Source organism: Solanum dulcamara, chromosome 6 (genome assembly GCF_947179165.1).
Source record: "Solanum dulcamara chromosome 6, daSolDulc1.2, whole genome shotgun sequence".
NCBI classification, from domain to species: Eukaryota; Viridiplantae; Streptophyta; class Magnoliopsida; order Solanales; family Solanaceae; genus Solanum; species Solanum dulcamara.
Window position 1 is genome coordinate 53,752,648 of NC_077242.1, and position 72,089 is coordinate 53,824,736.

Below are 72,089 nucleotides of genomic sequence, written 5' to 3' on the forward strand. Positions count from 1 at the left end.
CTCTAAATCTTCAGAGTAAACACAATCGCCACTAGTTAAAGATCATGAGGTGTATAGTTTAGTTCATACATCTTAAGTTGCCTATAAGCATAGACTATTACCTTACCATGTTGCATCAATACACAACCAATACCAACTCTTGAGGTATCACAATACACCATGAAACTATCAGACCCTTTCGACAAGGTCAAGATAGGAGCGGTACTATGACGATCCTTTAATTCTTGAAAACTCTTTTCATATGCTTTATGTCATGACCTAAAAATTGAATTCATGATGGCACACATCCCAAAGCCCAGCCTGAAGTGTAAGCCTAAAAATAAAACTCATACGAGACTCCCCAAAAGGGAAAGTCATGCCATGATTTAAGTGAAAAGAAAGACACTGAAAAAATTATTCCAAAACCTGGTGTCATAAGTATAAAGAGCATCTAATACAAGGTTCAAATTTGAAGATACAATATAAGTCTCTAAATGATACAAAAGACTGAAAAATAAAGATAGACTAGTGACAATCCAAATTCCGGAACATCACAACTAATCTGAGAATACATATTACACTAGAATATCAGCTGCCACGTGAGGTACCCTGACTAGTAACTGCATCAAAAAGGGACACAGAAATAGGGGTGAGTACAATTCACATGTACTTAGTAGGTTTAGCCGACTTAGTATAAGAAATTAATCAAACCTATGAAATAAATTAAGGAACGCTTCTACCTACATACAGAAAACTCCCACTTGGCATCGGTGCCGCTAGTTTATATATATATATATATATATATATATATATATATATATATATATATATATATATATATATATATATATAATGGCACGAGTAAAGTAAACCCATAATAACAGCTCATAATCATAATTTACCAAATAATTCAAGTAGTACAGATATTAATGCAATGCAATGCAATATAATAATGTAATGATGTAGTGGTATGATGGAATCAAGATTGTCGCATAACCTGTCATATACACTTGCCGAGCTGTGCTACCAAGCAGGACCCATGGGGCTCTCGCAGACCATATACCTCAATCATAATATCTCATTATTCTTGCAACCCTGACTAGTAACTGTATCAAAAAGGGACACAGAAGTAGGAGTGAGTACAATTCACATGTACTCAGTAGGTTTAGCCGACTTAGTATAAGAAATTAATCAAAACTATGAAATAAACTAAGGAACGCTTCCACCTGCAAATAGAAAACTCCCACTTTGGCATCACTGCCACGAGTTTATATATATATATATATATAATGGCACGAGTAAAGTAAACTCATAATAACAGCTCATAGTCATAATTAACCAAATAATTCAAGAAGTACAAATATGAATGCAATGCAATGCAATATGATGATGCAATGAAGTAGTGGTACGATGGAATCAAGATTATTGCACAGCTTGTCGTATATACCTACCAAGTTGTGCTACCAAGAAAGACCCATTGGGGTCTCGTAGACCATATACCTCAATCACAATATCTCATTATTCTTGCCACCTCCTCATGGTCAAGGTATCACAATGCATCCACTACCCTGCCGTAAAACTGCCTCGAATAGAGGCTCAAGATACAAAGATTTAAAGGTGTTTTATTTTTTTTCTCAAAAAGAATTTCCATATTTCTCAACTTCCTATGTTTTATGATATGATAAATGAGGATGATTGACTTAAAATACATATGGCATGGAAGTAATATTTAACTCACATGTGGTAGAAGGTTCAAAGTTCTCAAAACTTAACATACACATGATATTCACCCTCAATAAATAATAATGGGAATATTCACCCCTTTCTCAACAATATTTCAATACTCAAGCATTCTCAAAACCCCCAACTCAACCTCTCAGGCGAGCATCACAAGTCAAATAATATACTCAAGCCTCTCTCTTAGAAAAATCGCGAATCACATGCTCCCAAACCAAATAAGATAACAAATAATGCCCCCACACGGGCTATGTAATACAAATATACCCCCATATGGCAACACATTAATAAATAAGCCCTCACACGGGCATCACAATATATATAACATTCTCAACTCATACTATGACCCCATCCCAAAGTCTATAATATATGAATGACAAATTACCCCATCTCAATCTCAAAGAAGGATAGCCAAACGTGCCTCAATTACCGAAATCGCACTCGAACACCCCCATCGAACAAGAAACTCTCGAATTCAACTCCTAGAATAAGAACCCACTATCAACAATTAAACATACACATCACAAGGAGTCCAATGACACCCATATTGATAGGTTTTGGAACTAAGGGTAAAATGGTCCAAAAATTAATTATTTTCAAAAAGGGTTAAATTTGGAATTTTATTTAAAAATTATGTTCTACACATCGATTAGAGTTCATGACTAAAAACCCCATTAAAATCGAGCAAAAACCGAGTTCCAAATCATGAAAATATAATTTTCTAAATTGGAAGAAAACCCCATAACCCACCTTTGAAATCTTGATTTAAAAATGTTTTGGAAGATAATAATTGTAGAAACTGGTAAAGTATAATCTCATCATGATTTTTCTTGAAAAAGAACTCATAATTTAGACCCAAGAATCATTAAAAATGGAGCTAAGATGACCAAGAAACAATCCTCCAAAAATCACCACAATTTCATTACAAAAAAAAAAAAAAAGACAGCAACTTTAAACAGTGATTTACCAGAAATGAAGCCTCTACAGCTAAAACTGATTACACAAAAATGGTCCTTACAAAAAACTCAATAATTTAGCCTTAAAAATCACTGAAAACGGACCCAAAATGACCAAGAAATCATCTTTCAAAGTTTATACAAAATCTGAATCCGAAAATGGTCGAGACAGCATCTAAAATATCAAATCTTACTTAAAACGGAAGTTTCTAATTAAAATTCCGAGCTCACCAATGGATTCCTTGCAAAAATCTCTTGAAGATAGGCTTTTGAATCACTAGATTTGGACTTGAAAAGTCAAGAAATGAGGGTTCAAAGTTGAGAGAAAGTTCTGAAAATTCTGGTGCAAAATCTGCACTTTTGCACAATATTTTTCTGGTTTTGCATTATTTAAAGTCTCCGAACGGACCCTCAAAACTCGTCCAAAACCTAATAAAAATTAATCATATATGCTAACTCTCTAAATTCGATATTCCAGACTCAATGGCGCATTCGAAATTATCATACAAGATCATTTTAATAAAAAGTGGATCCCACATCAAAGTGTCATTTTAAGGCAAATTCCACAATGGGCCTCGGGATTAGATCAAAAACTTCGGGAAGCAAATGAAGTCATTTTAGACCAAACTCGACATTTCGGAACTAACCGCGTTGTTAGAATTTTCAACCGAGTGCGTTTTCCAAGAATATTGACCAAAGTCAACTATAGGTTAACTTTCAAAGTCAAAAGCGCCAAATGGCCCCAAACTCGTATTGATTGCCTTGATAGTCATGCCGACAATGCCACTAGCCTAATTTGGCCATTCCGGAGCTAATGGAATAATCAAAATTCAAATTCGAGGTCTTCTTGACCAGGAACTTGAAAAGTCGCAACTAAACTAACTTAAGCCTTCAAAATACCAAAATGGGCTCGGGACCTCTAAAAATTCGGCCAACACTTTTTCTAGATCAAACACCATCCTCCGAATCCAACGGAGTTGTTGGAATTCCATTCCGAGTATCGAAACTCCAAAAGTTGATCAAAGTCAAACGTTGGTCTAAAATTTCTTAAATTCTCAACTCAAGACCTCAAATCTTCATTACAACTCCAAAACTAATTCCGTAAACTCTCCTAGACCAATTTCCATATTCCGGAGCTGCTGGAATTGAGGAAATTCTATTCCGAGATCCGTAGCTCTTATTGGTATCAAAAATCACTTTTTACCTCTTAACTCTAAAAAACTCAAGAATTTGCACAATTTACAAACCATTAATATTCGACACTTTCAACTACACAAAATGATCAAATAATACTCGGGGGAACTAATTATAGGGGTAAAATGGTAATTTCACAATTTGTTTTTTAAATAACTCTCAAGGTCATTACAATATCCACTACTAAAAAGGATGATCATCTTCGAACATAAGATAAAATAAAGTACCTGGGGTCTCAAAAAGTTGAGGATACCAGGCCCGCATATCAGACTCTAACTCCTAAGTCACCTTCTCAGTAGGTCGATGCTGACACTGCAGCTTAACCGAAGTGACATCCTTGGTCCTGAGTCTACGAAGCCGCCTATCTAGAATAACTATCAGCTCCTCCTCATAAGTCAAATCCGGACTCAACTCTACCGCATCATAAGAAATCATATGAGACTCATCCGGTATGTATTTGTGAAGCATAGAAATATGAAACACCAGATGGACAGCTGATAATTTAGGGGGTAAGGCCAACTCATATGCCACTCCACCTACTCTCCTCAAGATTTCAAATAGGCCAACAAACCTCGGGCTAAGCTTTCCCTTCTTCCCGAACCTCATCACACCCTTCATTGGTGATATTTTAAGCCACACACAATCACCCACCATGAACTCTAAGGGACGAACCCTTCTATCAGCATAACTCTTCTGACGACTCTGAGCTGTCAATAGTCGACCCTGAATCAAATATACGCGCTCCACAACATCCCTAAGTAAGTCAGTATCTAATGCATCAACTACAACAGAATCAAACCATCCAATGGGTGATGGCACCTACGACCATACAATGCCTCAAATGGTGCCATTTGAATGCTGGAGTGATAACTGTTATTATAGGCAAACTCTACTAAAGGCAAGTGTTGGTTCCATCGAGCACAAAAATTGAGCACACAGGCCCTAAGCATATCCTCTAACACCTGAATAGTCCGCTTGGACTGACCATCAGTTTAGGGATGAAATATTGAACTCATCTCTAACCACGTACCCAAACCACACTATAATGCCTCCCAAAAGTGAGAGGTGAACATTGAACCCCAATCTGACATAATAGAGATAGGCAGCCCATATAGCCTAACAATCTCACGAAGATAGATCCTAGCTAACTAGTCTGCATTGTAGCTAGTCTTCACTGGAAGGAAATGGGTTGATTTGGTCAATCGATCCACAATTACCCATACAGAGTCGTACTTACCCAATGCCATGGGTAATCCAGACACAAAGTCCATAGTGATATACTCTCATTTCCACTCAGGAATAGGCATCCTTTGCATAGGACCACCCGGTTTCTGATGCTCATACTTTACTTGTTGACAATTTAGACACTTAGCCACAAAATCAATAATGTCTCTCTTTATGCCACACCACCAATAGTGTTGTTTTAAGTCATGAACCATCTTTGCCACTCCCAGGTGAATCGAATACTTGAAATAATGAGCCTCCTCCAATATCATACGTACCCATTTACTAACCTTGGGCACACAAATGCGACCATTAATCCTCAAAAATCCTTCTGGATCAAGAGAGGCTGATTTTGCTTCACCACTCAACACTTTGTCTCGAATGGCCCTCAACTTGTCATCTTCAAACTGGTGTGTACGAATCTAGTCCATCAAAGTAGACCAAGCCTCCACAAAGGACAAAATACCATGATGTGTAGAAATATCAAGTTGGACCAACTGTCTAGCCAATGACTGAACCTCCAACGTCAAAGGCCTCTCATCAACCTTAAGGAAGGACAAACTACCCATACTAGATGCTTTGTGACTCAGGGCATCCGCTACCATATTAGCTTTGCCGGATGATAAAGTATTGTAATATCATAGTCCTTTAATAACTCTAACTACCTACGCTGCCGCATGTTTAGATTCGGATGAGAAAAGATATACTTAAGGCTACGGTGGTCAGTATAGACCTCACAATGCACTCCATAGAGATAATGCCTCCACAACTTTAGTATAAACACCACTGCTACCAACTCTAAGTCGTGGGTAAGATAGTTTTTCTCATGTACCTTCAACTGTCGAGAAGCATAAGCTATAACTCTATATTTTTGCATTAATACACTACCCAAGATGATTCCCGAAGCATCATAAAACACAATGAAGGCCATGCCCTCCTCGGGTATGACTAGAATAGGTGTTGAAGTCAATAATTCCTTGAGCCTTTGAAAGATCACCTCACACTCATCAGTCCACTGAAATGCCATGGTCTTTTGAGTTAGCCTAGTCAATAGGGCTGCAATAGAAGAGAATCCTTGAACAAACAGATGATAATAGCCTGCCAACCCAATAAAACTCTGAATCTCGGGTAATCAAAGTAGGCCTAACTCAATCACGAACCGCTGCAACTTTGGCTGGATCAACCATAACACCATCCTTGGTCACTATATGACCCAAGAATATCACGGACTCAAGCCAAAACTCATATTTAGAGAATTTTGCATACAACTTCTCCTCTCTCAATCTCTGAAGGATTCTCCTCAGGTGCCTTACATGATCCATCTTATTCTTGGAATAAACCAAGATATCATCAATAAACACGATCACAAACGAGTCCAAATAAGGTCAAAATACCCGGTTTATCAATTCTATAAAAGTAGCCGGGGCATTAGTCAATTCGAAGGACATAACCACAAACTCATAATGCCCATAACGAGTCTTGAATGCAGTCTTCGGGATATCAGATTCCCAAACTCTCAACTGATGGTAACCCGACCTCAAATCAACCTTTAAGAACACCGATGCATCCTGAAGCTGGTCAAATAAATCATTAATGCAAGGGAGAGGATACTTTTTCTTGACGGTAACTTTGTTCAACTATCGATATTCAATATACATCCTCATAGTACCATCTTTCTTCTTCACAAATAAAACCGGTGTACCCCATAGTGATACACTAGGTCTAATAAATCCCTTCTTCAATAAATCTTCTAATTGTTCTTTCAACTCCTTCAATTCTGCCAAAGCTATCTGATAAGGAGGAATAGAAATGGGTTTAGTGTCAGTCTCCAAATTAATCACAAAATTGATATCATGTCCAGGAAAAACTCCCGGCAAGTCTGTAGGAAATACATCCATAAACTCTCTCACCACCCTTGTAATCTCTATAGGAGATAACTCCTTAGTGAGATCACGTACATGAGCCATATAAGACAAATAACCCTTATCCATCAAGCGACGAGCCTAAATATAAGATATCACCCCCTTAGGATACGAACTTGGATTACCCTTCTATATTAAGCTAGGTAAATTGAGATAAGCTAAGGTCACGGTCTTTGCATAACAATCTAATATAGCATGATAAGGAGATAACCAGTCCAAACCCAGTATCACATCAAAATCAAGCATGTCTAATAAAATCAAGTCTGCACGGGTCTCTCTACCCAAAAATATCACCAAACATCCCTTGTATACCCGATCCACCACTAAAGATTAACCTACTAAAGTAGAAATAGTAATAGGCACAGCAAGGGACTCACTCACATAATCAATACCCATATCTAAATAAGTTGACACATAAGAATAGATAGACCCTGGGTCAAATAATACTGAAGCAGAATGATGGCAAACTAGAACAATACTTGTAATAACTGTATTAGAGGCTTCTACCTCATATTTACCCGGTATAGCATAGCATAACTGACGGTCACTCTTAGCCTGTGAACCACCACGAGAACCACCTCGTGCTCTACCCTTAGCACCATAGGTGCCACCTCTAGTATTCTGTGAAGAACCTCAAACAGTTGGAGCATCTGTATAATGAACAACAGGTGCCCCAGGCCACTCAGTAGAAGGAGCACGTTTGGGGCAATCTTGGGCCTTATGCCCAAACTCATCAAACACATAACAACCTCGAGGAACTGAACCCTGTGGGGGATAACCAGAAGTGCCAAAATGGCTTCCAGAGCCGGAAGAACCTTGAATAGCTTCTTGGATAGGTTTCCCCTGATAATCATGGGTTCCTGAACTCGAATATTCTCTGCCCTTGGAGGAATAATCACTGAACTGACCCTGCCGACAGAACCTCTTAGCCCCGCCCTGTCTAGCACATCGAATACTCTCTATTATCCTGACATGATCAATAATACTCTGAAATGTACGCCTAGACAGTACTAGAGAGGTTGTAGCCTCCTAGAGATAACCGACAAATCCTTTCACTAGCTTGTGAATCATCTCAAACTCGGTGGGAATACTCGACATAGCATAACTAGATAACTCATGGAAGTGAGTCTTGTACTCAGATATAGATAGAAAGCCTTGCTCCAGTTTGTCAAACTTATCCCTATGCTGATCACGGAGGCTATAAGGCATAAATCTCTCAAGGAACACCTCAGTAAACTATTCCCAACTCATCATAGGAGAACCAATAGGTCTACGAGCAAGAACCGACCTCCACCACTCCTTGGCTACTCCCGTAAATTGATATGAAGTGTAAGCTACTCCATGTGCCTCTAAACTGCCTAGGTTGAACAACCTATCTTGGCACTCAGTCAAAAAGTCATAGGCTTTCTCTCCGGCTGTACCATCAAACCTTGGAGGCATCAATCGAACAAACCTCTTGAAGCTCTTCTACTCAGCTACCGACATGGCAGTACTAGCATAAACTGGCAGAGCTACAAATCTCGGAGGTGCAATAGAAGGCACTAAAGAAGAACCAGAAGTTTGAAATCCTATACTAGGCCCTTGAACTGGCAGTGTAGCACCAACTATGATAAGAGAGCCTACAGTACCTAAAAGAATACCAGAGGTAGGAGCACCATCTAGTTTAGCCAATAATCGAACTAGTAGCTCCTAAAGCATTAGAGCACTATCGGGAACCACAAGAGGATGGGATGGCCTCTGCTTCTTAGTCTTCTACTCTAAATCATCCTCATACTCATATATGGGCTCAGGTAATGGCTTTTTATTTCATCCATGAGCAGGTGTCGCTCTTCTCACTCAGTCTCATTCCCTGACTCCACCACATTGTCTATCTCGCTCGCATACTGGGGCTCAGGCAGCATGTGCAGCCTCACTCTCAGTAATTATGGATCTAGTCCTCACCATCTACGCAGAAGGAATAAATCAGAGGTATACAACACTTGATATGAATAAATTACACAAAGGGAGTAAAACAAAAGAAATCCTCCTATTAAGTATCTTGTAGCCTCTCGAAGATAAGTACAGACATCTATGCACCAATCTGCATGACTCTACTAGACACCCTTCTCTTTAACTTATGAGACCAATGAACCTAGTGCTCTGATACCAATTTGTCATGACCCAAAAACCGAGGTTATGATGGCACATATCCCAAAATCTAACCTGATGTGTAATCCTAAAAATAAAACTCATACAAAACTCCCTATAGGGGAAAGTCATGCCATGATTTAAGTGAAAAGAAAGACAATGAAAAAATTATTCCAAAACCTGGTGTCATAAGTATAAAGAGCATCTAATACAAGGTTTAAATCTAAAGATACAACATAAGTCTCTGAATGATACAAAAGACTGAAAAATAAAGATAGACTAGTGATGATCTGAATTCCGTAACCTCACAACTAATCTGAGAAAACACAATACGCTAAAATATCAGCTGCTACGTGAGGTATCCTAACTAGTAACTGCATCAAAAAGGGACACAGAAGTAGGAGTGAGTACAATTCATATGTACTCAGTAGGTTTAGCTGACTTAGTATAAAAAATTAATTAAACCTATGAAATAAACTAAGGAACGCTTCCACCTGCAAATAGAAAACTCCCACTTTGGCATCACTGCCACCAGTTTATATATATATATATATATATAATGGCACGAGTAAAGTAAACCCATAATAACAGCTCATAATCACAATTAACCAAATAATTCAAGAAGTACAAATATGAATGCAATGCAATGCAATATGATGATGCAATGAAGTAGTGGTACGATGGAATCAAGATTGTCGCACAGCCTGTCGTATATACCTACCAAGTTGTGCTACCAATAAAGACCCATGGGGGTCTCGCAGACCATATACCTCAATCATAATATCTCATTATTCTTGCCACCTCCTCATGGTCAAGGGATCACAATGCATCCACTACCCTACCGTAAAACTACCTCGGATAGAGACTCAAGATACAAAGATTTAAAGGTGTTTTATTTTCTTTCTCAAAAAGAATTTCCATATTTCTCAACTTCCCATATTTTATGATATGATGAATGAGGATGATTGAATTAAAATACATATGGCATGGAAGTAATATTCAACTCACGTGTGGTAGAAGGTTCAAAGTTCTCAAAACCTAACCTACACATGATATTCACCCTTAATAAATAATAATGGGAATATTCACCCCTTTCTCAACAATATTTCAATACTCAAGCATTCTCAAAACCCCCAACTCAACCTCTCAGGCGAGCATCACAAATCAAATAATATACTCAAGCCTCTCTCTTAGGAAAATCGTGAATCACATGCTCCCAAAGCAAATAAGATAACAAATAAGGCCCCCACACGGGCTATGTAATACAAATATACCCCCATATGGCAACACATTAATAAATAAGTCCCCACATGGGCATCACAATATATATAATATTCTCAACATACTACGACCCCATCCCAAAGTCTATAACATATGAATGACAAATTACCCCATCTCAATCTCAAAGAAGGATCGCCAAACCTACCTCAATTGTCAAAACTGCACTCGAACACCTCCACTAAATAAGCAACTCTCAAATTCAACTCCCAGAATGACAACCCACTATCAAAAATGAAACATACACATCACAAGGAGTCCAATGACACCCATATTGATAGGTTTTAGAACGGGGATTAAAATGATCCAAAAATTAATTATTTTCAAAAAGGGTCAAATCTAGAATTTTATTTGAAAATTATGTTCTATACATTGAGTAGAGTTTGTGGCTGAAAACCCTATTAAAATCGAGCAAGAATCGAGTTCCAAATTAGGAAAATACAATTTTCTAAATTGGAAGAAAACTCCATAACCCACTTTTGAAATCTTGATTTAAAAATATTTTGGAAGATAATAATTGCAGAAAATGGTAAAGGATAATCTCATCATGATTTTCCTTACGGAAAAACTCACAATTTAGACCCAAGAATCATTAAAAATGCAGCTAATATGACCAAGAAATAATCCTCCAAATATTACCACAATTTTATTACGAAAATGGAAAAAAGACAACAACTTTAAACAGTGATTTACTAGAAATGAAGCCTCTACAGCTAAAACTGATTACACCACAATGGTCCTTATGAAAAACTCAGAAATTTATCCTTAAGAATCACTGAAAATGGACCCAAAATGACAAAGAAATCATCTTCCAAAGTTTATACAAAATCTGAATCCGAAAATGGTAGAGACAGCATCTAAAATATCAAATCTTACCTAAAATGGAAGCTTCTAATTATGATTCCGAGTTCACCAATAGATTCCTCGTGAAAATCTCTTGAAGATAGACTCTTGAATCACTAGATTTGGACTTGAAAAGCTCAAGAAATGAGGGTTCAAAGTTGAGAGAAAATTCTGAAAAATTCTACATTATTTAAAGTCTCCGAACGGACCCTCGAAATTCATTTGAAACTCGATAAAAATAAATCAGATATGCTACCCCACTAAATTTGATATTCTAGACTCAATAGAGTATTCGAAATTATCATACGAGATCATTTTAATAAAAAATGGATCCCACATCAAAGTGTCATTTTAAGGCAAATTCCACAATGGGCCTCGGGATTAGACCGGAAACTTAGGAAAGCAAACAAAGAGTCATTCTAGACCAAACTCGATATTTCAAAACTAACCGCGCTGTCAGAATTTTCATCCGAGTGCGTTTTCCAAGAATGTTGACCAAAGTCAATCATAGGCTAACTTTCCAAGTCAAAAGCACCAATTGGCCCAAACTCTTATCGATTGCCTTGATAGTCATGAAGAGAATTCTACTAGCCTAATTTGGCCATTCCAGAGCTAACCGAACCATCAAAATTCAAATTCGAGGTCTTCTTGACCCAGAACTCGAAAAGTCGCAACTAAACTAACTTAGACCTTACTAAACTAACTTAGACCTTCAAAATACCAAAATGGGCTCGGGACCTCTAAAAATTCAGCCAATACTTTTTCTAGATCAAAAACCATTCCCCGAATAGAACAGAGTTGTCAAAATTTCATTCCGAGTATCGAAACTCCAAAAGAAGACCAAAGTCAAACCTTGGCCTAAAATTCCTTAAATTCCCAACTCAAAACCTCAAGTCTTCGTTACAACTCCAAAACTAATTTCGTAAACTCTCCTAGACCAATTTCCACATTCCCAAGCTGCTGGAATTGACAAAATTCTATTATAAGATCCGTAGCTCTGGTTGGTATCAAAAATAACTTTTTCACCTCTTAACTCTAAAAAACTCAAGAATTTGCATAATTTACAAACCATTAATAATTGACACTTTCAACTACTCAAAACAATAAAACAATGCTCGGGGGAACCAATGATAGAGGTAAAATGATAATTTCATAAATTTATTTGTTTTTTAAAAAAAAAATAACTCTCAAGGTCATTACACTTCGGACCATTGAAACTTCACCTTCTTTTGAGTAAACTTGGTCAAAGGTAACGAGATCGATGAAAACCCTTCCATAAATCTTCTATAGTATCTAGATAGGCCCAAGAAACTCCTAATATCCGAAGGAGATAATGGTCTAGGACAATTCTTAACCTCTTCGGTTTTCTTAGGGTCCACCATTATTCCTTCAGTGGACACAATGTGACCAAGGAAGGCTACCTTCCTAACCAAAACTCACATTTGTTGAACTTTGTAAATAGTTGTTTATCTCTTAGAATTTGCAACACAATCCTCAAGTGACTTGCATGCTCTTCCTGATTCCGAGAGTAAACCAAAATGTCGTCGATGAATACAATCACAAATATATCTAGGTATTGCTTGAACACCCTATTCATTAAGTCCATGAAAGCCACATGAGCATTGCTCAAACCAAACAACGTGACTAGAAACTCATAATGGCCATACCTCGTCTGAAAATCCATTTTGGGAATGTCATACTCCCTCACCCTCAATTAATAATAATTGAACACAGGACTATTTCGGATAAGTAACTTGGCCCTTGCAATTGATCAAACAAGTTATCTATTCTCGGAATTGGATACTTATTCTTGATGGTTACTATATTTAACTGCCGATAATCAATACACATACGTAGTGAACTATCCTTCTTCCTAACAAACAGAACGGGAGCATCCCATAGGGAAATACTTGTCCTAATGAAACCCTTATCTAACAAGTCCTTAAATTGATCCTTCAACAATGTTAACTCCGACGAAGTCATCCGGTAAGAAGGAATAGAAATAGGTTGAGTATTTAGAAGAAGGTCTATACCAAAATCAATCTTCCTTTAGGGAGGGACACTGGGTAAAACATCAAGAAACACATCCAAAAACTCATTTACAATAGGAACTAACTCTAGGATAAGGGATTCGGAATTCTCATCCCAAACCCTCACAAGATGATAAATACAACCCTTGGAAATCATCTTCCAAGCTTTAAGGAACGAAAACCTTTAATCATAGAGATACTACCTCTTCCATTCTAGGACCGGCTTATTTGGGAATTGAAACTTAACCACTCGGGTTCTACAATCAATAAAACCATAATAAGCATATAGTCAATTCATCCCAAGGATGATATCAAAATCGATCATCTCAAGCTCAACTAGATCACATAAGGTAACTTTATAGAAAATTATAATCGGGCAACTTCTATAGACTCTCTTTTGACATAATCGACTCACCTACAAAAGTATAAATGGAGAAAGTCTCTAACAATGTCTCAAGACTAATATCAAATCTCATGGACACATAAGGGGAAAAAAAGATAAATTTGCACCCGGATCTAGCAAAGCATAAATGTCATAGAGAAAGACCCATAACATACCAGTAACCACATCGGGCGTCTCCTCCACCTCCTGCCTACCATGCAGAGCATAGAACCTATTATTGTGTTGACCACCCTTTGGTTGTACTTGGCCACCTTGAGTCACTTGTCCTTGAGGATGAAAATATTTACCCTTACATTCCTTAGCATGATGACCTAGCTTACTACACCGATAGCACACATTCAACCCAACTTGGCATTCACCCTTGTGGTTCCTACCATACTTCTTGCATGTGGGAGTAACTTGGCCTATAGGAATACCTCTTTGAGGTTTAGGGTTAGTCACCCTATATTTGTCAAACCTTGGAATAGAAGAATTAAAAAACCTTTGTAGCATTAGAGGACCCTTGGTCGGAGTACTCTTCTTCAACTTTAGCTTTTCATTCTCTACTTGCTCCACAGAGGTCATGAGTCATCTCCCAAATTAGCATAGCCATTTTGCATTCCATTGCAACCATGTTCGACACATCTGATACAAATTTGCTCATACGAGCTCTTGAGTCAAAAACCATGAATGGAGCATACTTTGATGATTGAGAAAACTTGAAGGCATACTTTCTCACTTATACCAACTTTCTTGAGGTCGATAAACTCTTGCACCTTAGACTCCCTCAACTCTAATGGGAAAATTCAATCAAAAAATACCCCCTAGAACACATCCTAATTCATAGGCTCTGCCTCTCTAGGCCTCTCACTTTTCCATTGATCAAACCAAATTTGAGCAACACCCCTCAATTGGTACGTACCTAACTCTGCCCTTTCAACCGGGCTAATCCCCATGATCTCAACAATCTTATAGATGCTATCAACAAAGTCTTATGGATCCTTATCAACTTTAGAACCCCAAAACTCTAGAGAATGAAATCACAAACTCTTGTCGCCGCCGTACCAATATTTGGGTTAATAGGAGCAACCACCTCACTATTAACTTGAGCTGTAATGGCTTGAGCAAGTACTTGAAAGGCCGCTCAAAACTCGATATTAGAAACTTGATCATTCATAGGGTTATTCGGAGCTTGTTGCTCCTCTTCAACGATCTTCCTTCTAATGGGGTATCTTCGTAGAGGCATATTCTGAAAATTACAAAGAACAAGCATTAGAGGGAAAAGACTTAACCATTCTTCTGCACGACATAGATCATGAAAGAAGTGAGACCTTTCCTAAGACATTTCATAGCCTCCTATTCATGATTGTGGTGTGCTTCATACCAATGAATAAGACACTACTTAACGCGGCATGTTAGACTCCCTAGGACTATTCTAAACTTTATGCTTTGATATCTAGTTTGTCACAACCTGACTAGGGCCTAGTTGTAACATGGCGATCGAGATGTGGGTACCCCAACCATAAGTCATCTTAGTATACATCACATATGTAAGGTAAAGAATAATATAAAGGTGAACAGAAGTAATCAATAAGTGGGGAATGGGACTAAGGGAACTCAATTCTATCAACGTCCAATCCAGACTACACCAATGAATATCGTCTAAATATATCGCTATTCTAATCTTTGATGGGGGCTTAGGACAAGCTCCTAGCTCACCCTAACAATAGAAGAAAGTATAAACAACAGTAATATGAACAAAAGTCTTATCCTCGGTAGAACCAAGACTCACCAACTTCTTTGTAATCTAATGATAACTCTAGCCATGAGCAGGGTAGTCGTGAGTGTCGTCCATCTCTACATTATGAGACAATGTAGGCAAAATATGTGTTAGTATGTTTGAATGTATTAAGTATCTGAGGTATGCAGGAAAAAGTGAAAGAACGTATCAATATGCCATAAGATGCATGACCAATCATACTGAACATGAGCATAACTTAAAAGCAGTTTAAAATATAAGAAACTCTTGGTCAATGCATATAATAAAACTTTAACTTTAAACTCATAACTTGAAACCTCATAGCTTAACTTGAACTTGAACTTATATGGGATAAGATCGTTAACCGATAACTAGGACCACGCAAGATACTACATGGAATCCAATGACTCATGCATCGAAATAAGAGAGGCTACCTTGAAAGGGCATACTCCAAGATAACTCAACTCAACTCAGCTATGTGGATCCACTAGCTAGGACATGAAGGCAACCTATGTAGGTAACGTATTTAGGGACTTTAGGTTTCTACAAGGATTCTCCTGGATAACCAACAGTGTTATCTAACCGAATCCTACCTAGAAGACCTCTCGGTGCTTAGTCAATATTTCAACAAAAACTCATAAAACAAAATCATAACATAGTAGGTAAAGTTAGTAATTACCTATCAATCAATTTTTAAAACATTTAGGAATAGCTCATCTAACTTGGTGATTCATAAGAATCTATAACTTCGGTGAGAATTGTCCTTATCGCCATCTCAAAACATCTAATGATCTTAACTCTTATCAACATCTCAATCTTTAACTTTAAAATCATAATCTGAGCCGTAACTCATTGAAACCTATCTTTATAAATCATTTAACTCATGATTAACTCATAAAATCATCTTTACCTTATAATCATAGCTTGAAAATATAGATTTATGCATGGGCATCTATAATTCAACTTGAAATCAAGCAATTCATATAAGAACATGCAAATAAATATCATTGATAATATTTAAAAATCAAATCAAATCAGCCCAATGCAATTTATCAAAACTAGGGTTCATAATCAATTGTAAATTGAATGAAAAACTAGAAAAATCTTTAGGACTTCATGGGTGAAGAGGGCCTATGAATCAATCCCCACATATCTTGTTTGAAATCACTTAGAATTGAGAAGAAACCCTAAAGAAATTTGAAAACCCTAACTTGAATTTGGAGAGAAACTTGAGAAACCTTGAGAGACCTTGTGAGTTCTTTCCTTAGGAATTTTGAGAGAATGAATTGAATAGGAGGGGATTTTAAAGAATAGAGTATTTATAGACTTTTAACTTTGCCATAAAAGTGTCTAGGTTTATTGAACCGATCTTGGAAAAAGACATAATTTTCCTTTCTTAAAATCTGAAAGTTGACCCTATGGACCCCTTTACACAAGTCGTCTTTGAGATGAGAGTCACCTAAATGACTCATCCTGCAGGTCTGAGAAAATGGCCTGAAAGTTGAGTCTCTAAATTTAGAAAAGGATAAGGTTTATGACCCATCGTGAAGGAAATGACCCATTTTTGGGCTCGTCTTGCAGGTCTGAAAAACCTGCAGAACACAAGTCTCTAAAGTTTTGTGATGGGCTATCTTTACAACCTGTCCTTGTTTCTATGACCCTTCCTACAAGTTCATAGAGTTGTCCCTGAGGTATCCTTGAAACTTGGCCTCTGAACTTGGTTTACGAGGGGTTTCTATGACCCTCCATATTAAGGATGACTCATCCTGACAAGCCATAGAACCTCTCCTGAGGGCAACTTCAACTTTTCCTGAAGGGTCACTCTATGAATTAAATCTATGATCTGTAGGGATCTCTACGAGTTGTAGAGGGACTCGTTCACTTGGATAATTTCAAAATTTTGAGACTTTTATCCTTGGTTCCATCTTTTCGACTTACGGGGTCTTATAGAATGTGAAGAGGTACTGAAACACTTTCCTAAAGGTTCGAGTTCATAGAGCATTTCCATGGCCTATGAAGACTTCCATGGCACGTGGAGGCTCCGCGAATGGTGAGGGAGACCTAACTTAAGGGGGTTTTCACGGATGAACTCCATGACTCGTGGTAAGCACCACAATCTAGGGAGGGGTCAGTGAACCTTTCTTTGAAAAGTTCCCAACTGGGCCTCAACTCTATGGCCCATCCTTCATGGCTCTTACTGCTCACCACAGTCTATAAGGATCCCCTAAAAAGGCCTAGTCTGCAACTTCATGTTTTTCTGAACTTTTTAGAGTTAGACTGGGTTAGGAACTTCAAGGGTGTTACATGTGTTTTGAGTGTTTTACTCATAGTAATATGAGTTTTAATGCAAGTTTTGGGAGTAGTATTGAGAAATAATTTGGGTAAGATTTTAAGCAACTCAAACTCTGTAAACTATGTAGCCATCGTAGGATAGGATTGTTTTATTGGTTTGGGAGACATCTTACTACAGTCCCTAATACTAACTTTATATGGATACATGAGTTGAGATTGCGTATCTTATCCTTGAAATATAATGCATGGCTCTGGCAACGTAAGTAGTATGATGTATCATCACGAGGCTCATAGTGATGGTTGTCAGTTAGGTAAACTCCCCAAAAGAGAAACATTACATTTAGTTTGAGATGTATTTAATACCTTATAATATTGTAAAGTCTTGACATTTTACCATACTTGCATGCTTTACATTCACCTACAATTGAGTTAATTTTTAGTATTTCTTTCATAAGTATTCAGTTTCAGTTGTTTATCTATCTATTCATTATACATACTTTATATTCCATGTACTAATGTCTTTCGACACTGCATCATTTTATGATGCAGATATAGGTGTTAGAGATCATCAATAGGCGCTTCGTTGAAGATCATACTTCTTTAGTTTTTGTTAGCCCTCCTTGCTTTTAGAGAAACTCCTTTTTAGTTCATTTATTTAGTATTTGTAGTTCTTTTAAGGTAGTCGTGGGCTTGTTTGGGCAGTTATCTATAGTTTTTTAGAGGCTTCACAGACAGAGTAGAGACTTAGTTCAGCATTTCCAAAGATTGTGTTTTCAACATTTCTTTAACGTAATCATGGTATTTTCAAAGAATTTTTATGAGTTTATATTTCCAATATTTAAAATTCTCACTACCTTATACTTTTGTTACTAAGTCTTCCGTTCAACAGTCAGTCGGGACAAGGGTTCTCTTAGGACCAGTAATGGTTTTTGAATGTCATCCATACCTAGAGTGTAAACTAGAGGCATGACACCCTTGGACATCATCAATTACTTAACCCAGTCACAAATTTCAAATTTCTCATCCAATGTGAATAAAAAATTGATTTGGTGCTTAACTATTTTACCATTTTTCGATTCCTATAACCACAACTCTTCTCTCCTATAATATTTCTTTATGTCGATTCTAGCTTTTGGGTTATCTTTTATCTTGCCCTTAACATCCATCAATGTGTTAAATAAATTGTCAAAAATATTTAATGCACATCACATTAAGATTATGTCATTGAAGATTATCCTTCTAATACGATAACTCTCAAAATATGCTCTGTTTAAGTCAATCATGTTCGACACCATATCCAAGAACTCTAGAGGATGAAGCTTTTGCAACTTTAGGCAATTGAGAATTTGACACCCTATGAATAATGGAGGTGGCGTTCATTTTCATTCTGATTTTTACGAATGTATTATTCATATTTCTAAACTGCTGTTCCATTAGCCAGAACTGACAATTACAATCATACTATGAATTTTTTCGACCATGCTTTAAAGTGTAACACACCCTAACAAAATGTTATATGTGGTGTTCCAATTCTTGGCAAAAATGATATTGCTTTTATATTTTGGTATAACTCTTCATTGGATGGTTCAAATTAGGTGATTAAAGTTTCTCAAGAACTCCAACATCATTCTCTACAACTTTTATGAGATCATACCTTAATATTAGGAGGCTAAATAAGTCAAATAAATTAATTTTTGCAAGACCTGATACTATGACAAAATGGAGTGTCTGTAGAAAAAACATCATATCTCACTGTAGGATCCAATTCAGTTGATACTTGAATGACATTAAAGGAAACTTCTAGAACTACAATTCATATGAAGACACCGAATCCTACTCCGAAAAAGGGTATTCCATAAAAATAATCATCTCACCAACCATGGAATATCTTTGACATCCACTATGACATCAATAGTCCTCCATTTGATATTACCCATTACATCACAAGCCACCATTAAATTTTTATGATCATTCTTTATAATTATATTATTTATTGTTAGGTCCCTCCTTCACACCTATAAATGCCCACCTTATTTTCACATTTATTTCATCAAGTTTTTTTAAGAAAGTCCTCTCTTTATATACTTTTTTACTCATTCACAAATATAGTTTTAGTTTTTAGTAGTTTAGAAATACCATTTCGGTGATTCATATACTCTGGGTAGTACACAAAACTCTCCAATGAGGAAAAAATGCTATAGGTTCATGAGTGTTTATTGAGTCATTCGATTCTGAGTAAAGCTTCGAATTTCAGGTATGTAAGGCTACAATAAGAGTATTCTTTCCACACTTATTTCTAAAATATTTTGATTATATGATAAATTATATTTATTTACCCAATTCTCTTCAAGCTTTACTCTAAGGTACGTGGGTGTTTATCCATGGAGTTCAAAACTCTTTCAACTAAAACTCTTGATTTCAAGTAAGATTTTCTTATGGGTAATTCTTATTTCTACTTAATAGCATGAATCATGGTTAAACTAATGATTATTGGTCTATTTTGATGCAAAATGATTTCATATGTATGGATTGATGGTTTGCAAGTATTTTCTCTACTTAGCTCTTTAAAGATTCTTGAAATTCATGGTGGATTGTTTAAAGTATGATTGAATTGATGGATTTCATAGTGTTTATGCATAAGTCTATTTACATACATGTTTGAAAGTTGAAATGAATATAACCCACCTAGTTTTACTATGTTTTAAATGAAGTTTGACTTGAAATCTTTGACTCCAAATGAATGTTTATGAAAGCAATGGCGTTGATCAAAAGAGAGTCTTATGAAATAAAAGAATAATGAAATGATTTGAATGATGGATTTTTTATGCAATAAGGATAATTTTTACATATTTGAATCACCAAAGGTTTTAATGAGATATTCTACCGAATGTGATGTTTTGAATTCTTAAGCTATATGTTATGACTATATTGAAGTATTATACTATTCCGTGGGATTTGACTTAGCACCCAATGGGGCATTAAGGTGGGATTTGGTAAGGAAATCCTAGTAGCAACCCCTTGTCTCATTAACTATGTGCCAACATAGAAGCCCTTCTAGTCTAAGGCTAGAGGATCCACGAAAGCCCTTAAAGTTAAAGTTAAAGAATGAATGTAAAGTTGACAGAGTTATACCCTAGGCTAGTAGACTCCCTGGACAACGTAGGGGGTTATGTTGGATTCCATGTAATAGCTCACATGGTCTTAATGATGGTTATAGTCATCTTCCCACATATGTATGATTTAAATGATATCTACTTGATTACTCATGCATGCACTTATTAATGTATTTTACCTTATAAATGTCCTAAATGTTTTACATTGTATTGCATGCCTACATACTTAGTACATTCAAAGTACTAACGCATACTTTAGCCTACTTGATATCACCATGTAGGAACTGGTGCTCCTCATCATTCTCCTCAATGTAGCTAGTTGACATTTCGTTTGAAGGGTACTTTTGGTGAGTTTCGATATTTCGGGAATAATACTCTTTTATCTTTCTAGCTTATGATATGTTGATACCTTTATACACTTACTATGGAATTTTATTTTATTTTGATTGAGGGTGAGCTAGGGACTTGTCTTAGCCCCGCTAAATCTAAAAGTTAGAAGTATTATTGGACATATGTTAGTTGAAGATTTACTATTATGGTTTCTGCTTATTTATTTATTGTCATTACCTATGAAAGGACGAAAGAATACTAAGAGAATTGTTTGAGGTATTTTTGAGTTCCTCATTCGCCATGTCATATCTACGCCCTAGGCTCGGGTCATAACAAACTTGGTATCAGAGACCTAGGTTTTAAATGGTCATGGGAGTCCAAGACACCGCATAAAATGAGGTTTTTTCATGGTTGTGAAGCGCGACACAATTATGAATAGGATGCAATGAGGTGTTTAGAAAAGTTTCCCTTCTTTCATGATCCATGTCATGTGATAGAGCATACTCTAGGTCTTTTTCCCCCTAACAATTGCTCTTTGCAATTTTTAGAAGATGTATTCAAGAAGAGCTCCATTCAAAAGGGGGATTATTATTAATGAGGGTGGTATTCTTGTTCAAAATTATTCGGAATCATCATTGGTAGCAGATGTAAAATCAAGGCAACATGGATCCAACCTTAGTTAAATTAAATAAATTGATGGTTGATAAGAAGATTGAAGTTCTCACACAAGAGGGAGATGGAGTACCTAGTTATCATGATTGGATGTGTGTTCTAATGTTAATGATATTAGATGATTCATGATAGATCGAGAGAGAGTGGGTATTCCGCATCATGATGACGGTGGCATGCTTATTCCATTTAAGGTTATAGACATGGAAGAAGAGTTAGATAGATCTTGTTATGTGCATTAGCTAGGTAAGAGTATATTGGTGTTCCTTTGGTAGGATTTAATGCAAATATAGACGTAGAGATGCTAAGGTAGGCATGAAAATTCTTAAGTGATGTTGACTTTAAGGGAGCCATAAAGTGGTTAAAATGGTAGGCTTGAAAGCGTGGTTGTAGTTATGTGAGTGATTGTAGTAGGCTATTGATAACTTCTTGTTAAGGGTTTCAAATGAATGTAGTAGATGGTTATAGAACTAGGCTTGAATGTGGTATTGATGGTATATGAGTGAATGTATGATGTATTGGGTGTTTCTTTATTCGGTCTCGTGGTATGTTGAATATGGTAGTAAGGGGTAGTACTCTTGAAATAGAATTTTGTATAGAGTTATAGGGCCCTAAGGCTTTTTGGTAAGGTGGCCTATGAATGTGATTTGTCATTGGAGTTAGCCTCGGTTCATCCAGTATTCCATGTGTCTATGTTGAGGGAGTGTGTAGGTGATCCAAGTTCCATTGTGCCTTTGAAAGTAGTGAATGTTGAAGAAACCTTGACCTATGAGAAGGTTCTCGATTGAGATTTTGGATCGGCAAGTCAAGAGGTTGAGGAAAGTTGCATCCATCAAAGACCTTGGGAGGGATATACAATTCAAAAGTACTACATGGGAAGTGAATATGATGAAGCGATACCCTCATATTTTTTCCTCTACTCAAGCCTAAGGTATTAAGTTGCCCTTTCTCAATTACTTGAAATCCTTGCATTTCAACTTTTCTTGTCATATGCATGCATATTTATGAAATATATTTTGAACAGTGCTTTAAATTGCACTTTTGCATTAATGGTGTGTTGTTGGTTTATACTCTACTCTACTCAAGATAAGCCGTGTGTCACTCGAGGATGAATGTATCCAAGAAGGAGATATTGTAACACCCCCTAAAAAATATTGTATGTGGTGTTTCAGTTCTCGATGAAAATGATATTACTTCTATACTTTGTACATAACTCTTCGTAGGATGGTCTAAATTAGGTTTTTCAAGTTGCTAAAGAACTCCGACATCATTCTCTACAACTTTTATGAAGACCACACCTTAATATTCGAAGGCTAAGTAAGTCAAATAAATTTAGTTTTGCAAAATATGGTACTGTGACAAAATGGAGTGTTTGTAGAACAAAAATCATATCTCACTGTAAGATCCAATTCATTTGATTCTTGAACAAAATGAAAGGATACTTCTAAGCTATAATTCATATGAAGACACGAAATCTTAATCAGGAAGTTATCTTGTTCAAATGTAGCTTCGAAAAAGGGTATTCCGTAAAAAGAAAATTTATCTCACCAACCATGGAAGATCTTTGACATCATCCATGACATCAATAGTCATCCATTTGATATCACCCCTGACATCATAATCCTCCATTGAATTTTTAAGATTATTATTTATAATTATTTAACTTATTGTTATGTCCCTCCTTCACACCTATAAATACCCACCTTATTTTTTCATTTTGTTCATCAAGCTTTTTCAAGAAACTCTTCTCTCTATACATTTCTTTACTCATTCTCAAATATATTTTTAATTTTTAGTAGTGTAGAAATACTATTTTGGTGATTCAAATACTCTGGGTAGTACACAAAATACTCCGGCGAAGAGAAAAGGCTATGGGTTCATGAGTGTTCATTGAGTCCTTCGATTCTGAGTAAAGCTTCGGATTTCAGGTATGTAAGGCTTCAATGAGAGTATTCTTTTCACACTTATTCCTAAAGTATTTTGATTATATGATAAATTATGTTTATTTACACAATTCTCTTCAAGCTTTACTCTAAGGTGTGTAGGTGTTTATCCATGGGTTCTTCCACCCATGGAGTCCAAAACTCTTTCAACTAAAACTCTTGATTTCAAGTAAGATTTTCTTATGGGTAATTCTTATTTCTACTTAATAGCATGAATCATGGTTAAACTAATGATTATTGGTCTATTTTGATGCAAAATGATTTCATATGTATGGATTGATGGTTTGCAAGTATTTTCTCTACTTAGCTCTTTAAAGATTCTTGAAATTCATGGTGGATTGTTTAAAGTATGATTGAATTGATGGATTTCATAGTGTTTATGCATAAGTCTATTTACATACATGTTTGAAAGTTGAAATGAATATAACCCACCTAGTTTTACTATGTTTTAAATGAAGTTTGACTTGAAATCTTTGACTCCAAATGAATGTTTATGAAAGCAATGTCGTTGATCAAAAGGGAGTCTTATGAAATGAAAGAATGATGGATTCTTTATGGACTAAGGAGAATTCTTGCATATTTGAATCACTAAAGGTTTTAATGAGCTATTATACCGAATGTGATGTTTTAAATTTTTAAGCTATATGTTATAACTATATTGAAGTATTATACTATTCCGTGGAATTTGATTTAGCACCCAATGGGGCATTAAGGTGGGATTCAGTAAGGAAATTCTAGTAGCAACCCCTTGTCTCATTAACTATATGCCAACATAGGAGCCCTTCTAGGCTTAGGCTAGAGGATCCATGAAAGCCCCTAAAGTTAAAGTTAAAGAATGAATGTAAATTTAACGGAGTTCTATCCTAGGCAAGTAGATTTCCCGACCAACGTAGGGGATTATGTTGAATTCCATGTAATAGCTCACATGATCTTAATATCGGTTATAGTCATCTTCCCACATATGTATGACTTAAATGATATCTACTTGATTACTTATACATGCACTCATTTATATACTTTACCTTATAAATGTCCTAAATGTTTTACATTGTATTGCATGCCTACATACTTAGTACATTCAAAGTTCTAACGCATACTTTTGCCTACATGATATCACCATGTAAGAACTGGTGCTCCTCCTCGTTCTCCTCCACGTGGCTTGTTGAGATTTCGTTTGAAGGGTACTTTTGGTGAGTTGTGATATTCCGGGAACAATACTTCTTTATCTTTCTAGCTTATGATATGTTGAGACCTTTAGACACTTACTATGGCATTTCATTCTATTTTGATTGAGGATGAGCTAGGGACTTGTCTTAGCCTCTGTTAAAACTAAAAGTTAGAGATATTATTTGACATATGTAAGTTGAAGAATTACTATTATGGTTTTCACTTGTTTATTTATTGTCATTACCTATGAAAGGCTGAAAGAATGCTAAGAGACTTGTTTGAGGTACTTTCTAGTTTCTCATTCGCCGTATCACATTTAGGCCCTAGGCTCGGATCGTGACATAAAGTGAATGCATTAATATTTTCCATGCTATATGGACAAGCTAGCTTTCCTGATGTCATTTAACTAGACAACATCCCATACGCAAGAAAATCATTAATAGTCTACATTTAAAAAGCACACATAACAAAATTTTGCTTACTTGATATATCATAAGTCATTACACCTTCAAAATACAATCCCTTTAGATTATATATCAATGGTTGTATATCGACATCAATTAAACTTTTTTGTTTAGCGGATTTCGGAATAACACAACTTAGAAAGATGTAAGGACTTGTCCTACATATTTGAAAATGAAGATTATACGGATTAAGACATACAGGCCAGTAAGAATAATGTGAGGAAGAATTAGACAATGGCATGAAACCATCTGCACACAACCCTAATCTAACATTTCTTGGTTCACTAGAAAAATAAGGATATATGTTATCAAAATGCTTCAATATTTCTCCATTAGATGGATGAGACGAGACACCTGATGGCCTTCTATTTTTATGGTGCCATCTCATATGTGTGGAAGAACTCATCAATGTGTAAAACCTCTTTATCTAGGAATAAAAGGTAAATAGTGTATTGCTTTAACTGACGAGCATGTCAATAAAACTTACAATTTTCTAATTCACTATTAGTCTTATAGAACATGCAATCATTTACACAACAATGAATTCTATCATATGACAATCCTAACTTGGAAACCAATCTCTTTGTCTGATAGAAGTTCTTAGGTATGTTAAACTCCGTATTAACCAATTCGCCCAAACAATTAATCTTTGAGTCCATAACCACATGAGGAACACTCCAATCTACTTTAATATTCATTAATCTAACCACAAGTGAAAAAGTAGGATGTGGACTCTCTTCACATAGTGGACGATTAGCCTTTTCTAATTGTTCATAGAAGCGTATTGCTTATTCATTAGGATCTTCACCAAAATATTGTTCGGGTTTCATCTCACCTTGAACCCTGAAAGCATCACTAATTATTTTATGAACCATATCATGTTCAATCATAATTTGATCGTGTGTAGGCATATTATATTTATTCACTAGCAGCAAATTATAAAATATACTATTCAATCCATTTCTCTCTCCATGATCCCACATAAGATATTTAGGCTTAAATCCATTACGATACAAATGAACCAATATTGTATATGGATTAAAAAAATTTATGCACCTACATGCAATTCAAGGACACCTAACCAATCTAGTTTTCATAAAAATATCAAGTTTCGGTGCATGATTAGTAAAACCTCTTACACTGTCATAAAATTCAGGTTTCATACCACCGCCAGTTTCATAATTCTTGTCATACATCCACAAATGTTGATCTATCTACAAAAATATATATATTCAATTATAAATTAACTAGATTTAACTAATTTATATTGTTAATATAGATTTATTATTTATATTTATTATTACTTAATATTGTTAATTTATATTTAATTATATATTTAACTAATTTATATCTAAAGTTCAAACTTAGTTCATAAAATTTGCAATTCATCAAGATCTCTCAAGTTCACAACCTAAGTTTATAAATCCTACAATTAAAGATTTTTGAAGTTCAAGCTTAGTTCATAAAGACTACAATTCATCAAGATTTCTAAAGTTCATGGCCTAAGTTCAAAAATTATACAATTTAATATTTTTAAGTTCAAGTTTGAATTAATTAATTCGAATCAAAGTTCTAAATTCCAGTTTAAACATCATAACAATCCTATAATTTTTCTAAGTTCAAGTACAAAAATTCCAAAATTCTAGTATATTTCTAAAGTTGCAAGTTCATGACATTCAAGTTCTAATTAATTCTAAAGTTCAAAAATCATACAAACCAATAATTTTTCTAAGTGCAAGTTCAAAAATCTTAAAATTCAAGTATTTCTAAAGTTCAATTTCATGACATGGAAGTTCTAAGTTCTAATTAGTTCTAAAGTTCTAGAGTTCAAAAATTATACAAACCAATTATTTTTCTAAGTTCAACTTCAAAATCCTAAAATTCAAGTTTATGACATCGGAGTTCTAATTTCTAATTAGTCTAAGTTCTTATTAGTTCTAAACATAAAATTTTCATACAATCCAATATCTTTTTCTAAGTTCAAGTTCAAACATCCTAAATTCAAGTGTTTCTAAAGTTCAATTTCTAACTTCTAGTTTCTAATTAGTTCTAAGTTCTAAACTTCAAAAATACTTCAATTCAAGCTTAAAAATCATTAATTCACAATCTAATTTAAAGAATTCAAATCAAACCAAAACCCTAAAATCAAAATTATAAGTTCATAAACTAATTCGCAAACAAATTTATAAACTAGAAAGTCAATAAACATAAATTGAACAAACTAAATACAATAAACTAACATAGAAAAAAAAGTTGCTCAAATTGAAAAAATCTGACATACAATTCAAAACACTAACCTCAATAATTAATTGAGTGAATTAATGGGAGTCTGGAAGGGAGTGTTGGCGGCAGCAAAGGGTGGCAAGCAGTGAGAACGCACTGGTTGTTGGGGGAGGGTTGGAGGAATTTAGATAGAAGGAGAGAGAAAGAGAGAAAAATGGGGGAAAATGGGGTATAGCTTCAGATATTTTAAGAAAAGCGATGGATGGCATCATTTTTTCCATCAATTTACAAAAAAAGTTTAACAAATATTTTGTCACAACCAACCCACCAGGCCGTACGGGCACCTACTCTAATACCTAAGTAGGAGAACCCTAATTCCCAACCGATTAAGTTATGCAAAAATTTACGAAAATAAGAGTTAAAATGGAAAATCCATGAAATTACAAGGAATTGACTTATGTCAAAACAAGGATCTAAATTTATAAAATAGTTAACACCCCCAAGGATCTAGTCTAAACAGATACAAGAGTTACTAAGATACAGTATGTACAAAATAAAGCATGACATACCTCCCACCGCAAGAAAGGAAGAGTACAAGTTGTTGGAGACTATCATCCTTACCTATAAAATATCACTGACCCTGCAACCAAACTATATCAAGTTTTATAGCAAGAGTAGTATCAGTACAAAAAATACGTACTAGTAGGCATCATCGCTTAACCCGATATCCACTGCATATTCTCCAACAGAAAGAAAACATCCTCTTAAGAAATTTACCACCAACCTTTTATGAACCACTCTTACCACTCCCAATAACCTCCAACCTTTTATGCACTACTCTTACCACTCCCAATAACTTGAATCAGTTTATAGAATGGGCATGATCAACTAGCTATCTCAATCCTTCAGTCCTTGCACGTGCAATCATATTATTTTACAGAATAACAGTTACCAAATGGTCCTTTCATTGAACCATTAACACATATTTGGTCCTCTCATGGAACCCATACCCATATTGTTAATGTTTAAAACGTGACACCAAATCTAATAATATGTCGAAACATGACATCTAATCTAATAACTTGTCAGAACGTGACACCCGATCTAAATTTTATCATAACATGACATCCAATATAATTATGTGTTTGAATGGGACACCCGATCCCAAGCTACCACAACCAAAATCACAATCACAATTATAATGAATAGTCTCATGTAGTTACATCATAGTATACAATTTCTCAAAAATAGTTATTTCGTTAGGTTCATTACTATTTCCCTATTCTCGTATAGGCATACAGGCAGTCAAAGGGCATTAATAACATAGATGGGGTAAAACAACCATCATCCACCCCTAAATCACCTGACAATTCTTTTCCACATAGTATACATCAAATTTAACAACTAAGGCAACACATGCAACTGTCCATAGTCCATGACCGGAGGCCTAAACAAGAAATCCCCCATCAATTACCATTACATTAAGTGATAAGAACAAGTTTAAAGCTACACAATTAAGAAAAATTAGCCTACCTAGGCGCCAAGCAGTTGTATAGAGGTATTGTAGCTCTAATCCTAGCTTACGGACAATGGGACGATGGAAGTAGGCTTGAATTTTACCTGTTGTAACCTTTCTTATGCTAAAAATCTCCTTCTCTCTCCTTCCCAAGCCTAGAAGCCTTTTGAGGGTTTTTGGGATGACCTTCACCTATTTTCGCACTTAGGGAAAAGAGAGGAAAATAAGACTTTGCATCTTTTAAACTCTGTCTCTAATCATCTCGCTCTGGCGGCCCCCATCCTATTGGAGCAACACCACTGTAGCGGAATTATGCCCACTTTAGCGGGATGGTGTTGTTCCAGACTACTTAGTTTATACGAACTTTTCATCATTTCTAAATAACGATGATTTGGATCATTACAATAGATACCAATTAACTCCTCATTCATCATAAGTAGAGGAATAGGCACGAGTTGATTAGAGTACTTTCAAAACTAATGGTTAACTCATCATGGAAAATGAAGAACCACGTATCCCATGACTTAATCATGAAAAGGACCTAGGAAAAGGGCCGATCTAGAAGAACAACACTAATCAGTCAAAATTATACAACCCCCTTCTGCCAAACTGACCCCACTGTGGTGGATAGCATCTATCCGGGCGAGGCCTATAGGGTGGGATCTTGCTGCTTTAGAGGGATCTAGGGATCATTTTAGAGGGGAGAGGAATGGTTTCTCCCCATTTTTCTTATACTTACCCTCACACTCTCCAAAACTCTCTCAAACGCTTTGCTCTAAATGTCAAATTTAAGGTAAGGATCTCACTTCCTCTGATTGCTTCATTACTTACTTAACAATAATAGTATGTTAAGAATTGATTGAGTAGAAAGGGACTTGGGGTAGTTTTTCTAAGTTTTAATGTTTTGCTTGGTTTGATAAGATAAACATAGCATGGGCACTTCCCCTATGTTAAAAACGTCTCCACAATGTTCTGAGCATAAGGTTTATGGAAGAAATATGTCTAAAATGGTTCTGAAATGGGTAGGAGAAATTGAATAGTCTTCTTGTCCAAGAACTGAGATTTGTGCACTATTTAGGAGTTAAAATGCTAGAATCTTTGCATATTTAGGTATTAGGGTACTTTATAAACTCTAATCTGACAAAACTTTAATGAAAAATAAAGTTTTAGGGCAAAGGGGTGATTGCCTCCCTGAAGTTCAACCTAGATGAAGGCCGCTCTGACGTCTTCATCCCGCTATGGCGGGATCCTGGCCACTCTGGCAGGATCTTGTGAGACAATGACCTCTTGACACTTCAATTGGAAATTTTTCTTTTGCTAGGGATTGTCTAATTTCACAGAGTCCTAACGTGCACTTATGATGAAATTGCAGTTTGATCAACAATGGAAAGAATCAACGAAGAAAACTTGCCCTTTGTCTGATTTCTTGATGCCGCATAATGAGAGAGGCACCATGACTATCGGAAAAAAAAATCCTATATGAGAAAGGCTTCCACATGTTGGGCGTAGTTAAGAAGGCACTCGCATTTCATGCCCGACTGGAGGAATTCGATTGGACCCATTGACCGAAACTTCCCCTACTTGGTGCTCAGTCTGGGTGAGGAAGTTTTATGCCTTACTCCATACTGTTCACTGGAAAGACCCATATCTTGCCATCCGCATCAGAGGGGTGGATGTTCCCATGAGCACATAATTCATAAATGTAGAGCTCGAAGTTCCTGAGGTCTTTAATACTGAGTATGAGACCAAACTCAGAGAGATGTACCTAGTTTTTCTTTGAGACACACTTTTTGAGGATAAGCGCCAGGAATGATTCTACTGAGCTACTACAGAGGGCATCATGAGTACCTATTGGTCAATAGATGCTAAGAGATGGTTGCACTTGGTATCTAGAAAGATCTGCCTATTGGGCAATTGCACAAATGTGACCTTTCCTCGGGCTTTGGTGGTATCTTGTGCAATGCACGGGATTAGGGTAAATGTGGGGGAACAAATAGTGTTTGAGTGGAAGATGTTCTACAAAGGGAACAAGAAGGCATTCTTCCTTCCGGGGCTGGTGATAGCAATGTGCAAGCAGGTGGGGGTGCCACTATTGGACTCTGATAAGGTACTCCTCATGGATCCCCATTTTCATCCTCTCTTGATTGAGCAGGCTTTTTCTAGGGGACAAAAGAAGATAAGGCTGAGCGAAGCCAGGAGCAGCAGGGCAGTAGGGGAAGATGACAAGGGAGAGGATGATGAGGATGAACAGGCCCTTCCTACCAGTCTCATCCATCACTTTCAGTGTCTCATGTGGAGGAGGACTTAGCTGTCGTCTGAATGAGGTTGGGAGATACCCATGTCTGTACCTCAACTCTAGTGGCACTTTTCACTGCCCTCAAGGTCAAGATACTCCACTGCCAATTATGCTGGGAGAAAAAAAGAATGTAGAAAGGGACCGATTGATGGACCATATGTGGAAAACCATTAAGTTGATCTTCTCTTGCGTTGCTCTCCAGAGGGAGCTCTCCATGCTAGATCTGACGGATTTTGCGGAGTACCTTTTTATGAATGTGACCTGGATAGGAGAGCATTCCCTAGAGGATCTCGACTTAGATGATAACACTCCCCCTCCCTCTAGGTAGAAAACTTTTGTTGATTGGGTTTGCCTCATTTGGGCATGTAATAGATAATATTTCTATTTCCTTAATGCTTTTCTTATATTTTTGTAAGTACCCGGATGCTAAATTTCTAATTCTCGTAGCTGATATTGAATGTTAGACTACTTATAACTTACTCTTCTACTATTGAGTACTAATTAGAGCATAAGAATTAGCCAATATATGATTTGGAATCAATAGGCAAAATAGGGGGAAAAACAGGGAAACAGGCCTGAGATTCTTTCTCGCCCTGTCCCGCTCTGGACCATTCCCGGTCTGGCGTTCCTGCCCTGGCGGGATAATCTCTCCCCAGCGAACCTGACGGGGTCAGTTTCTAGGAACCCTCTTCCTGGGAGTTCTCCTTATTTCTAGAGTTTTTTATTGGCTCCCCGGGGTCATGACTTTGCCAGAACATAACTCTCCTAGTAGAATTCGGCGGAGTCTATTCAAGAGTCGAACCCATCACTAAACATACAAAAGACTTTCCCTATTATCTTGGCATAACAATATTCACACCTCAAAAAGAAAAATACGCCTACTAATCACATTATGGAAAACCAGTTATGAAATATGTTAAGAAAATCTTTCAGACAACAATTCCGCTATTATGCAATAAAACCCCTTTTCTGACATGGTCCCCAACCAATTCCGATTGTGTTGAAATCAGAGTTTTTCTATAGTCCCAAATCACTCATTTCCCTTACCATCTTCATGATTGGTAAGTCCATAAACAATTAAGAGTTTAATTTCCCTCACACAGTATGTCATATAACACGTTAAAGATTCATTCATTATTCACATTATAGTTTATCTCTAGACTATTGCACATAACCAAGTTATGACCTTTCTTTTGTCAACAAGTTCACATAAATCTAAGAAATCATATGTCACATAGTTTCAACTACAAGCACACTTCACACCATGGAGGGTATTTCATGCAACACGAAGCACATAATCACACCATATCATTCAAAGAAGTACACTTCACACATTGGCAGCTATTTGGGCAACACTCTACATATAATCATAATTCAAGAATATATCACACAAGAAAGAAAATTTATTTAATTTAATTTACTTCACGGGTGACCATTATTTGATCATCCATACATTTACTTAGCCTCTAAGTCCAGATACCAATTGAAACCTTCTAGGTTCCAATTTCCCTTGCTTTTATCCCTTCAGCAACAACAACCGTATCAAGTTTACTTCATTTATATACTAATTATAATTCAGAGATACCAATTATACTCAACCAATACTACAAGTGACAAATCACAAGAAAAGACAGAAGAAATGGAACAACTTCCTAGAATGCTTCATAGCTTCTTGAAGATTAGATGTGGACATCAACACACCAATCCGCATAAGTATATTCCACACTTGCTCTTATACTTGGAGACCAGTAACCTGGGCTCTAATGCCAATTTGGCACCCTCTCTAATACCTAAGTAGGAGAACCCTTAATTTCAAACCGATTAACTTATGTAGAAAATTACAAAAATAAGAATTAAAATGGAAAATCCATGAAATTTCAAGATACTGATTTATGAAAAAACCAGGAACTGAATTAATAAAATAATTAACACCCCAAAAGATCTAGTCTAAACAGGTACAAGAGCTATTAAGATATAGTATGTGCAAAATAAAGCATGACATAACTCCCACCGCAAAGAAGGAAGAGTAGAAGTTGTTGGAGACCGTCTTCATCCTTACCTATGAAACATCAGTGACCCTGCAACCAGACTATGTCAAATGGCAAAGTAAGAGTAGTCTAATTACAAACAATATGTATTGTAGGCATCATCGATCAACCTAACCCACCGCATAATATAGAGGAATCAAAAGAAAGAAACATGCCCTTAAGAAATTCACCATCAACCTTTTATGCACCACTCTTACCACTCCCAATAACCTCCTAATGTTCTTTGATCCTAACACTCATCCCTTCTATTTGGTCCACTGCCAACTCTAATACAGATTAAGTTCTATCCCTTCTATCATATAAAAGAGTTCTTAAAACACATGTTAGTACTAAGTCTGCTATGCTAGATTTCTACACTCATAATCGTATATGTCAACCACACGGCCCTTAACCTGCTTTCCACTATGAGTAGGTTTTACCAACCATTCTAGACTAAACACTCTTCACAAGGTAGAACCTAGTCACTCCACCACCATATCCACTAGATGTTTCTAACCTCACTGTCACTTACAACAATAGTATCTCCCCATAATCAAACTCTAAGTCACTAAATACAAACTTAAAAACACAATAACTACTCTCCAATGGAACACACTTAACCTCATACCTGACTCTAGGAAATACCGCAAACAACCACATTATAATCAAAAAATTGTAGCTATCTCAATCCTTCAGTCCTTGTACATGTAATCACATTATTTCACAAAATGACAATTACCAAATGGTCCTCTCATGGAACCCATATCCAGACTGTTAGTGTATCAAAACATAATACTCGATCCAACATCAAGTCGGAATGTGATACCTGATCCAATAACTTATCAGAATGTGACACCTGATCCAAATTTTATCGAAACGTGATATCCAATTTAATTATGTGTCTGAATGAGACACCTGATCTCAAGCAACCACAACCAAAATCACAATCACAATTACAATGAAAAGTCTCACGTAGTCATATAGCTAATTAACATCTTCATAGTATACAATTTCTCATAAACAGTTATTTCATTAGGTTCGTTACTATTTCCCTTATTCTCGTACAGGCATACAGGCAGTCAATAGGCCTTAATAATATAGATGGGGGGAAACAACCATCACCCATCCCTAAATCACCTGATAATTATTTTCCACATAGTATAAATCGGATTTAACAACTAAGGCCACATATGTAACTGCCCATACTCCATGCCCGAAGGCCTAAACATGAAATCACTCGTCAATTACTATTACATTAAGTGATGAGAACAAGTTTAAAGCTACTCAATTAAGAGAACCTAGCCTACCTAGGTGCCAAGCAACTGTAGAGAGGTATTGTAGATCTAATTCTAGTTTTCGGACAATGGGACAGTGTAAGTAGGACTGAATTGCACCGGTTGTAACCTTCCTTGAGCTAAAAATCTCCTTATCCCTTCTTCTCAAGCCTAGAGCAGCCTTTTGAGAGTTTCTGGGATAACCTTCACCTATTTTCGCACTCAATGAAAAGATGGGAAAATAAGACTTTGCATTTTTTAAATTCTGTCTCTGATCATCTCGCTCTGGTGGCTCCCATCCCACTGGAGCGACGCCGCTGCAACAGAATTATGCCTGCTCTTGTGGGATGGTGCTAGTCCAGACTATAAGTTTTTATGAATTTTTCATCCTTCCTAAATAGTGACATTTTGGGTCGTTACACATTTTGACCAAAAATGACGTACTAAGCGACTCTATCTGTCGATTTTTTTAAAAATAGTAATAAATTAAAATTAATTAAAAACAACAAACGTCATCATTATTAAATAATTAATAAATTATTATTTTTTAATTCAAAGTGATAGATGGCGTTGCTATCCATAATAAATAATATTTAAATATTAATTATATAAATACATATTTGGCAAAAAAATCTGCCACAAAAATGATAAAAAAGGAGTCATTGTCTATCGTATTTTCTAAAAAAAAAAAATAGAAACGACGGACAGCAGCGTAAATTACGTTATTTTTTTGGAGAGAAGATGTTCGTCATTTTTGACTCTATAGGTTTTTAGCTCTTTTTAGTAGTGTCATTCAGCTTGATAGTCACAATTCCGGACAAGGTTTAAATTCTTCACAAGAAAAATATATTTTATATATGTGAGCTGCAGCTTTATTTCAAGAACCAAGATTCAACCACAGATGATTTGGATGGGGAGTCAGTCGAATATTTAGATCCAAGTCAAGTTTCTTTGGAATGTATGAATATCTCCCCATCTCCACTAAGGCGTTGCATACTTCATTGAACTCCTTAATATATGCACCTGCATGATTTAATAAAGCTGCTTGCAAGGGTTCTACCACAAGCAACTCTTCAAAGTTCCATTCCTCATCGTCATGCACACTCTCAACTCGGGACACAAATTGCAAGTCAATAGGTTGTATCATATACTTTCTCGTATCAACATCCAACTTTTCTCCATTCACTATCAATTGAAGTTCATTTCTTTGAATATTTACGAGTGCTTGTCCCGTGGAAAGAAAGGGGTGCCCCAAAATGATGGGTACCTCTTCATCACTCTCTAACCTTACTACCACAAAATCCACCAGAAGGGTGATAAGTCTCACAGTTACCAAGACATTTGAAGAGTTCCTGCAATATCTTTCACGGATCAATCTCCCATCACTATCTTTGTTCACGGTGGAGAGAAAGGCCCAAGGTTGCATTTCATAAATGTTGTCAATTACATGATATTCATTTTTGCTTCCACGTCGCACACAACCCTTGCATACTCTTTCTTCCCAATGCTACACATGAATTCAAGCCTCTTACATTTATTATTCATCATAGTTCCTCCATTTGTCATAATGGCATTACAATATTGTGTTGTAACTACTACTTTGATATCAAAAGGGCTTGTTAGTGTGGAAGGGTTTATCAAATTGAGCATTAATCGACATGGAGGCATAAACCTCTTTGGTGGGTACATGAACATTAATAGACTCCAACATCAACATGAAACTTTTTATAAGAATTCACTCATCTAAGCCACTCCAATTTATCTAATAAATAAGAACTATACCTCATGGGTGGTTTGGCTGTCCATGTGGTTTTTTCCCTTATTGGCACCCCGCTTGAACTTTTTTTTGTGACTTATCATTGCTCAATTGAGTTGAGTGTTGCTCAATTGAGTTGAGTACTCTCATTCTTTGTGATCTTCTCACTCATTTCAGTTTGTGATCTTAAGTGCATTTGGAATGAGATTTTATTTATTTTTTATTTTAAGTGTTCGATCGAGATAGCATGAAACTCAACTGTTTGAGTGAGAGATAGAAGGTATGTTTCAATTCCTTCACTTCTACATCTATTGAAACCACTTTCTCCTAAACTTATTCTAACATCCTTTCAATGTTTGAGTATACAACCATTTCTTGTTTGGTTCCGGTGAAGCTCAATCTTGTTCCGACCTTGATTCTCTCTCTCTCTCCTTCAAGAGCCATGTCTTGCTCTTAGATGATAAGAGAGAGAAACCTTCTCTTGGCTCTCTCTCTCTCTCTCTCTCTTTATCACTTGATTTTGGTTCCTTAAAAAATAAATCTTAGCCCTATCCATCTTCACTTCATTCAATGAATTAATCACACTCACACTTTTCAAATTTGTTTCTATTGCTTTTGATGCAAGATTCAAAAAAATTTGGTCACTGCTATCACTTGTTTCTCTCTTTCATCATATTTTTTCTTGTGCTACTCATAAGCATTAGCAGAGGTGATACCCGTTTCCCCCTCGGCTCCTCATGTACTCCAAGCTTGATTGGTCTTAATGATCTTTTCAAGTTCTACTTTTGTAATGCTAAATAATTGATCCATAAGTGCTCCTCCTACTAAGCCATTAATGGTCTCTTTATTTCAAGGACTCAAGAAACAGTAAAAATATTGCAACACATCTCCATCCAACAATTCATACCTCAAACACGTTGTCACTTTCTTTTTAAATCACAACCACACTTTATGTAGAAGTTCTTTTGGATTTTGCCAGAAGTTTGTAATCTCGTCCCTCAACTTGAGCATCTCCAAGGTGGAAAAGAATCTCTCAAAGAATACAGTTTGTAGTTCGGTCCAAGAAGTAATTGAACCTTGAGGCAACTCATCAAGCCATGAAGTGGCTTCTCTAGTCAATGAGAAAAGGAACAACCTTTGTGTAATAGATTTTTGGCTAATGTTCCTCATTTTGAAAGGAAGACACACATTCATAAAATTGCAAGGGCTTAAGTTCGTATCTTCCACTACTTACCCTCCGAATAGTTCTTTCATTTATAGAAGGTGCAGCATGGGAATTGTGACTTACAAAACTGGAATCCCTATCATAGTTGGTAGACAAATAAATCCCGTAACACCTAGATCAATGGGATCAGCATCCTTCTCATTGGTAAAATTGGTCACACTTTATTATGTATGTGGCTCATCTTTGCCCTTTTTCTCGAAAAACAACACAAAATAAAAAGTAACAAGAACACAAAATGCACAAAAGTTTAAATTCAAAAAACAATTAGAGGCAATTGTTAGCCAATTCCCGGGCAATAGCGTCATTTTTTATAATTCACAATTATGTTCTATTTTTAAGACATAGCCGATCATATGTAAAATAAAACCCAACTTATGAGGTTAGGGTCGAATTCCCAAGGATTGGCGGATGAAATCACTCTCAAATTGATTTCTCAACCTAAAAAATATTAGTACTTTGTACTCCCAACAAGTGTATATATAAAATGGGGAGGAGGGGGAGGGATTTAGGGAACAACGAGAAACAATCAATATTAATTATCAATAGCAAGGAGACAACACAAATAAATTCTACCAAGGTTGGAAACGACTAGGGGTGTGTGCATTTTAATGAAGTTTCAATAAAATAGATAAAACTTAATCAAGGAACAAATTGGTTAATACATGGATAACATTTGATCTAGGCTACATTTGATATTCTCTAGAACTATCCAACGTCTATATGTTAGATTCTCTCAAACTATCAAATGTATATCCATTGGATTCTCTCGAACTACTAGATCATTATCAATAAAACACCAAACATTGCTTTAGTGGATAGACTATTCCTAGCTCATATCCTTAAATGGGAAATTAGTTGGATTATTTTATCTCTAGCTCTAATCCAATGACTAATTTCATCAAGTCCTCACTAATGAAGTCTTACCCAACTCTATTTTGCTTTCTCAAGTCAAAATAGTGTAAGAGAGCTCAGCCAATGTTTGCAACCATTGATTTTTAAATTAAAACTTCAAGATAATAATAGATTCATACATAATTAATCCCCAATCAAAAAAGTGTGCAGCGTCAATGAATCATCAATGCTTAGACAACTTTCTTCCAGTCCAACTAGCATTTAACCGGTGAGACGCCAACTAGCTCCTGTGGGAAGCCGGTTCCTTCGTTGGTTTGCTTCAGTGATTTCAAGCTTCAAATCCTTCAAACTTGACTTTTTCAAAGAATATCTACACATAAGAGAACTAGTACCTAAAATCCCCTCAATTAGAATTAAAACATGGCAATAATTCATGAATTTGAGTCTAAGGAGTTGATAAAATACCAACTCATCAATAACATACCCTCTCCTTTGTCCTCTCTTGAAATTTCAGAGTGCACTCTCTTACTCTTCTCATTCTTTTCTCTTTCAACATTTTTCATTGCTTCTTTCACACGTTTCTGGTCTTCATAAAGTTGGGATGAAGTTGTAGGTGTAAGAATATATTTTATTTTATTTAGCTCAAGATAAACTCTATTATTTCTCCTATCATGAACCACATTCCTATTAAAATTGAACTCCCAAACATAAAATGACAACCTTGCATTGAAAAAATATCATAAAGAACAATATTAGAGTACCTCCCAATGGCGAAAAATCCATGCATTGGTTAGTTATCTTAACCTCTCCAAAACCATTCAATCATGTCACTTATAAGGAGCAGTATATTTGATGCATGTAAATTTCAACTTCTCCACAACATACGAACTTACCACATTAGCACCATTTTTACTATCAATAATCATAAGAGTAAATATCACCCTTTATCCCACAATCCGTGTGAAAAATATTTTCCCTCCTTAAACTAGCTAAGGTGACATTCATATTCTCCAATAATGTGATCAACACTTTAACTAAGCTGATGTCGTTTTGATTTATAGCTTCAGTTTTCTTACTTGTTTCAGACATCTCAAGAAAACATCAAAAATAAGGGAAAGGGGTCAAAAATACCCCTCAACTTTTATTTATTAGTTGACTTTATCCTTATCGTTAAAGTAAAGTTGTTCTTACCATCGCCGCTGCAAACTTGTGACACGTACTCCTCTTTTAATGGAAAGTCTTAAATCAATAAAAAAAAATAACCCGATTCTATTTAAATTTCCCAATTTTAACTCAACCTGACCCAACTAAATAAACCTAACCCAAAATAAATATTCTCCTCCAAACCCATTCATCGTTTTCTCTCATATTATCTTCCCCAACAGCAACTTGGCTCTCCAACCCGCTGCTCCTACAAACTCCATTTCTGACCAACTAGTGCTCTCATTCCGACTAATCAACTATCTCCGGCAAACACAAACACCTCCATGCCACCACCAATATTCAAAATTTTCTAGACTCAATTTTCATCTACAATAATTTTAGTTTCACAAAAAATAATTAAATTAAACAAAACAAGGAAAGCACAAAAGGGGATTGATATTATGTTTTGGTGTGGTTTTACCATTTTGGTTGATTGATCTGCTTTTTATATTGTTTGATTTCTTTTGAGTATTTTTCGGTGAACTCCATTATTATAGCTTCTGAGTACTTTTCAGTAGACATTTTTGTTTTTCAGCAAATTTCATAATTATTGTTCTATTTATGACCGACTTTAATTGCTTTGTATTTTTTTTCTTTCATTCTCACTGATTCATAATCGATCTTGCTATCATTTTTATGAAAATTTATAGCCAAAATAGAGATGAAATATTAATTATCATCTTTATTATCATTAGCTTGAAGATGATAGTGTATAAGATGTTCAACTTAGAGGAATATTTCAGAAATTCTAACAAAGAATGGATGGAGAAGATGTTGGAAAGGAAATACCCAAATGAATTTGTAAGAAACTATCCTCGACAATGCTCTTATCTTCAAAATATGTTCGTCTTCACCGGAATTTTTTAAAATACATTAGAGATGATATAATATTTCTGATTCACTAGTGGTGTTGGTTAGACAGTGAAGGTGGCAAGGGAAAGACCAGAGGAGAAGGGGAAAGGGGAGAGAGGAGGGAGCGGTTCGCCGGTGGAGCAGCAACTAGGCTAAGTTGTTCGACGATGTTTTTTGGTGGAGGGGCGAGTGGAAAAGCGATGTTGGAGCAATGACGGCGGGGAAGTGTGGACGGTGAGAGACTGAGGTGCGGTGGTTTTGTGAGAAATTGGAATTGATTTAGGGATTTGGGGTTTTGGACATAATTATTAGAAAAGATAATTGAAAAAGTGATGTTAATCAAGATAAATTAAATGGGTTATATGGTTAGGTGGATCAGGTTAAAATTGGGTAATTTAAGCAAAATCAGGCTACTTTTGTTGATTTGGGGCTTTCCGTTAAAAGAGGAGTACGGGTGACAAGTTTGTAGACGGCGATGGTAAGAACAATTTTACTTTAATGGTAAGGATAAAGTCAACTAATAAATAAAAGTTGAGGAGTATTTTTTACCCTTTTCTCAAAAAATAAATATCTTTTAATTTAGTTTTTTTTCCTTCTCTATAGATCTCACTCTCTGTTGTCTTTTTCACTCAAATTACTGCCTTGGGATTAATCTTTCGAGATTTATATATAAATGCTATTAGTAACAAGATTTTATTAGGTAAGATGCAAAAAGAAAAAAGAATTTACCAATACCCTGATGAATTGGGTTTGATGAGACAAGAAAAATATCAATTTGCATACCAAGAAAAATGTCAAATATTTCCCTCTTCTTAATTTTTCTTCTTGTGGTAGGTAATCAAGAAACATAATAAACCTGAAGATCCTAAAAATAACTTTAATTTGCAAGAACTTGAATTTTTTCCTTCCTCTTTTTTGCTCTTTTTTTCTATATCCCTTAACTTTTACTGCAATCAAGACTTTTTTTAAAGCTTTCAAGATTATCAAGAGTGGAACCTTGATCGTACTGCTCTGATACTACTAATACGAATCGGGTTACATGAATAAAAAAAAATCTGAAAACAAAAATATAAAAATTTAAGACATGAAATAAAGATATGTGAAGTTCGAAAATAAAGTCCCTAAATTTCAAGATAATATGTTAAGAACCCTAATTGATCTTAGTATTCAAAATAAAGAATTAAAAATATTTATGATACTAATATAATCAATTCAAAACTTAGATCAAAAGTGATCTAAAATCTTATTTCAGAGAATTAGAGACAATAATTATTATAAGACTAATTACTTTTTTTAATGTACGTTAATAGAAATCAAAGATATCAAGTTAAAAATTGATCTTACCTCTTAAGAAGAATTCTTATAAGATTGTAAGATAAATCCATAGTAATCATACATAAATGTATAAAATAAAGAAATCTCTCAAATACTATTTAATCATGTCTTGAAAATAACAAAATTCACTCTTATATATAAGAAAAACATACCCCAAATAGCATGGATTTCGAATTCTACTATTATGGAAATAATAAATACTAAAATCAAATAAAAAAACTTTTAAATTAATTACCTTTAAACTAGGAAAATAAGTAAAAATAATACATAACTTCTTTCTAAAATTTGGTAACAAAACAGATTGGAAACAAGTGACAAATTTGCACCCAAAAACTCACGACTGAAATAGACCTTTTGGGCCTTGAATTGCAGCCCTCAAAATAAGGGAAACCTACCTAAATATACTATAATAAGAAAATATTTATCATTTATAACAATAATATTTTTTACTGGACACTTATAATATATTTATAATACAGTTTTAATACAAGTTTAATATATATTAGCGAGAATAATTTATAAAACTCATATAATACAAATTTTATTCATGGATAATATATTTATCACACTTTAATACACTTATAATACATTATGTCAATTTTTTACCAAACAAGTATAATATATTTTAAAACACTTATAACACATTTATATTGCATGCATAATTCACTTTTAATACATAGTAGATATATCATAATATTGCTATGTATTGTTGTAGATGGTAACTTTCTGTACTTTGATTGCTCTATTTTATCTGTGTTGCTTTTGTTATTTGCTTTGTCATATCGCTTTGAATTCTTATCCTTATCTGACTTCTTTTTATGATTTTACTGAGGCGAGGGTCTTTCGGAAATAGTCGTCCTACCTTGATAGGAGTCAGGTCTATGTACATTTTACCCTCTCCAGACCCCACGTTGTGGGATTTCACTGGGTTGTTGTTGTTGTATTGTTATAGATGGTAATAAATAAAAAGTATTACTAAAATCAATAATTATTTATTAAAAAGTGTTTTTCCTGGTAATTTTTTCTCAAAATAGCCCCTTTTGGGCTTATATTCACGTGAATCAGGCCTTTAGGCATGCAAAAGAGCAGCTTTTTGAACTCCTGTTAGCCTCGATGTGGTAATTCCTTTGGGCCTTAATATGACATATAAAATCAACTCTTTTGGATTCTCTTTTGAGACTTCATGTGGCCCAAAACCTCTTCCACTTGGACTTGAATATGAACATTTATTTCGTGATAAACAACTTCCTAATTTGCCATTGAAACACATCAACTTTAATGGAGATATGCTCCAAATATTCTAGTAGTTCTTGACGTCCAAACTAAAAGGCACAATTTAGGATGAATATCAAAGAGTTCATGGTTAAAAAATCATGTAAGAATTCTACTACTAATATCCAATCAGATTTTATATTTCAAATTATCTTACAGCAAAATCCCTTACATTCCAACTCCAAGGTCATAGCATCAGAGAAATGTGGATGAATTAGGTAGAACCAACCTATGAGGAAAAAATAAAAGATGGTTTAATTGTTTACATCATAAATATGAATCGACTAACAATCACATCGGCCAATTGGGGAATCAAAGAATTATGTTCAGCTAAGCAGCAACTATAAATCATGAAGCAGAGGATAGAGGATCCACATTCTGAATCCTTTAATGCCAAAGCTTTAGGCAAAAGCCTGCCGGAACTACAGAAGATCTCTTGCTTGAAATAACATCAGAAAAAGTATCAACCAGCTGCCCGGCAAGTGATGCTGGATCTTCGATTAGGGTATCAACAAATGCCTTGACAATCCTAACATCTTGTGGTGTAGCTCTTAAGCTATACCACGTTAAGAACTTCTGCCTGAATGTCTTGTCAATATGCCCACCACACTCTAACCATCTTACTACTTTGACATAATACTCGAAATCCTTATCTCCAGTTCCAGCACATTCTTCTTGCCAGTCTCCAACTCTCTTCTTCGAAGAGCAGCCAACTTGTGGTCCATCCTCCTTCCCTGATCCATTATCAAGATCCTTGCTGCAATTTGGCAATTTTCCTTTCCGGCCAAGGCTGCCCTTCACATTCTCCAACTTGCAGGGTGTAATGGGTAAGCCAGCTTCCGCACTACCTACAAATGGTGTAAATTCCAAGGCAGTCTGAAGAGGTGCATTTGACCCATTACCAGTGCTTGTTTCTTCTGTTGTTTGAACATCTGAACACTGCTTGTTCTCAAGATTTACAGCATCAGTATTTGGCAAGGAGTTTACTTTCGCCATGCTATCTTCCTCTTCACCTAAAGATACCATTACTCCTGCATTTCCTATATGACTTTTACTAGTGAAGGCGATCGTAGTGCAACACAAGTCTGTAGAAATTGCTTTATCAGTGTTATCACAACAAGAAAGACAATTATCCCCTCTGTTCTCATCCTCATTTCTGCATAGCACAATGTTATTAGTTTCATCCTCCACTGAAGAAGGATTAGAAAGGTTGCTGCAATTTGTTGGTGGACTTTGACTTCTTTCAACTTCTAAGTTTGTCAAGTTCAGATTAGACAATTCATTTCCAGCTTTACTGGTGCAGAATTGAACTTCAAACATTCCCAGTTCTCTCTTGCTATCAAGGGAAACAATCTTAAGAACATAATCTGTAGCTGGCGTCAGATCTGAGAGCACAAACCTAGTGCTAGGGGAAAACAATGTCCGAGTTGGTTCTACTGGATATTCCGTTTCAACAGCTTTCCGATGCCACAAAGTGTAACCTACAACATTCTCCATAGATGACCCTTCAGAACTCAAAACAACAGTCACAGATAAGGGAAAGACATCCTCAAATCTGACAAGCTTTGATTCTGTCACCTTGCAATGTACAAAATATAGCCCATGTAAATGCCGATTAATTCACTCGACTAAAATGAGTACCAAGCTTAGACAGAAAACAATAAAGGCCTCACAGCAACACATGAAGAGATAGGGGAATCTACAGAATCAATAAAAAGACAAGGACAGTATCTCTGTACTGCACAAACAAACCACAAATTAGAATGAGTATTACCTTTGACCTTAGCATTAGATGGCATTTCCGACACTCTCTCAGAGAGCAGGGCATCTATGTGCTCAACAGCCAAGAAACAAAGTTGCTGAACAGCAGGGCCAAATGAGAGCCTGTTCACTATACCTCTAGCCATCTTCACAGGCAAACCAGTCAAAGGGCCAACATCTGCTTCAAGCTTCTTCACTGCTTCATCAAGAACTTCATACAGCTTTGGGCAATTTCCGGCGCCAACTGAAATTTTTTGGCTCAATGAAAGCCTATAACATAATATGTCCACACGCCTGGTATCTCTTGCTACAATCAGTTGTTTTTTCAAGGAACTGCAGGAATTGGAGAAATAAAACATCTTTAATCCTACATAATAATCATAGCTAGCATTTTAATTATAGAGGTCTGTATCTCACAATAAATAAAAGCTTATGTACATTCATTAGTTCTTTGACAATTTTCCTTAATGGATTCTACAACTATCTCACTAAACCACTCAATATCATCCTGACAAATAGTGGAAATAGTTCACTGTAATTCAATAATGCAATTGAAAATTAACTTCACAACAGAAAAATTTTAACATTTTGTAGCAGACTAGAAAGAAAATAAGTAGGATAATTAAGTCAATTGCCAACTAAGATAGGTATAATAATGAGCTTCCTCAGGGAACACACCGATCTACAAAAAAAACATCAAGAATCTACGAACAACAACAATTAATACACCTTAGTCCCAAACAAGTTGGGGTTTGCTATATGAATCCTCATTGATCATGCCACTCCATTTAAACTCGTATCATGCCAATATTATGCAAAATACAAATAAAAAGTAATAGAAGTTCTCCATAACTTTTTGAACCTACAAATCTCTGAATTACAGAAAAGTGCTAACATGTCTTAAACAGATTTTCAACTAATATGCATCGACTAGTCTACAACAACAACAACAACATAACCCATGAGGAGGGTAGAATGTACGCAGACCTTACCCCTATATTTGTGGGGTAGAGAGATTGGGTAGAATATATGCAGACCTTACCCCTACATTTGTGGGGTAGAGAGATTGTTTCCGATAAACCCTCGGCTCAAAAGAACTTGCCTCGACTATCTAGATGTTTTATCCTTTGTGCCCCATCTTTGTTATGTCTGCATGGATTCCCAAAGAATTTAGGTCCTTTGATTAGATTTTACTTCCATGTGATTTTATGTATACCTCGTCCTCTTTTAACACCTTCCCTCACAACAGTTGCACACCTACAAATCGGTGCACTGCACTGGAGATCAAAGAATGACATGACCAAATTAAACTTTCTAGTAATATTATCATTTCTAATCTTGTCTAATTTAGTATGACCTCAAATTCATCTTAGCATCTGCATATCTTCACATTCTTCTTGTGAATGTGTTGAACTTTCATGACCCAAATTCACTCTCTTAAAGCATTGCTGGTTTATAACTGTTCTACAAAACTTACCTTTCACTTTGGTAGGCATCTCTCTATCATATAACACCCAGCAACACTGCTTTGTTTCCGTTATTCGATTTTGATTCTATTTGTAACTTCATCTATCATTTCATTCACCTAGAACAAGCCTAAATACCTGAATTATTTGCATTTAGGCATTGCAATCCCATCTAGAGTGTGATTGGCACGGACGAAAATATTTTTCAATTTGCTCATATTTGGTTGGTCAAACTATTTTAGATTTTTTATCCAAGAAAAATAATTTCCTCAAAAATGAGGAAAATAACTTCCCTAATGGAAGTAGGGAAAAAAGTTGCATAAGCGATGACAATTGCAAGTTAATTGTCTCCTCCCCACCACCCAACACCTCCAACCCCCACCCCTTGACCATCCCATCCCCCGCCACCCCCGAACCCCCACTCCTCACATCATTCCACCCTCATATTGTTTTGATAGATTACATATACATGCTCTTAAGAATAAAAAAAAATCGCTTACTTACCAGATACTAGAAAATAAATAAGAAACCCACTTGTTTTCCAAGAAAACATGTTCTAGGAAAACATTTTCCATGAAAATATTTTTTCTTCATACCAAACACACACCTCAATATCACCCTACTCATGTTGACTAAACTTGCTGTGCATATTCAGTCTCACTTCTATTAATCCAAAAACCTTTACTCTCTAGAGTGCTTCTCTGTAGATCAAACACTTGGTTGCCACCCTCACTGGTTTGTGAATTAGCACAATTTTTCAGCAAACAACATACACCATGGAACCTCATTTTGTATTATGTTGGTAAAGCTCATCCATAGCTAGAGTAAACAAGTATGGGCTCAATGACGATCCCTAGAGTAAATCCACGATTACAAGAACTCCTTCGCATTTCCTACAATTGTTCTCAGGCTCGTGACGACTCTTTCACACATGTCTTTTATGACATTTATATATATAATAGGAATTCCTTTCTTCTCTGACACGGCGACACCCACCAAAGAACCTCTCTTTGTACTCTATCATGTGTTTTTCTGTGTCAATGAGCACCATGTGCAGATTTTATCTACAATAAACTTCCATTAATCTCCTCTGCAAAAATGTAGTCTCCAATGTAGATCTACTGGGCATATACCCAAATTGGTTCTCTTTTACTCTTGTGGTGTCCTTAAGTCTATGCTCTATCACTCTTTCTCAAAGTTTCATCACATGACTCATAAACTTAATGCCACGATAGTTTGCAAAACTTTGAATATCACCTTAATTTTAATAAAAATTGAACTCAAGGTACTCTTTCTCCACTCGTACAAAACGGAAAAAAGAGGAAACAATAAAAACTAGTTAGGTATGTAGTGTTCATGAATTGTACAAGGCCTTCAATCCTATCCAAAGATTTTTTGCAACAAAATAGGAGTTGTTTACAAACTGGCTTGAAGAGATTAAAATATCTACAAAATCTATCCTTCCATAGGATCCAAAAAAGGAAGTGACGGACAAAGACTCGGAACTTAATCTATGCTTCCCAATTTTGAACCAGCCGAAGACTCAATGAAGGCTTGCACTGAATAAGCAATATGCATGTAACATCAGAGAAACCAGAAAATAAGCCAAAAATCTTGGAATAACTGAATGTTTGGACAACATAATATTAGCGATAGATTTGATTGGATGAGCAGAAAGTACTATAAACCACAATATTCCATAAGTAAAACATCTAAAAAGATGTTTGAACATTGGAAAGATGGCCGTTCATCAGAAAAATCTGTTAAAACTTCCAAAATAGTAATAGTGTCATTCTTTTTTGGATGGAGTATATAGATTTTCTCAAACACTGTCAGAGAAGTAAATCTATATACCTGTTCTTTAATTATACATGTGATCGATCCAATGTTACAAGTTTTATTTTTATTTGTTTATATATTTATTCCAGATGTCCCAGTCAATTAAATATCCAGGGCATGGAAATTTCAGTTATTATATATCACACAAACAAAAAGAAATCCAAGTAACAAGCCCAAAACTATATTCCCTAGGGAGGTCAAACTTGTTATACTTATGAAGTACAGTTAGACTTCGCAAAGACTAGCAGTGTCCATGACATAACAAATGCTATATGTCTGCCATCAACAAATTCATTAACTATACAGAACACCTAAGTTGCTCAAACTCGGGTGCGGGTGCGGGTGCGGATCTAGAGGTAGGATCCTCTATGATCTAGATTTTAAGATTTGGGAATACGGATTCATTTATGGATATGGGTAAGGGAATTCAGCTAAAAATAATTCAAATATCTAAAACTAGAGTTATAAAACCTAAATTACGAGCTATTATGTGAAAAATTTGAGGAGAAAATATTGATCAAGAGGAGAATCCTTGAAGGAAAAGGAAAGGGAGTGGCAATAGAAATCTATATATACAAGGTATTCCATTTCATTCAATTTCACCTTAATTTTTGTTTTGATTACAAAAATCATTGAATCTATCCAGAATTTCTTCCTTGAATTTGGTCAAAGTAACCAAAATCGGTTGACCAGATCGAGTACGGATCCCACACCCATACCCATGACTTGTCGACACGGGTGCGACACCGAAAGTGAAGAGTCCGAGCAACTTAGCAGAACACCATACTTCTTTCTTCTTTTTTTTATGTTGGTGTCAGGGTCAACTTATGCTCACCTCAAATAATTTCACTGTGATGCTACCTCTCACCAGCATAAGTACCGGGTAACTCTACCCACCAAATAGGAATCCATATTTTCATGAATGGAAAATAACCTTGGCAGTACAACCAACATGTTGGCACTGATATCTGGTTAGTATGGTCTTCCCCAGTAGTCCTGGGAGTCCCTTTGACACAATAAAGGTTAAAATGCAAGGCCTCATAGTGAGCTGCAAATCTAACTCTTTGAGTCCATTGCCCACAATTAGTCGATCATTTTGACGACAACACAACAAATGTCTCACGAACTCAAATCATATTATGTAGGTGGATTAGATAAGCAATTGTAGACCACACCAATAATTGGTTCATACTGCGCTTACATGGGGTAAGAAAGACATGGTGAATCCAAAGACATTGGTAACAAACAATTTTTTAAACTCTAGGACTTGGATCAAAGCTTCAAAAAAAAAGAAGGCAAAATATATATAGGAAGGAGGAAAAAGTCAGAAAATATGTAATGACTATTTGCACTCATATGACCTAAAAGGCAAGGAATAATGCAGGCATCAAAAGCTTTGGTCATGCCACAGTGTCATGGTTGATTTAGGAAACATTGCATATGATGGGCTAAGGCTCCTTTGTCGGAAAAAAAGGGAGTGATTTGAAGTTCTCAAGAAATTTATCTTTTAGCACATGTTAGACATCAAATTTCAAAATTGTTAATAGCCAATCTGATGAGCTTGTAGCAGCACAACAAGCTGATTGAGCTCGTAGCAAAGGGAAGGTATTCTCCCACAACTCCCACGAGCTCAATCATCAATACAAGCTTAGGATTGTAAAATCATGCAACACCATACGCAACGACAAAACTCTTCTGCAAATTTGAAACTGAAATCAAGCTTTGAAGCCTTAAATTCATCTCCTTGTCTTCCTTGACGCTTTCTCCAGAAAGTGCAAAGTCTAAGCTAACACCAGGGTGACTCCCAGATGTTAATCTGATTATCTTTCCCTGGCTGGTTTCAGGACATAGGAGGTCCTCGTCCACCACTGTATGTGTCTCAGATCACTCATGCTATTCATCTTCCAACCAACCTCACTCCATCTCCTTTTGATGAAAAAATAAGAATCTTTTTGACACTAAAAATGGAAAACCAGAAAACTTAAATTAAAACAATATATATATAAAATCTGGCTCGCAACAAACAAGCTTTAATGTGTGCACTGGATCATTCAATTCCTCGAAGTATCTTAAAATTACTTCATGAATAAGTTTAACTTCATTTTCATTTGATATTTGTTTTAACAATGTTTTCTTAAGAATGGACTTTTTTCCAGACCACTTATTTTAGACTAAACAACTTGACCATTGAATAGTAGCATTACATTGTGGTTAATCAAGGGAAGTTCCAATAAGAACAAATTCTACAAATTATTCATGTCGGAACTTTTATTGGCTACTGGATTCAGAGAGCAACTTTTAACACTTATTTATCTTATCTCATTTATCAAAAATAGTGGTTTGTCGCCCAACTATGTTGTATGGGGCGATATGTTGGCCGGTCAAGAACTCGCACATCTAGAAAATGGAAGTAGCAACAATGAGGATGTTGAGATGGATGTGTGGGCATACTAGGCGAGAGAGGATTAAAAACGAAGATATTCGGGAGAAGGTGAGAGTGGCGTCTGTGGTGGACAAGATGAGCAAAGTGAGGCTGAGATGGTTTGGGCATATGAAGAGGAGATGTCCGGATGCCCAAGTGAGAAGATGTAAGAGGTTGACTATGGTAGACCTGAGTAGAGGTAGAGATAGGCCGAAGAAGTATTGGCACCTTGTAGAATAATCGAAAGTTTGAGACAGTTAGAAATGAAAGTATGAAACTAAACACTAAGTCAAGGACTTTATATACCGAATGGTATACATGTAATTTATCATTTTATTATCGAAATATCAATAAACCATTTAGAAAAAACCTCAAACCGTTGAGAATTGAAAACCCGATATAAAAAAAAAAAGATCAAAACTATTATCGAAACTGCTAAACCAATAACCCATTACCGATAAGGCAATAATTTTTTTCCGATTTGGATTATTGGTTTTGGTTTGGTTTTGAACAACCCTAATCCAACAAGGCAATTCCTTGCACCTAGAAAATTATTTTGTTTCTTCTACTATTCTTTCTAAAGTGAAACAACTATAGTTCTAAACTTAATCTTCATCAAAAGGCTGAGAAAGGTATGAAAACAACAACAATAACCTATTATTGAACCCTTTATAAGAAGCCTCTCTAACTACATTATTTCAACAAAAGAAGCACTTACAGCCCTCAATTTTCTTTCTGTTCGGATTGGTTCTATACAATTTGTCAGATTTTTTTTTCCGCACTGCTACCTCTATGGTACAGTAACTTGGCTTTGGAGTCCGGCTAGAGTCTTACACATGGATGAAGTGACAGATTAGCCCATACACTTTGTAAAGTTAGGAATACCACAAGTGGCCCTGAAAGAGAATGATGAATGAAAATAGCATGCAGGATCAACAGAAAGTTTAGATAATACTTTATTGTTCCTATTTTGCTAAGAAACTATGTTAAGAGTTCTTGGAAATTAAGTTGGGTTGAATGAACAAGTCTAAGATCAAGTCAAATACTCCCTCTATCCCAATTTATACGACTCACTTTCCTTTTTAGCCAGTCCAAAAAGAATAACACATTTCTACATTTAGTGATAATTTAACTTTAAAATGTTCATTTTACCCTTAATGGAATGATTTACAGTCACACAAATATCTCTGACTTATTTTAGACCACAAGTTTCAAAAGTCTTCATTTTTTTCTTAAACTTCATGCCAAGTCAAACTAAGTTATTTAAATTGGGACGGAGGGAGTAATACATAAGCAAGAACGCAGGCAACTTATGTACATCATAGATGACACTTGATATGATTCTTAATTAATACTTCATATACCATATAGCATTACCTTCAATTTTCTAATTTGAGCCCTTAAGGAAAAGAAAGTACCCATATCGGCTAATCATAGCAACAACAAGTCTGATTAACACAGAAAAATCAAAGTGCACTTCCGTTCAAGCTAGCAAAAATGTGCACACAATGATCTACAGTCTAACAACCATTGACAAAGAGAAGCAACGAGATGCAAATAAACATTCTCATAAGCAATTTGAGAAACAAATAGGAAAAACATTGAGCAAACGGCGTCTGAACTCTCTGCAATTAGGCTTTTTCGGATGCTCATGTCGAGCATTTGTAGTGATAAATGGTCCAGAGTTCTAACATAAATTTGATGTTGATGGAATTACTCACTCCCCAAACACAGCACACCAATACCAAAATGAAAGTTAAGTAGCCAAAACCTTGACGTTGATAAAAACACTTTTATAAGAAAAACCTAGAATACACATAATTTCAGAAAAATAGAAAGAAAAGAAAAGGTGAAGCTGATAGAAGGCAATATAAAAAGTTACCTGAGTAGATCATTAGCTTTTCCACAGGATACACAATAAAAGGTGCCATTATTGCCCTTGTCTAATTTATCAGTTGCAATACAAGATTTTCGGTGCTTAATGGCACACTCAAGGTGGCATGACATCCCACATGAATCCCCTGGAAAAGGAGGCTCTGAGCTACAAATCAACCATAGACTAGGGTCCTTGTTGTCATCATAGTTACGACAAATACAACATGAACACCTTTTGCAAAATGCATCTTGGCAACTTAATTTAGCTCTGCAAGCCAAATTTTTGCAGTACACAACATTGTCTAAACTAACATTAATATTTGTTGTTGAAGAATTATTAGCTTCAATAGGAAAACGGCTTGGATGCTCAGCTTTTCTCTGCCTTTTGGAACTCCTCTGGCCACTCTCTGATAAAGGCTGCATTTCAAGATTAGATGTACTTCCATGCTCCAATGATTTCTTCTCAGATACAATTTTCAGTAGGTTTTCTATTATTTTTAATTTTGTCAGTCCAGTATACTTCCTTTCTTTTCCCATCTCTGCACATAATATCTGCAAAATCTCCTGACGGCTCCAAGATTGCAGCATTTCAGGGGCACCATGTGACTGCTTTGATAATTCATAAACTAGTTCTCTCTTTTCCTCCATACTTAATTTACGGCACTTTGATGGATCAAGTGCAATACCTAGAACAAGAAAGCAGGAAAAACTTCAAACAAACAGGTTTGCAAATTACTATCGGATAAAAATCACTATGTTTAGTAAAGTACATCGGACAAGTCCATAGTAATAAAAACTGGAACATTTCTTTCTTCGCTTTTAAATCTTGTATTTTAAAATTATTTTTGTAGCATCATCTCATTTTTGAAGGATCTTCAAGCTAATTTTGTTCAGTTTTCTTACTGCTTGTGGCTTCCCAGAGTGATGGAATATATTTCAACTGCACCAGATCAGCAGAAAATGTGAAGAAAAGGCATCATGTGTAATCAAATGCAAGTAATAGAAAATAAAGAGAGATCACTCAATCGAACTAAAACAAGTAGATCAGATATATGAATCCTCATATTCATTTTGCTCTATTTAGGCCCATCTCGTCCCACAACTAAACATTTTATCTTTTAAAGCAAATTTGGAGATCTCTAAAATTAGAGATTCTCTAAATCCAACACTTACCACAAAACTGATAAATATATGGCCTTAACCAGACATGGGACACAATGTAAGTGTATAACTATGACTAAACATTAACCCAAAGTTCCAAATAAGTTGGTATCACCTATACGAGTCATTTGCTTCTATTGTATTTTGTTCTTAGCAAAATTTCGTTTTATAGAAAAAGAGAGATTCAAGACAGATGCACGCACTGTTCATCGATAATAATTTTAAAAAAAGACAATTAAGTTGCATTGTTCAGATCATACAGCATTGAAGCGGCAGGTAAATTGCCCCAAGAACAAGATATAATTAAGCATAAATTCCCAGCTCCAGTGTAGTAATTATATCCTGCATGGTAAGGAGTCACGGGAGAAATTCTACGAAAACCATCACCTACTCCTCCCTCCCTCCCCCCTACAAAAAGTGGGGAAAAAACCCTTTTTCTGCACGGTTAACTGCCTAAGAGGAAGAAAAAAAATCAGAAAGATCATTTGTACAAGTATAGAAAAAGAGAGATTCAAGACAGATGCACGCACTGTTCATCGATAATAATTTTAAAAAAAGACAATTAAGTTGCATTGTTCAGATCATACAGCATTGAAGCGGCAGGTAAATTGCCCCAAGAACAAGATATAATTAAGCATAAATTCCCAGCTCCAGTGTAGTAATTATATCCTGCATGGTAAGGAGTCACGGGAGAAATTCTACGAAAACCATCACCTACTCCTCCCTCCCTCCCCCCTACAAAAAGTGGGGAAAAAATCCCTTTTTCTGCACGGTTAACTGCCTAAGAGGAAGAAAAAAAATCAGAAAGATCATTTGTACAAGTATAGAAAAAAAAGGATCAAAAAAAGGTAAATTTTTTAGCTATTTCTAGTTTGACTTCACATAATAGTAGCACTCAATTTCCATGGTTAATTCCAAACTGATCATATAATATGGTTGTGTCATCATAAGGTAGGAATCACCTCCATAATTCAACTGTTTTCATAGGTAATCCTCCCTTTCAAAATTGTAAAATGTGAAGGATCACAACACTGTAGGCAAAGAAAATGGCATAGTGTATATCACTTTATTGACATCTTCTAAATATAATAACTATACTTACCCCAGAAGAGTAGGTAAGTAGGTAACCACCAATCCTAACACCCATTTCATTAAACCAAAACAGAAAAATTAAAAAGATAAAATCACAATGTGAGAAAGAATCAAGAACTAATTTTTTTATACGTATGAAACAGTAATTAAATTTCATACTACAAATATGCAAGAGATAATATAAATTAACAGTATTTATTGTATAAAAGAAGAAAAAAAGAGATGGGATTAAGACCATTCAGATATCAATAAACAGATCAGAAAATTTAACAGCTACATCCTCTGTCCCGATTCATCTTTGCTTAATTTGATCAATTATTGAAACTTGATTTGACTTTCCCGCAGTGAAGTGTGACAAAACAAGTAATACTCTTGTGAAATTCTATGATTCGCCGTTGTTTTGGCAGGTTAAAAAAATAAGAAAGAAAATTACCCTCAAAGGAAGAAGCGGCCATGGCTGCAGGTCCAAAAGAAACTACGCATCTGAGAACCACAGTATCTGAAAGAGAACAGATGTGAGTAATCAGATACTATAATTTTGACCCAATATAGAACAACAACGGATACGTATTGGTCATCAGTTTCATGTACACACAGAGACGCGCGTTAAAGAAAGAGAGTGGACAATAGAAATACCAGAAAAAGGAGATTGGAATTGGGGTCACAAGCGAGGAATCCATGAAGAGAGATGGGGTCTTCAACGTGGGTTTTCGGTACCCGAAGCTGTAGTGATAGAGAGAGGTGGTGGGGTCCTCTAGTGGTTGGTTACAATAGGTGCAGATTTGGAGGACCAAAATAAAATACTATATTTATCATTAGTAATTAGGATACGTAAGCCACGACAAATTAAAAAAAAGATGCTCTTAGGTGACCCAAAAAAAAAAAAAAAAAGAGAGGATGCTCTCCATGACTACAAAGATGGAATGTTGATTGTTGATATAAAGTAGCTCATGTTATAAAAAATATTGTAGTTGTGAATGATCACAATTTCTTTTTTTATGAGCAGTAATATTCATATCTTCATCATCTTTTTATTGGTCATTAATAATTTTATAATCTTTTATGATATCTTTTTATGTTCCTCAATAAAATCATATAGATAGATGTATTGATAAGGATGTATGATACACTTGAAAGAAAGAAGAAAGAAGAAAGTTATTTATATTGTTTCTCTTTGTTCTTTTTTAATTATTATTTTTGTTTTTGATTTTATAACATATTATCAACACAATTTTAATTTTTTTTTCCAAGTTGAATTTCAACTCCTTCCATCGATAAGATATGATTAAATACTTCTTGTTTGCACAGAATTTGATTGCAGCTCTATATGTGGTTGTCGTCTTAAGCCTCCGTCACTTTTAATTATTTTAATTCTAACATGGCTTGTTTGTTTCCAACACTTAATTTGACTTATAAAGGGCAGCTCGGTGCATTAAGGCTTCCACTATGCGCAGGGTCCGGAGAAGGGTCTGACCACAAGAGTCTATTATACGCAGCCTTACCTTGCATTTCTGTCAGAGGCTGTTTCCAAGGCTTGAACCTGTGACCTCCTGGTCACATGGCAGCAACTTTACCAGTTACTCCAAGGCTCCTCTTCTTAATTTGACTTATCATATGCAAATATAAAATTTAATTTTAAAATTGTTAGGCAGTAACATTTTGATATAAAATTTTGCCTTGTAACGTACCAGCAACCATATCAGGAGAATCCTCCTGATTTTGGATTTTCATGACACTTTTCATTATGCCAAATTTATTAGAGTTTGAATTTGTGGCATTTGATATCTCTAGAAAAAATTAGATGTTATGGATTCTCAATGTTAAAATTTACCAAGATGCTAAAGTTTTTGATATCACTATTACCTAGGGTAATGTAGCGTTGAATTCGACAAAGTGAAGCTTATGATTTCCTTCGTTATCATATGTATTAAGGATTGAAGATTGAATATCTGACAGTGAACGATTAACTTGAATTGTAGACTAGTCTAAAGAAAAGGTATGACCACATTAAGACAACGGTATTGTCAAAAACTAGCTACGAGTAGATTCTCTTACGGTTATAGAATTTTAAAATTATATGTGATTATAACTTGGTTGTATAATTATTTCTTAAAATTTATCTAGGAAAGATATAAAAAGATGAGGATATGTTGGAAAAGACTTACAATTGTTCATGCCTTCAATCTGGTATTATAGAAATAATTTCATGAAAGAGGATTTAAAAAGTGTAACACCTCAGAAGTCCCTAGACCAGATCAGGACTTGTATAGATCAAAAATGTCACGACTGAAGTTAGACCCTAGACATGACATGGTGAATAGGATCCCGAGAGACCCTAAACAAGCCTCTAAGCAAAACATAGCATATTTTAGGATAACATAAGAGAAATGTGGAAGATAAGTCTTAGACAATATTTTTAAGCAACTCAAATAAAAGAATCTGAGAATAGAACTTTCAAAGTGGAAATAACCATACTAGTCTGACATAGCCCCAAACTATCATAGACGGGGCGTAGGAAAAGTCCTAACTCACCCAAATAATCTGAAACAAAAGTCATGAAAAGAAAGACATCACAAGTGGTTGTGCCCATGAAGCATGAGGACTCACCAACAATAATGTCGACTGGAGCAAATATTAACCGCTAGCTGGATGGAGAGCGTTGTTGTCGCGCCCTATTTTTCTCAAAACGGGATTGCAACGATGTGACAACTCTTTTAAGGTTTGAAAAGAGAAGAATCGCCACATAACGAATTAAAGACGCGTTAGGGCACCATTCTATTCTATATTACAAATAAATTAATTTAAAGGGTCAAACGCAACTAGAGTTCGGATAAGGATTCAAATTACCTCAAAAGGAAGGTGTTAGGCACCTTTCGAGTCCATAAAGGTGGATTCTGGCCGAATCTTATAAATTATGTGGGGGTTTTAAAAAAATGTACAAATAGTAAATAAAGGCCTCTATTTATTATTATTAATTAGAGAAAAACTATGTGATAAAGAGAGAAAACTTTATTATTTTAAAACAAATAAATATCTTAACCATAAATTAATTAAATAAATTTAATCTAAAAAAATCATTTTTGTTTAATCTAATTAATACAAATCTATATGATAATATAATTAAATCAGTGATGCCTGAAAGAAATTATTTTGTTTTTTTAAAAATATTAAACTACCCCAAATATATACAAACAAGAATATTTTAAAATAGACGGGATAAAAATATTCATGTATTCATATTCTTCTAATCAGCGTCGGCTTATTAATCGAAAGAAAAAATATAGTATTTTGTCATTTATTTACTTGGGACGACTTTCATCATTTTCGAAAGGCCTATCAACCCCTACTTCTCCTAAGTTTATTTATTATTATAATCTTAAAGCGATCTAAAAGAAATAATAAAAACTAACGTCCTAAAAGGTGTTTAACGTCCCAACTTAATATCCAGGAGGCATTGGACGTACTATTAGGGTAGGTTTTAGACTAAAGAAAATATATGCATCCTAATTAGACACATCGCCAAACAAAACAGATAGGACGAGTAGTTAGCACATAAAATCTCAAATAAGTCTCTAGATTAATTAATTAGCATGCTTGAAAAAATAGATAAATAGTGAAAGTCATAATAGCTATATGTGTGTGTACAATCAGATATACGAGACTTAATGCAAAAAACTCAAACATGATAAAATAAAGACACTCTTGATAATTTTTAATTATTAACTAATAATATTTATAAAATCTTGTTAACACGATTTTTAGTTAATAACATACTGAAAATTAAACTACTGTAGATGTGGTTTCTAAATATTGTGTTGAAAATTTATTAAAATATCACAGGCATAATAATATTATGAAGACTTACTTAAATTTCTATAAACATGATTTCTAACAATATATTGAAAATTTATGAAAAAAAAATCATAAATATGTTTTTTAATACCATTATATGCTGAAATATTTATCAAAAGTTATAGGCACGGTTTTAATATATAAAAAAAACTATGATAAATAATTATTAAAATCTTATTGACATGATTTCTAAATAAAATATCAAAGAAAAATCTTTTAATCCTATAGATATGATTTCTATATGATTTTTATCATGATAAATGTATCCTATGAACATGATATCTAAACAATTAATATGTTGGGATTATTATATAAAACCTACATATGTGAAAAATAACATTGTAAAAGTATTCATTACAACCGAATAACATGCTGAAAATATAAATAGGATTATGAATATGATACCGAATATTTAACTTGTCGGGCTTATTATATAGTTCCTATAGGCATGGTTCCTATAGCATATAAGCGATATTTTGTTAAATCTTAAACATGGTAGCTACGTAAGTCTACATGCTGGAAATTATTTATAAATATGACATCTAGCTCAATCAGAAACTGTAACATGATTTCAATAAGAATTAATATAGAAATTTATTTATTTGACCCTATAGACATGGTAGTTTTATGAATTTGTATGCTGAAAATTAATCAGTAGAGGCCTATAGATATGATATCTAAAAGACAAATTATAATACAAAATTGATCAGATAGACAAGTATTTTATAACATTTTAACTTCACCAAGACGAGAGCAAATTATTTAATTTATATTACGCAGATGTTCAAAGAAGTCAAAATTAAATACATACAAACATATTGAAATGATTACGGACGTTTAAGCAAAATTCAAATTCAAATATTTTTAAACACATGTTAATGGTTATTTAATCAGCCCTTCGAGTTTTCCATGTTTTGCGTATCTGTTCAGCAAAAGAGACTTGGCCACCTTTGTGGTCCGTTGCGAACTTTCTCATGTTTGCGGTTTGTGGACGTTCTTGTTTTCCTCCCAGTTGTCTAAGGACTCGAGCGGGGGCATACGGTCGGGTTCCTCTTAATCCGGCTAATATCAAGTAAGGGACCTTTTCCCCTTGAATCGTTATTTACTCTGGTAGCACCATACTCTTGATTGACCATTGCACATTTTCTTTTCTTAATCCGTGAAGCCTTGGATACCAAAATTTTTGACCTCCAGTTCTGTGAAAATGATTACAATATAACAACAAACCATGACCTTCAAGTTCGTCTGGTCGTCTCAAAGGATCTGGATGTTCTGGATCATGAGCTTTGAGTAAGTGTCTCATCATCCACCACTGAAGTATCAGATTACATCCTTGAAAGAATTGTCCACCATTTTTACACTTATCCAAAGCTCGATAAATGTCCGTAAGAATCATGGGTGCCAAAGTATAGTACTTGGTTGCGGACTCATAGTCTATCCCATTGAAGATGGCATGAGTGACCATTACTACACTTGGATGGATAGTATAGTTTGGGCCTTGGGGAAAAACCATTGTCCCAAGTAGGCATATTGCAAACACAAAGGGACGTGTTTCCTCCCATTTTTCCTTTGAGACAAATTCGTCTTGATACTTTTCGAAAGCTCTTGCTCGTCCAAATTGAGTGTAAAGTTTTTGAAGTGGAATGTTTGGTCCGGGAAGCCTGTCCATCTATTTAACTTTGACAGGTGAAATTTTTTCTTGATCTTGACGAAATCCCATATTTTGGGAATAAGGAGGTCACTCTCAAGCTTACGCTTCCGTTTGTTACACATGCTTATACTCTCGTAACTAGCAAGGACTTCCTGGATAGTTGGGGTCATTTCTATTTCCCCGAATCTAAACACCATGTTATCACTGCCCCAGAATTTTACCATTGTTCCAACTAAATCAGGCCAAGTCTCCATTTCCATAATTGACGGGATATGGCTTATGTGACTTCGAACCTTTTTCTTGTCTTCGTTGTTCATAAATTTCCACCACACTCGGAGGTAAGGAGGGAGTCACCATCTGGGTTCTTAAGGGTTCGTCTACTGGGTCAACCCTACAAGAAAGAAAATAAGTTACCCCTACCCCCATTGGGTAATTGATTTGTTTAAAAATAACATATACATCCTTCAATTAAACACATAAGCATGATTGTCTTTTATTGACCAATTGGCCAAATAGACACAAGGTGTGCTTCTAATGGGCCCAATATGCCTCGGGTATTAGATCGTCTTAGATCAATGTGCTAAATAAGGGTTTTGGTTTAGCTCTACGCTAGGTTAACTAGAAGTGGCTTTTGCAAGACTGGTAACCCAAGCGGACAACTCAGGTTGGAACTCACGACAACCATTGGACACATGGCGTATCAATAAATTGTCAATCGTTCTGAAAAAGGGTCAAGTATAAAAAGTCCGGCTGCCGTTCTGCAAAACCGTTCTTTAATATACTATACATTCAATAGAAAGATGCAATTAAATGCAAATGATAGTTTAATATATAAATTAAACACGTAATTGTGCAATTAAGGAAAATATGAATTACTAATTATTATAAATTCAAACAGTTAGTCAAATAAATAATCAAATCTAATGGTTAGAATCTAATTAAGTCCCCAGTGAGTCGCCATTTCTATTATATCAAAAAAACTCGGTTTAAAATTAATTTCAACTTTATAGAGAAAAAATTAATTTTAGTAAAAGAAGAGTCGCCACTTAATTTTCTAAAAAAATTAAGAAAACTTAATTTAAAAGACCGTAACAGATGTAATTCTTACAAATTCAGAGAAAAAGGTATGAGGTTCATATTACTATTTTAAGAAGATTTTAGCACTTAAAATAGCCGCTAACATACGGTTGTCTGACGATTTGAAAATTATTTGACTAACTTTGGAAAAATGAGTTTTAACAATAATCGAAACATTAAATAATTTGAAAGAAATATAAATTTTAAAACATTTAGGATAATTTATAAAAGTAATAAACTTGGTATAAAAATGACTAAATAAAAGAGGGATAATTTTAAATGAATCATTTAAATGAAACAAACAATCATAAAAAATAGTTTCTCTTCAAGGGATTTAATTATTTATAAATATGACATCTAGCTCAATCAAAAACTGTAACATGATTTCAATAAGTGTTAATATAGAAATTTATTTATTTGACCCTATAGACAGGGTAGTTATATGAATTTGTATGTTGAAAATTAATCAGTAGAGGCCTATAGATATGATATCTAAAAACAAATTATAATACAAAATTGATCTTTGAACAAGTATTTTATAACATTTTAACTTCACCAAGACGAGAGCAAATTATTTAATTTATATTACGCGGATGTTCAAAGAAGTCAAAATTAAATACATACAAACATATTGAAATGATTACGGATGTTTAAGCAAAATTCAGATTCAAATATTTTTAAACACATGTTAATGGTTATTTAATCAGCCCAACATGCTTAAGGTGATATAGATAGACAACTATTTTAACAACAAATCTAACAAGTAAATATGGATAATAAAACATGTAGCACATTAATCCCTCCCCCATCTTAAGTTGTTCCCCAAGTAATTTCATTATATAGTATTTACAAATTTATTACAACTTAAATAAAAAATAATATAAATAAACAAAGACATAAAAAGAAGTAGTAGTTTCTCCGACCCAAGCGAACTCTTCGCCTCTCGAACTTTGAAGTTCAAATCCTGCTAAACTATGAAGAAGATATAAGCAGTATACGAATAATATAGGGATACATCATAATTATAATTATATTTCAACAGAACAAACAAACAAGACAAAATATTTTAAAATAATAAACCAACATATAAAGAAAAGTTGGAACTAACCTGGATACTTTAGTTAGGAAGAATAAGTAAATAGAAATCTGAACTCCAATGTTAAACACTAGAAATAGAATATTAAAGTATGCAAGCAACTCTTTTTTTTTTGTTTTCGTTTGAGATTCTAAACTGTAAAAATAAAAATGTTTTCTTCTTTCTTCTTTCTTAACTCTCTCTGTGTTTTTTTTGTTCTCCTTGTTTTTTCTCTTCTTGTTTTTCTTCTCCCCCTCTTTCTCTCTGTCTCCTTCTCTTTTTATAGTGATAAACCCATGGGTAAAGTCAATCAAATCAACAAAGACAACTCACTAGATTTTTAATTCAAACTTTAGCCAAATAAGTCTTAGACAGAGCAATCAATTTCAAAAGGAATGACCAGTTTTTTCCAAATTTTGTCAACAAAATCAAATAATATCGACTTTCCAAGATTTGCTTCTAAAATTATTCAAAAAGATATTGGAAAAGTCAAAAAGTTATGCCAAAGGGACTCATCGATAATAATTGCAATGAAATTATTCAACCACATATTCAAGCAAAAAATCAAACTTTTATTAGTGTGATGATACTCCAGATTTCCCAAGCAAATAAATTCAATTGTATGGATCCAAATAAAAATATAAAATATTACAAGTTTTAACATAAATGTTTCAAACAAAATTCAGAGTTAGATTTTCATAGATCTATATCACAGCTGAAACAAAATCATTGAACTCAAGTTAAGGCAAAATTGTCAATTTCATGATTCTCACATAACAAGCAACATCATAAAGCTCATATTAGATCCATAGGCAAATTAAACTTAACCTCATGATCTTGACATAGCAAACAATACCATAAAAATTATATTAGATCCGTAGACAAATCAATCTTCAACAAATAAAGTTTAAACCACTAATGATTAGAATGATAATATCTGAGAGGGTTTGTAAAGGTTCATCTTCAATAGAACGATCTAAACTTGTGCATAATTAAAATGTAAGAACATGAACATGAACATAAACTTGAATATGTGGTTGAATAATTTCACCAATCGGCGTTGTTTAATTCAGTTTCTTGAATGATTCTCAACGAAGGTATTTCCACTTCGGCGGGGATTACAGCCTCCGTCCCATATACTAGCAAGTATGGGGTTGCTCCAATTGATGTTCTGATAGTCGTTTGGTATCCTAACAAAGCATATGGAAACATCTCATGCCAACCTCTGTGATTGTCAATCATTTTCCTCAAGATCTTTTTGATGTTCTTGTTGGCAGCTTCTACGGCTCCATTCATTTGAGGAGGATACGCGGTTGAGTTTCGGTGATTAATATTGAATTGCTCATATATCTCTTTCATCAAATGACTATTGAGAATTGCTCCATTATCGGTAATGATGGAATCTGGTATTCCAAATCTACATATTAAATTGTTACGGATGAAGTTTTCTACTACCTTCTTCGTAACTGATTTATATGAAGCTGCTTCCACCCATTTGGTGAAGTAATCAATGTCAACTAAAATGAACCTATGTCTATCAGAGGCGGATGGCTCTATTGGACCAATGATATCCATACCCCAAGCCACAAATGGCCAAGGAGAACTCATAGCATTGAGTTCGTGAGGAGGTACTCAAATCAAATCACCATACATTTGACATTGATGATATTTTTGCACATACTTACAACAATCATGCTCCATAGTCATCCAAAAATAGCCAGATCGAAGGATCTTCTTCGCCAAGGTAAGCCTATTTATATGAGTTCCACAAAATCCCACATGAATCTGTTAGAGAAGCTTCGTAGCTTCACTGGCATCGGCACATCTGAGAAGTCCCATATCTGGAGTTCTCCTATAAAGGGTTTCTCCACTTGGAAAGAAATCGTTAGGCATTCGACGTATTTCTTTCTTCTGATTGAAAGTAACATTATCTGAATAAGTTTCGGTTTCTAGATACTTTTTTATGTCAAAATACCAAGGTCTCCCATCTGGTTCTACTTTTACATGAGAACAGTGAGCGAGTTGTTCTTTCAAATATATCTCCACAGGGTCAATGTAACTTGTATTCAGATGTTTGATCATTTGTACTCAGATGTTTGATCATTGAGGAGATAGTAGCAAGAGCATCAACAAATTCATTTTGCAACTTGGGGTATGCCTAAACTCGATCTTGTGAAACCTTTTACACAACCTTTGTACTAACTTCACGTACGGTGCAATCTTTGAATTCTTCACGGCCCATTCCCCCTGAACCTGATGAATCAATAAATTTGAATCTTCGATTACCAATAACTCTTGGATTTCCTTATAAATAGCCATCCTTAGACCCATGATACATGTTTCATACTCAGCCATGTTGTTCGTGCAATGAAATTAAAGTTTGGCCCCCATAGGATAATATTGGCTAGATTCTGATATTAGGACTGCTCCGATTCCATTTCCTTCATGATTCACTACCCCATCAAAAAATACTCTCCAACCAGGGTATGCTTTGGAGATATCTTCACCCATGACTGATTCCTCTTCATCGGGAAAATAAGTTTTGAGCGGCTCATATGCTTCATCTACTGGATTTTTTAAGAGATGATCTGCTAAGGCTTGTGCTTTTATCGCCTTTTGGGTCACATACACAATATCAAACTCACTTAATAGCATTTTCCATTTTGCCAACTTTCTGGTAGGCATCGCTTTCTGAAAGATATACTTCAATAAATCCATTTGGAAATGAGATATGTAGTATATGAAAACAAGTAATATCTCAACTTTTGAGCAATCCAAGTTAAAGCACAATAAGTTTTCTCCAAAAGAGTGTAACGAGCCTCGTATGGAGTAAACTTCTTGCTTAAGTAGTAGATTGATCGTTCCTTCTTCCCAGTCTCATGATGTTGACCTAGCGCGCATCCAAATGCATTATCTGAGACCGAAAAATATAGCAACAACAGAACTTCTTCCCTCATAGGAACTAGCACCGATGGATTAAACAAGTAACTTTTGATAGCATCGAAAGCTTTCTAACACTCTTTGGTCCATTTTGTCAATGCATCCTTCTTCAGCAGCTTAAATATAGGCTCACAGATCAATGTGGACTGAGCTATGAATCGGCTAATGTAGTTCAATCTTCCTAAAAATCTCATCACTTCCTTCTTGGTCTTTGGTGGACGTAATTCTTTAATCACCTTGATTTTAGCACGATCAGGATCGATACCCTTTTTACTGACTATAAATCCCAACAACTTGCCGGTTGGCACTCCAAAAACACATTTAGCGGGATTTAATTTCAAGTTGTATTTGAGCAAATGATTAAAGAACTTTTTCAAGTGAGTCAAATGATCCTCACTCTCATGGGATTTGATAATGACATCATCCACGTACACTTCAATTTCCTTGTGAATCATATCATGAAAAATGGTCATCATGGCTCTCATGTAAGTGGCCCCAACATTCTTGAGACCAAATGGCATTACTCAATAATGATACACACCCTACAGTGTGATGAAAACCGTCTTTTCTGCATCTTCTTCATCCATTAGAATCTGGTGATAACCCGTATAGCAATCCACGAACAACTGCATCTCATGCTTAGCACAATTATCAATGAGAATGTGGTTATTTGGCAATGAAAAGTTATCTTTAGGTCTAGCTTTGTTCAGATCTCTATAATCAACACAGATTCTGATCTTGCCATCCTCTTAATTTGGCTTGTATTGCTACTCAAATTGTTTCAATCCCTCGGTGAGGTGTTCAGGTATCGTAGCCTCTTCATCATAATCCTCGAACTCATCATCTATCTCATTTTGTTTATTTAGCTTGTGACATGACACGATATTATCAGGTTTTAAGTTATTTTTACAAGATGAGTGAGGGACTAAGAGTAGTGTGGACATCCAATCAGATAATTTCTCCTCTGGCTCAGCATCATGGATGCCCGATGTCCCCGTTTCTTCCTCCAAGATTGTGTCAACTTCCTCAAAAAGATTCCAGATTCTTTCCCTAAGATCGCCATCATTCATATGTTCCCATATGGGAAATAACAGATACAAGTGAGGTATTGGCCTAGCCAACACCCGAACAACACTCCTGCTTATCACATCTATCTCGTCATCTTCTATGGGGACATATCCCAAACCATATTTCAATCCTCTATTAGGAATCTGAATAGGCTCGATAATTCCTTATAAGTTCTTCCCCAATCCGAATCCTAGCTCAAAACCTCTTTGAAGCATGATAATGGCTATCATTTTATAAATAGAAGGCATAGGAGGTTGTGGGGACAAATCATCGCTTGTGGCATTTACCAGATCCACTGTGTAGAAGTTGGTACCTATAGTAATATCATCAATAATTGGTGCACAACTATTTGTATGAGTTCCTTCACCATAAACAACTACCTCACGGTCATTCTTCACGAATTTTATCATCTAATGGAGAGTAGAGGGCATGGCTCCAGCCACATGGATCCATGGTCTTCCTAATAGTAGGTTGTAGCTGGTAGTGATGTCCATCACCTGACACTCTACAACAAAATCAACAGGACCTACCTGAATACCCAAGTTCATAGATTTTAATGTATCTCTTTGGACCCCATCGAAAGCTCTAACCTTAACTTGGTTCTGTTGGACTTTTCCCAAATCAAAGTTCAACTGTTTAAGAGAGGACAAAGGACAAATGTTAAGACCCGATCCATCATCGATTAATACACGATTCATGATCTTATCAAGGCACTTAATAATGACATACAGAGCTTTGTTATGCATCACACCTTCAAGGGGAAACTCTTCATTGCTAAAACTGATGTAGTGTCCTTGAACAACTCGACTCACCATAGCAGCTAGATTATCTCTATCTGTACCCACAGGTATGTAAGTGTCATCCAAAGCTTTCATCAAAGCATGTCTGTGCTGTTGCGACCTCATCAACAATGCCCACACTAAGATTTAGGCAGGTACTTTCTCCAGATGTTTTACTATAGAATACTCTTTTGGCTGCATCTTCTGCCAAAACTCTTCAGCCTCAGCTTCGCTGAATGGTCTCTTTTGTTGGTCTCTCTTATGCCATCCTTAGGCCAATTTTTCTGGGGTATAACACCTACTAGACCTTTTCCTTCCCTGAGTTATTGCAGTCTCAATCACAAATATCTTCTGGTTAGGGATTTTTCTCGGCACCAAAGTAACAACTTTTTGATGTGTTAAAATCATAAATTCCAATTTCTCATTTATGCTCAATGAAGCCATAGCCATTTCAGGACTGTTAAGATAGGCTGGGACTATGGCCTTTGTTACACACCAATCTTCTTCCATGTCAATCATATTGATATTAACCCTTCATGATTTGGTAAAAGATTACTATTGATATTAGGGGCGGCGGTTTATAGAGTAACGACCTTACAATTAATCAAATCCTGAATCTTATGCTTTAAATTGACACAAGTTTCAGTATCATGCCCGACACTATTGGAATGATACACACATGTTCTATCAGCTATGAAGAATCAAGAGCTTATATCAGCCAATTTAGGTGCAATGGGATGAATAACGCCTGCATCTCTCAATCTTTCGAACAACTTAGTCCGACTTTCCACCAGAGGAGTAAAAATCCTGGCGGGCTTATTTTCAAAATTGGCTTAAGAAATGTTGTAGTTATTTTGCAGGGGTGGGGGTACATGAAGATAACTTGGATAATTTTGGAAGGAAGGTGAGAGAGTTTGAAATCTTGGATACGGTTGGGTTTGGTAATTTAGTTGTGGAGCTTGGTAGTTTGGCGGCGTGCTTTGGTAATGTGGAGCTGGGTAATTAGAAGGTGGAGTTTGATAACTTTGAGGTGGGACTTGGTAATTTAGGTATGGAGTTTGGTAACTGGAAGGTGGGGTTTGGTAATTCGGTTGAGTGTAGTAAACTTGATACGAACTTTGTGGATCTCGTGGATAGGCCTTGAAAGGTGCAGATTTTCTTGGTTTGCTGTTGGCGAATCTTCTCCCTTCAAGCATGTAGGAGATGGAAGATACATCCTCTCTTTTCTTCTTTAACAATCCCAAAAACTAGTTGAGGAGGCTACACGGGCTACCTTTCCAGTTTTGAGCCCATTCTCGATAGTCTCCCCTACCTTGACTATCTCGGCAAAGTTTGCTCCAACGAGAAATATTAATCTTTTATAATATTTGGGCTTTTGCATGAGTACAAATACTTCCACAATCTCTTTCTCTATCATGGGAGGTCAAACTCTGGCGGCTTCTTTCCTCCATCTGTATGCATACTCACAATAGTTTTCAGTGGATTTTGCTTAATTTTCTCTAAAGAATAGCGGTCAGGAACAATCTCCACGTTGTAAGCGAACCTCTCGATAAACTCTTTGGCCAATTCATTCCAATTAGACCATTGTTTCATTTTTTGGGAGGTGAACCATTCCAACGCCTCCCCACTTAAACTTCAGCTAAATAGCCGCATTAGTAAAGCTTCGTTCTTTCCAACCCCTACTAGTTGATCACAATATTCTCTTAGATTAGCCAACAGATTACCTGTTCCTCTGAAAGTGTCAAATTTTGGTACTTTAAACCCCTCTGGAAGGTCTAAATTCGGGTGGATACACAAATCTTCATAATTTAATCCTGCAACATCCGGTACGTAATGAAACTCCTTCATAGTTTTCATGATCTCCTCTTTTATATTCAATTTGGATGTCTATTCCTTTGTCTTCCACTCTCTTTCCTGTTCCTCAAAGTGATCAAGTTCGGAATCGTTAGCATAGGGTTCATTTGGGATTAGAATTTGAAAAGTTTTCTTTTGAGGTAGAAGCGGGATAATAGGGAGATTTTGTGTATTATGAGGAGCTTGGTAATTTTGGGGGAATGTCAGAGGGTTAGTATGTTGATTTTGGTGATGGGAAATATTTGTAGATTACTAACGTCTTGGCTTTGCGAGAGAGGACAAACTTGCAGATTGGCACTTTGATGAGGAAGAAAGGTCTGAGGATTGGTATTTTGAGGGTAAAGTGGCGTTTGGTAGGAAGTAGAAGCATAAAGGGGATTTGAGGCAGCGAGGTCAATAATGGAGGGATTTTGAGCGGGTTTTAAGGATGTTTTTTGAATGTGTTCCATACTTGAAATTGGAGGAGGAAAATGGAGTGGAGGCCTTCCTTCACCTAGAACCGGTGTGTTGGGGATGATAGCTAGTTTTGACAATTGTTGATTTTTCTGTATCTCCACTCTCATCTCGACGATCTGCTGTACCAACTACGAAATCAACTCATTTGGTTTAGCGATGATAGGGCTTGCCACAACAATCTCTGTCAAACTAGTGTTCTCATTATTTCTAGTCATTTTCCTTTTCTTTACTAACAGATTTTGATCGGGGAAGGAATCTTTGGATATTTTTGATCTTGTGAAATAAGGATGCTCGACCAGTTTTTCAGTACAAAACTAATTCTAAATACCTGGATAAGAGAAAAACAACTCAAAAATAAATATGTTATTCTTTGTTCATAACATGTAATGCAAAATATCACATATAATGAGACAAATAAACACATAAGGCACATAAATAGTTATTGCGCGTCCTAAATAAATATGTGACCCTTTTGTGCCAAGGGTAGGCCTAGCAAATTGAAGGATGTATATGTTTTCTTAAGCCAATTCATTATCCCCAAAGTACTTTAAAACGTTCAAAATGTTTAACAAATCTCAAAAATAGGTACAGAAGTTCAGAATGGAAATAAAAAATCGCAAATAAAAGCAATCCCAACGCAAGGGATGATACTGAACTTTAAGCTTATTTTGATCCTTCACTAAGTTTGGTTCTCTTGGCGGTACTGACTTCTTCCCATATGGCATATCTCTCTGCCCACGGATGATCTCTTGCTAACTAAGCCCCTTCTTGATGCCTAAACCTTTCTACGGACTGGATCTATTACTCTATGCTATCATCTAACTCAGACATGCATTGTCTCACTATTCGTAACTCTTGCTTTAGCTGGGCTATGACTTTGGCATCTTCTGAATGTCGGCATTGATGATCCAACTCATTCTTCTTATACTTCTCTTGGAGCTAATGGAGTTAAATTTGATGTTTAGCACCAATATTTGCAACATGATGAGGGACATACGGCCCTGGTTCAGTGATCCAATAAGGTTTTTTTTTATCCATTCCCTATACTCTGTAGAACACTCAGTTTGAAACCTATTTGGCAATGACTCACCCAACACCTTTTGAGTTTTCCATGTTTTGCGTATCTATTCAGCAAAAGAGACTTGGCCACCTTTGTGGTCCGTTACGAACTTTCTCATGTTTGTGGTTTGTGGACGTTCTTGTTTTCCTCCCAGTTGTCTAAGGACTCGAGCAGGGGCATACGGTCAGGTTCCTCTTAATCCGGCTAATATCAAGTAAGGGACCTTTTCCCCTTGAATCGTTATTTACTCTAGTAGCACCATACTCTTGATTGACCATTGCACATTTTCTTTTCTTAATCCGTGAAGCCTTGGATACCAAAATTTTTGATCTCCAGTTCTGTGAAAATGATTACAATATAACAACAAACCATGACCTTCAAGTTCTTCTGGTCGTCTCAAAGGATCTGGATGTTCTGGATCATGAGCTTTGAGTAAGTGTCTCATCATCCACCACTGAAGTATCAGATTACATCCTTGAAAGAATTGTCCACCATTTTTACACTTATCCAAAGCTCGATAAATGTCCGTAAGAATCATGGGTGCCAAAGTATAGTACTTGGTTGCGGACCCGTAGTCTCCCCCATTGAAGATGGCATGAGTGACCATTACTACACTTGGATGGATAGTATAGTTTGGGCCTTGGGGAAAAACCATTGTCCCAAGTAGGCATATTGCAAACAAAAAGGGACGTGTTTCCTCCCATTTTTCCTTTGAGACAAATTCGTCTTGATACTTTTCGAAAGCTCTTGCTCGTCCAAATTGAGTGTAAAGTTTTTGAAGTGGAATGTTTGGTCCGGGAAGCCTGTCCATCTATTTAACTTTGACAGGTGAAATTTTTTCTTGATCTTGACGAAATCCCATATTTTGGGAATAAGGAGGTCACTCTCAAGCTTACGCTTCCGTTTGTTACACATGCTTATACTCTCGTAACTAGCAAGGACTTCCTGGATAGTTGGGGTCATTTCTATTTCCCCGAATCTAAACACCATGTTATCACTGCCCCAGAATTTTACCATTGTTCCAACTAAATCAGGCCAAGTCTCCATTTCCATAATTGACGGGATATGGCTTATGTGACTTCGAACCTTTTTCTTGTCTTCGTTGTTCATAAATTTCCACCACACTCGGAGGTAAGGAGGGAGTCACCATCTGGGTTCTTAAGGGTTCGTCTACTGGGTCAACCCTACAAGAAAGAAAATAAGTTACCCCTACCCCCATTGGGTAATTGATTTGTTTAAAAATAACATATACATCCTTCAATTAAACACATAAGCATGATTGTCTTTTATTGACCAATTGGCCAAATAGACACAAGGTGTGCTTCTAATGGGCCCAATATGCCTCGGGTATTAGATCGTCTTAGATCAATGTGCTAAATAAGGGTTTTGGTTTAGCTCTACGCTAGGTTAACTAGAAGTGG

General features: G+C 35.6%; 4 protein-coding genes across 5 annotated transcripts; all 4 read right to left on the minus strand.

Moving 5' to 3' along the window:
- Nucleotides 1-8,479: 8,479 nt before the first annotated feature.
- LOC129892861 (uncharacterized) lies at nt 8,480-14,257 on the minus strand. Its single transcript, XM_055968396.1, has 2 exons — nt 13,849-14,257; nt 8,480-8,640 (listed from the first exon to the last, which is right to left on the minus strand). Exons 1-2 carry the CDS (start codon nt 14,255-14,257, stop codon nt 8,480-8,482), a joined length of 570 nt encoding a protein of 189 aa, XP_055824371.1.
- Nucleotides 14,258-43,359: 29,102 nt separating this feature from the next.
- On the minus strand, nt 43,360-55,637 carry LOC129891163 (VIN3-like protein 2). 2 transcript variants are annotated; one of them, XM_055966433.1, is made up of 5 exons: nt 55,493-55,637; nt 55,290-55,355; nt 52,611-53,289; nt 45,015-45,334; nt 43,360-44,811 (listed from the first exon to the last, which is right to left on the minus strand). In XM_055966433.1, the coding sequence occupies exons 2-5, from the start codon at nt 55,309-55,311 to the stop codon at nt 43,628-43,630; spliced, it is 2,205 nt and encodes a 734-aa protein (XP_055822408.1). In that variant the 5' UTR covers nt 55,312-55,355; nt 55,493-55,637; the 3' UTR covers nt 43,360-43,627. The 2 variants fall into 2 exon arrangements, with proteins under 2 accessions (XP_055822408.1, XP_055822407.1); XM_055966432.1 differs by lacking the exon at nt 55,493-55,637 and having other exon boundaries at nt 55,290-55,486.
- A 7,921-nt stretch (nt 55,638-63,558) lies between these two features.
- On the minus strand, nt 63,559-64,119 carry LOC129892862 (uncharacterized). The gene has a single exon (XM_055968397.1). The coding sequence runs from the start codon at nt 64,117-64,119 to the stop codon at nt 63,559-63,561; it is 561 nt and encodes a 186-aa protein (XP_055824372.1).
- A 180-nt stretch (nt 64,120-64,299) lies between these two features.
- Nucleotides 64,300-64,866, minus strand: LOC129892863 (uncharacterized). Its single transcript, XM_055968398.1, has 2 exons — nt 64,724-64,866; nt 64,300-64,570 (listed from the first exon to the last, which is right to left on the minus strand). Exons 1-2 carry the CDS (start codon nt 64,864-64,866, stop codon nt 64,300-64,302), a joined length of 414 nt encoding a protein of 137 aa, XP_055824373.1.
- Between the last annotated feature and the right edge of the window lie 7,223 nt (nt 64,867-72,089).

Bases quoted from the DNA above. Each gene is read 5' to 3' on its own strand.
- LOC129892861 (XM_055968396.1), bottom strand. From the start codon at position 14,257: ATGACCTCTGTGGAGCAAGTAGAGAATGAAAAGCTAAAGTTGAAGAAG. The intron at 8,641-13,848 runs GTATGTTATGGG...GTATTCTTTTAG, and splicing joins GACGCCCGATGTGGTTACTG to GTACTGTAGGCTCTCTTATC.
- LOC129892863 (XM_055968398.1), bottom strand. From the start codon at position 64,866: ATGGCTGAGTATGAAACATGTATCATGGGTCTAAGGATGGCTATTTAT. The intron at 64,571-64,723 runs GTACGTGAAGTT...TCTGAATACAAG, and splicing joins AAGAATTCAAAGATTGCACC to TTACATTGACCCTGTGGAGA.
- LOC129891163 (XM_055966433.1), bottom strand. From the start codon at position 55,311: ATGGCCGCTTCTTCCTTTGAGG. The intron at 53,290-55,289 runs GTAATTTTCTTT...TTCTTGTTCTAG, and splicing joins GGCCGCTTCTTCCTTTGAGG to GTATTGCACTTGATCCATCA. The intron at 44,812-45,014 runs GTAATACTCATT...GCAAGGTGACAG, and splicing joins ATCTAATGCTAAGGTCAAAG to AATCAAAGCTTGTCAGATTT.
- LOC129892862 (XM_055968397.1), bottom strand. From the start codon at position 64,119: ATGAGTTCTCCTTGGCCATTTGTGGCTTGGGGTATGGATATCATTGGT.